General features: G+C 35.7%; 2 protein-coding genes, 1 non-coding gene and 3 pseudogenes across 3 annotated transcripts; 2 read left to right on the forward strand and 4 right to left on the reverse strand.

Moving 5' to 3' along the window:
• Window positions 1–4,590: 4,590 nt before the first annotated feature.
• Window positions 4,591–7,068, reverse strand: LOC112716108 (ubiquinol oxidase 2, mitochondrial-like; annotated as a pseudogene).
• A 10,253-nt stretch (window positions 7,069–17,321) lies between these two features.
• Window positions 17,322–24,020, forward strand: LOC112716109 (chloride conductance regulatory protein ICln). Its single transcript, XM_025767959.3, has 10 exons — window positions 17,322–17,505; window positions 19,485–19,566; window positions 20,534–20,707; window positions 20,810–20,933; window positions 21,021–21,135; window positions 21,225–21,284; window positions 21,374–21,433; window positions 21,536–21,621; window positions 23,194–23,300; window positions 23,806–24,020. Exons 3-10 carry the CDS (start codon window positions 20,547–20,549, stop codon window positions 23,906–23,908), a joined length of 816 nt encoding a protein of 271 aa, XP_025623744.1. The 5' UTR covers window positions 17,322–17,505; window positions 19,485–19,566; window positions 20,534–20,546; the 3' UTR covers window positions 23,909–24,020.
• Window positions 24,021–28,001: 3,981 nt separating this feature from the next.
• Window positions 28,002–31,733, reverse strand: LOC112717812 (protein LNK1-like). The gene is made up of 5 exons (XM_025769750.2): window positions 31,570–31,733; window positions 29,414–29,576; window positions 28,855–29,003; window positions 28,325–28,456; window positions 28,002–28,239 (listed from the first exon to the last, which is right to left on the reverse strand). Exons 1-5 carry the CDS (start codon window positions 31,731–31,733, stop codon window positions 28,197–28,199), a joined length of 651 nt encoding a protein of 216 aa, XP_025625535.1. The 3' UTR covers window positions 28,002–28,196.
• Window positions 31,734–31,769: 36 nt separating this feature from the next.
• On the reverse strand, window positions 31,770–34,204 carry LOC112717813 (uncharacterized; annotated as a pseudogene).
• A 7,895-nt stretch (window positions 34,205–42,099) lies between these two features.
• Window positions 42,100–48,753, forward strand: LOC112717816 (probable inactive ATP-dependent zinc metalloprotease FTSHI 2, chloroplastic; annotated as a pseudogene).
• A 9,095-nt stretch (window positions 48,754–57,848) lies between these two features.
• On the reverse strand, window positions 57,849–57,955 carry LOC112718749 (small nucleolar RNA R71). Its single transcript, XR_003161075.1, has one exon. It is a non-coding gene; the product is annotated as a small nucleolar RNA R71 (small nucleolar RNA).
• Window positions 57,956–72,089: the final 14,134 nt, after the last annotated feature.

Consider the following 72,089-nt stretch of genomic DNA (forward strand, 5'->3'; position numbering starts at 1 on the left):
AACTCCTGAAGGCGGGGCGTTAGTGACAGACGCAAAAGAATCACTGGATTCTATTCCGGCCTGATCGAGAACCGACAGATGGATAGCCGTGCCGTGACAGGGTGCATTGAACATTTCCACTGAGAGGATGGGAGGTAGCCACTGACAACGGTGAAACCCTTGCTTAAGCTTGCCATGGAAAGGAGTAAGAAGGATTGGATGAAGACAGTAGGAAAGCAGAGAGACGGAAGGGACAGCATCTTCATACGCTTATCTGAAATTCCTACCAATGAATTACATAAGTATCTCTATCTCTATCTTTATAGTTTTATTCGTATATCACCATACCCATTTGAGTTTGCCTGACTGAGATTTACAAGGTGACCATAGCTTGCTTCATACCAACAATCTCTGTGGGATCGACCCTTACTCGCGTAAGGTTTATTACTTGGACGACCCAGTACACTTGCTGGTTAGTTGTGCGAAGTTGTGTTTATGCCATGGTATTGAACACCAAGTTTTTGGTTTCATCACCGGGGATTATTTGAGTTGTGAAAAGTATTGATCACAATTTCGCATACCACTCTCAAACTCCTTCATCTTTGCAGATAACTCAACTACTCGGTCGTTTACAGCTAACAGATCATTTTCTTTCTCTTTCAATAAAGCAGCAATCCTCTCGTGACATTCTCTTTCCACTTTCAGTTCGGTCTCAACCTTGGATAACTTCTTCTTCAACTCTTTCATACCCGTTTCACCCAAAGCTAACTGTTTCTTTAGCTCAGCAATTTCGGAAGCCTCAGACAATTGCCTCTTATGCTTTTTCTCCTGACAACGGCCAATGCTAGCCAATCGAAACCCTAGTACCTAAAATTATAGATCCATCAAAAAAAAAGAAAGAGAGGGAAGAAAAAATAGACAGGCATCATATGTATTCCAGAAATGTGTTACCTGCAGATATTGATCAACACCTACGTCCCCAGCCTCATCTACTCGACTCATGTTTGCCTTAGCTTGCACAACTTCATCTGCCACAATGGTAAAAGGGAAATTTCTTATTCCATACTGAGGAACTATCCCCTTCATCCACAAACAGATGTAACTTCTCTTGTCTAACGGTAAAGCTCGATAAATCGTCAAGTTGAACTTTATCCCCCTTACCCTGTACCTCATCTTCAATAACCACATTCGATTTTCTTTTTTTAAATACAATACCCTTCTTTCTCGGTGGGGGCTGGTCCACCTCAGCTCCACCGTCCGCTTTATCAGCATTTAAAGAAGATCCCTCAAAGTTCTTAGCTTTGAACCGGGATCTTAGGCTTGAAGCCGTTACTCCAGGAAAACTACCAGCTGTAACATTTAAAGAAAGCTAATCAGTAACACATACAATCAAAAATGAATTCTGAAATGAGATATCTTTTCAAAAATTCCTCACCAAAGTACTCTAATACAGCCAATTTATCTTCCTCCCAGGGAAGCAGATCAGAAACAGATATCAACCCACCTTTATCAACCATTTCAATCAAAAACAAAATTATACATTCGTTCCGGCTGTTGATAAGATCAGGACCCAGTATGTGTTGCGGATGGCAACACCAATACAGTGGAAATTTTTCTCCCAAATGCTCATTAAGATAAAAGGGAAACTCTTCATCTACTGATTTCACTTTCAAAAATATTTCTTTGAAGTCTTTAAAAGATGATTTATAAAGTTTAAAAATAGCAAAGCCTGGAGTGCTATTTAGGTTAACCCATAAACCTTTCCATACTCCTTTGACTTGAAATAAAGAAAAAAACAGTTCTAACTCTGCTTCAATTTCAAGAAAATCCATCAGAGCTTGAAAACATCTGATAAAGGCCCAGCCGTTTGGGTGTATTTGAGATGGAGCGCAATTCATCTGTTTCATCACGTCACATTCAAAACTGGAAAAAGGAAGTTTAACTCGTAGTTCTTCGATCATGCAACTATAGATGTAAAAATTTTCAAAATCCTTTTTTCTATGAAAAAACACGGTCAAATCGATTGCATGGCAACAGTTCTATATGGAAATCAGACCTTACTACCCTACCCACGTTTACCCGATTCACACTCTCAATATCAGAAAATAATGAAGCCCGTATATGAACATCCCCGTCAACCCAGTCATAACTCTCATCATCTTTAACTGGGGGCAGGAATTTTTTCTTCTTGTCACTCATTCTTCACGAATATAGCAGAAAAGGTAACAGAAACAGAAAGGGATGAAGAACGCTTACTAACCTCTTTTACTCATTGCTTATTAAAAGCTTCTGCCTTCAACTTAAACACAGTAAGAATGCAAGCTTGAAACCCAGCTACCGATTTAATTAACTTTTCAGTTCCATCATTAAATCTTAACCGTGAAAACCCAAGTCTCTTTAACGGTTGAGAAGTGGCATTGGAAGTTGAACCAAACCATAATAAATAACACAATACCCAATAAAAACAAAAACTCAAATTTATTTCACACAACAAAGCCCTTTTATATGCCAATGGTAGATTCTGATAAGCCACGTTGACCTAGGAGCTGTATATATCGAGCTATAACTCGCCAATAATCATTTAAAAAGCTCAACCTGTCTCCTCCAAATCAGGCCAAGCTTGGGGACTGTGGTATGACCAGTAAAAGTCGGTTACGAGTTATAGTTCGATAACGCATGATCCCCGATTGTAACCGAGTATTCTGAATAATTAGCATTTACTTTCATCCAATAATATTGGATACGCAGTTAATCCTCGGATGTTACAAAAAAACGATCAATTCCATCCAAACCAGATATAAGGAGAAGGCTAACAACCAAAAAGGTATTCAATCTTTTCATGAAAAATAGCTTTGACATATATACTACTTTTTGCTAACTTAAGCATCGGAGTGCTTTTGCAGGTACTCACCCCTCCAATTCTGGTCAACTGACGTATATCACGTCTCGCTGGGAAGGAACGTCGACCTTCGTCAATAACCGAGTTATACCTCTACCTACTCAGATAAGAACACTTTTAATATAAAAAATTAAAACAAATATACACAAAAAAAATTTATGTAACATCTCTCATTCTCTCTCTAAATATTAGGTACTATTATTGTTGGTGGTGGTTGGCACGAGAATGGCGTGGCCATCCCTCTGCACCATCATTTTTTTTTTCTTTCTTAGCATGCAATCATGGATTCGGGAGTGTTATGACTTATGCTTTAATTTTAATAGAATAGTCTTCAATTTTGCTTGGTTAAGTTATGGGGAAAATAATTGTAAACTTATTGTTAGAGATTTTGAATGTATTTAGACATCTGCTAGGAAAGAAAGAAAAAGATTCATCTACAACCCTTACAATGACCTGGTGGCTGCTCCATTAGGAAGCACTGATACGACACGCGATACGGATACGATACGAATACCCCAACATATTTTTTTTATAAAAAATTGGATACGACATGTTTAAAATACGTTGTGAATTAAAATTTAAATAATATATTAAATTAATAAAATATTATATTATAAATATAAGAGTAAATATAGTTACATAAAAAAATTTTAAAATTATGCAATTATTAAAAAAATAAAAAACTTCAATCTACTCTTATCATCTTGCTAACAGAAAATGTATCAATTTTTTCTCTTCCAAGTCCATCATTCGTAAACACCACAGCTTCAAGTCCATCATCCTTTGTATTTTCTATTCTTCTTCTTCAATATAACGCAGAAAATCAAGGACGGCTAAGCTAATGAGTAAGTAAGTCACCAAAAACAAAGGGTAAGTAGATTTAGGTTTTAATTTATTAATTATTTTATTTTTAAATTTAAATTTTGATTTGTTTTTATTTTAAAATATTTTAAAATTAAAAAGGAAAAATCGGTTAATCGAGCCATAAAATCACAAAATCAATTGCAGATTTACAGTCTAAAAATATTTGTCTCATGAACATCTGAATCGGGTCGGACTCGTTCGGATTCGTGAACGCTTCACCAAAATTCTGCACCGCAAGAAGATACGCCGCCGATACACTCGTTTGACGTATCCACCGCGTGTCGGCGTCGTACTCGCGTCCGACACAGATACGCCGGGACTACGAGCGAATCCGTGCTTCATAGCTGCTGCATAAACCCCCACAGAAATGAATATAATAGAGCATCCATTTACTATAATTAGGAAACGATCTAAGGAATTAACAAAAATGGTTGACGGCACCCTAATGCAAGATATAAGATGTGAAATGGTGAGTCTTTATGCAATACTAATTTTGGAACATCATGTCGCGCCACGCGAACAAAATTTCACTTGAGTTCATATCCTCTGTTTGAAATTGTTAAAAGACAACTAGTGGGAAGGTTTAACAGGTAACCCGTAAGCATACATGTGAAAAAGACTAACGAAACAAACATTTAGCTGTAAACTGATGCTGCTAACTTTAGATTTTTAAAATATGTTTTGAATATGATGCCTCAGCTTCGAACTACGACTTACCAATCAAAACGTTCCGTCTATGATTATGATATCGTATACCAAAGGTGGAAGAAGTGTTCTGACTTTGTTGTAACTCTATCATATCGAACGAAGTATTGTTTTCCTTATAAACATATTTGTCTTCAGATGAGTTGGACTATAGGATCATCATATTCATTAGTATAATAGCGGTATAACACGGAATTCCTGTATCAAACAAAATATTGGTACTTGTAGCTATCTAGATGAACACCAAAGAGGACTTAGCCTCATGGTTGAATTTGTCGCAACAGCAATGTATAGAGCTAATGATAGCCAATAGGAGCTGGTGCATCCCTCAGTTCTTTTCCCTGAAAGTGGATATCCTACACGAGAAGAACATAATTGTATAAAATCCAACGTACAAATGCAATCAGAATATGCAGATGTGAATACAGTCATACCAAACATGGTCAATTAATTAATCCTCCCTAGAAAAGCAAACAATGAACCTACCGACCACAAATCAAGGATAAGAACATACCACGAGAAGAAAATGCATCTTTCACATGATACCAAGTCTACCAAAGTGGTTAGGTTTTTGATTCTCTAACCTCCATATAGTTTACTAATATTTCAGTAGAAAGTTAAGTTAAATCAGCATTTTGTAGGTGAAATGAATGATGGAATGGATACTCTCAGCTGCAAACTAATGAATGTGTCTGTACAATCCTTTATATTGAAATTGTAGTTAGGGCTGAGGAAATTGGAAGAATTGTCATTTTTAGTTGTCTTTAGATTATTGCTCCTCGGGTATACTACTATCTATATATCCATATATCTTAAATGCACACTTTTCAAACTCTATGTTCCAAGGGGAAAAAATGGTATCTAACTTCTGAGAGAAAATGAAATGAAAGAAGCATAAACGATTTCAGAGGATATGTTGCAACACAACCAAAAGATAAACATTGTTTTGAATGACACTCACAGAAGCAAAATGGTTCACATCTCGGTGATGAGCTTCATCAGCACGAATGACGGTTATAACATCTTTCAATTTGGCGTCCTTGGGAAGCCTCTAATAATCTATTGCAATGGCAGGAGCAGGAACATTTTCAATTGCACCACTCTCTAGGTCCCTCAAGAACTCAGTGTAAGAATGTATGGCCTCCTCCTCAAGATACCCAACAACTCTATGAGCTAACTTTGGGGAGAGTAAGTAAAGCGCAAAGAACGCGTTGAAGAAAACTCCCTGAACAACAAGAACAAGTATTCTTTCATACCATTTAGGCTTCACAAGTTCCACCATGGTCATTAAGTGCATTCTTTCATTCTCTGCTTCCTCAAGCAATGCTTTGATCCAGCCCCCACTGTGCTGAAACCTGCGGAGTGACCTCAGGTGCAACAACACTCCTCCCACCATTCCAGGAACAGCTGCAACTGTTTCAAGCATAATTGCACGGCAACCATATTGTCTCTAGAAATATCACGCCATGGATTATGATGAAGGACAACTTATACACATGGAAAATATCTTGATAGTTTGCTAATGAAGTTGTGGTATCTCTTTATATATCCACCTTTATACACAAATTATATACTGGCTTCTTTTTTATTTTGTTGGGGATGATGCCCACTATAGGGGATTTTATACTACACACCTTGAAAAAAGCATCAGTCGGAATTCTGATGAGCTTCACTGTCCTATAAGCAACTTTATCCAGAAAATTCTTTGGAACATGATGCTTGGTCAAATCAATTGACAAGTTTGAATGGTAAGTCTCCCACGGCTGCATAGACAAAAAGGAAAACATGCTAACATCTGTTCAAAGATAGCCATAGCCCAAAAAACTAGTGGTTCTATATACTGATATAACCTCTTTAAAAGAATTCCAATAATTATCAGCATGACAAAACAACTAACAAAAAACCTCTACTTCATAAGAGCAACAAAATCTTGTGGTAATGCTAAGATTTACCTTAACAGATCGTAAATTTCATAATGAACGAACCAATGCACGGAAATTCGCATGAACATTTATACTTCAGAGCTATAGAACTATAAAAGGCCGTAAATATATAGAGTACAAAATAATTAAATAATTTGCCGACTCAAACAATCAGAAACTGAATCCTCAGTTCCTCACCATGAAGCAGTTCCAAGGCCACTCCGTCCCATCCTCTCTCGTAACCTTCTGCCTCGAAATCCCCCAATAACTCGAGGCCACAAGGCTATTGCCTTCACTCTTCTTCTCCTCCTCCTTCTTTTCCGTCGAATTTGCCTCAACAGGCGACCGCAGGGACTCGGAAGCCATCATTCTCTTCCAGCAGGGGAATCCTCTTTTCAAGCCACCAGCACCCGGCAGTGGCGGCTCATTTCCGCCGCCATAAACGGCATCACCGTCGCAGTTGCAACCGCGGTGCCACTACGGTTACAGTTATTCCTGCCGTTGATCAGAGCTCGGAGAACCACAGAACTGAATGCAGCATGCTTCATCGTTTCGAGAGAAGAATCGCGGCTCTTATTGAAACTTCTTCAACAGAATTGCCACGAATTTTTAAATTGCAGTTTAACGAGGAGGAAGCTTAGCGGTTATGTATGGAGGGAAATAGAAGCGCCGGAGTAGAAAGTTTCGGTGCTGTGCATGTTTCGTGTGATGAGTGAGGGCTGAGCGGTTAGAAGTGTTTTTGACCGTGGATTTAGGCGGTTAAGATGTAATGGACGGGTATGATGGGTGGGAAAGGGGTGGAGGGAGTTTGATTGGCAATAGAAGCGCGCAGTTTTAGATAAGAAACTGTCACGAAAAATGAGCATCTAGTTTGATCGAGTAAGGCGGTTAGAGTGGATCAGATTCAGTGCAGCGTATACTATGTAGAGCCTGCATAGCCAAATAGGCAAATAGCCCTTGTCCTTTTATCAACCGACAACCGTTGATCGTTGATATCCCAAAGGGTGAAAGGGAGGTGCAATTTGGGAAGAAAAATATTATTTAGAAAAGAGTAATACTGCAAAGTTCAAATGAGTCTAAAAAAAACTTTTACTAAAATTATTCCTCAAAATTTTATTTCGTAAAAGAATTTGTTTCTTGTTAGATTGTCTATTATCAATGATCAATTATCAATTACATATATAATAGGGATGGAAAAGAATTAGTGGGTAATTTTTTTTAATATTTTTCATCAAATGCAATTAATAAAAAAATAAGACACTTTATTAACTCTAAGAGTTGAACGGTTATTTTTTTATTTTGATATAGTTGTTTCAAAGTGGTTTAATTTGTGGAGATTGATGATGGTCTAAACTTTTGAAGTGTTCTTTAGTACGCGTATAAACGATAATTGCTTTTTAATAGGAGTGATAAAGCGGGTCGGTCCGTTCTAATCTATTCTATTTTGCCTAGACTCATTTTATAAATGGGACGAGCCGATGCATCCTACCAACTAAGATGAGTTCAAAATGTTAATTCATTCCGTTTTATGGCAGATTGGCGAGCTAACCCGTTTGACTCTTTTTTTTATTTAAAAAATTCATTAAAATTAACTAAAAAACAATCAAAAAATCAAATACAAATAAAAAAATAGTCAAATTATAATATAATTTTTTCACTATCTTTTTTTAATTTTTAACTTCAATAAAATTGTTCAAAATAATATGTCAATAGAATCATCTTTTAAAAAATAAGTCACATAATTTGAACAAATATACAAAATTATAAAATAAAATAAATAAAATTAATAACTAAAAGAAGAATAAAAACAAAAACAAAAAAAATGTTTAAAAATTCTATAATTATTAATTTTATAATAGTAATCACTCTTTTATTTAATTAAAAAAAAATAAAAATCTTTGACCCGGCGGACTGGCCCGTCCCGTCCCGCCAATTTGGCGGTGCGAGTTTAGCGAATTTTTTTAATTTGGCGGACTCCAAATCCTAGCCTGACCCGCCTTTTTTAGCGGGTTTAGTTGGTCGGTCCGACGGGTTCAACCTGTTTTGCCACTCATACTCCTTAATAGAGAACTATTTGTAGAATGGCTGAGAGACCCTGCACCATATTTTTCAGCATTATTCATAGTTTTTTCATGGTGGATGGTTATCTTGGGGAGCGTCAGAGTTACTCCTGAAGTCGGATTTAAGATTAGATCTAAAGATCGTACCCAATTATTCATATGCGAGCAGGCTAATTATTCTGAATTTTTTAAAATTTTAAATTTTATTTTAGAGGATAAAGTATAATTTTTACTATTTATTTTATAAGTATGACAAAAAATATAAAAAAATTATTCAAGAATAAAAAATAATATTTTATTTTTTAAAATAAAAATTTAAAATTTAAAAAATTTAAATTTAATTATTTTAAACCAGGTTGAATTAGCGTACTGTTGGCTACTTCTAGCCAAAATTTTACTAAGAGTATTTTATTTGATATTAGGCTTCTTGGGTCATTGAGCTCATGTAAGTACAATATGATGTTTATTATCTTGACTAACATCAATTTTTTTACAGTTATGGATATTTAATTTTGTAAAAAATAGGTTTAGGATTAAATACGATTTTAGTTCTTAAGGTGTAAGTCAATTTTTTTTTATTTCTAACCTTTTTTTTATTTTTGCATACAAAATTGTTCTTAAAGTTTAACTTGATTTTAAAATTGTCATTTTTACTTTAATCCTAAAATTTTGAATCAAATTATCCCTAACAAAAAAAATTATAAAATAAAAAAATAGAAAGAGAACTACAGAGAAGGAAAAAAGAAGGAGGAGAAAGAGGAAGGTGGCGACGACGCCAACGAAAGAGGATGGACATCGTACACCGCGTCACCGTTTCTGCTCCTATGCTAGTGTTCGACGTCGACGCCAACAGATCGGCGAGGGAGGACATCTGCTGCGTCGCATTTCTGCTCCTCCTCCTCGCTCGCTCGCCAGTCGCCGCTGCTCTTTACTCATCTCTGCTTCGCGTCTTCGTCGCTGCTCCTATCTCGGATTTTAATTCTGCTTCTGAATTATTGATTTTGTTAATTATATTATTGATTCTTCTGTTTTTGTTTCTTTTGTTAGTTACATTATTGATTTGGAGTATTTTTGTAAAGAAGGATAAGAGTATTTTAATTCGAATGACGATTTTAAAATAAAGTGAAATCTTAGAGATGATTGATATGCAAAAAAAAAAAAACCTATACTTTAAGAATCAAAATCGTACTTAATCCCAATAAATTTGTAAGCACGTTAATGCTTTAACCCACTAATTTTCATAAAGAGATTAATTTGATAATGTTAAGAACTTTTAAAAGACGTTTACATGTTTATCAAGCAATAATAATAATAATAATAATAATAATAATAATAATAATAATAATAATAATAAGTCATTAATTTTCTTTGACTATTTAAAAATATTTTTAAATTTTTAATTTCTTTAAAAATTAGATATATATTTCTCTATTCATATAAACCTGTCAGATTTAATGAAATTGTGTGACATAACTTTTATAGTGCTAACATAGCTATTACAAATGCATGTGAAAAAAGTGATTTTAAAATAGTATAAATTAATTTTTTTTTTCAAATTCGTCTTCAAGTTATTCAACATCAAATTTAAAAGCTTATGTATGTAACTTGAATCTTACTTCTTTATTCTTTTTAACATATTGACATTATAATTTAAATTGCATTTTAGACAAATCAATTACAAATGACATGATATATAATCTAAATGACATGTTTCAATACATAACAAATAATACAACAACTATTTTTTTTTCTAATTTTTTTAGTTCATTTTTCAAACACTATAAATATAAAAAGCAATACAAACAACATGTACAACTATCTCAATACATTAAATTAATAGATTTTTCTTCTTCTCTAAAGTAATCATTTTTTTTTCATTCTCTTTAATAATTTCAATATCCTTTTTATCCAAATGCTTTCTACCCATGCTTCTATCAGTACTCCTAATTTTAATAACATGTCTATTGATTCAAATAAAAATTTTACAATGCAATTATTTTTTCAGTACAACAAGTCAAAATTTTTAAATAGTATTTATTTTTAAAGACTAGAACTAAAATTAGGGGATTGAGATTTAATATTGTATTTAGTAGTCATAAATTGAAATAAAAATTTTAATTAAAACACAAAATTTCAATCCATTTATTACCTTTAAAAAATAGGGACAGAAGGAATTAAAAATTTCGATACTAGAAATTGAAATTTTAACAATATTTTTTTTTCAAAAATATTCTCATGTAATTTTTAAAATTTTAAATCTATCTCTCAATCTTTATATGCATCTTAAATCAAACATAATACTTAGACATAACTCAATCCAATCCATTTTATACCAAGCACAATACAAAAATTTAATTTAGTTTCTATCTCCTAGACTCTATTTCTCGGTCTTAGTCTCCTTTTCAAACAAAACTTAAGATTATATACTATCTAAACGCATTCTAAATCAAACAAGAATAATTTATTTTACTTACCTTATAAAATGGCAATCCAAGAAGAGTATGTTAGAGTTGCTGATGGTCTTTGACATATACATTATTGCATAAACTCCACAAAAAATACTTTAAGCTAAGTGGCGTCGTCCGTCAGCTCTTCGGCATGCATAGCACATGAAACCAAACTTGAAAATGAGTTTTCATGTCTTGTCCTACCTATACTTCTTCTTAAACTTGAGGATACTCCATTTCTGGTCATTATTACGACAATTAACACTTTTCACGACTAGCCTACACGAAGCTCCCTAATTGCATGATTAGAGCTACTAATCAACCGACCTTATTTTTAAAAAAAGGGACTAATTTGTCCCATTTTAAAATTTTTTCCTCCACGTGTGTATCTATAACGATTAGGTCAGTACAACGAGAATCACATTACATATTTTTGTTAGACCTCACAGACTCATATGAATGGAGGGATACATATGTCCAATTTTTAAAGGGGTCAAGAATTTAAAAGTATTTTTAAATAGTAAAAAATAAAAATGTCTGCAGAACAAAAAGTTAGGGACCTATTTATTTTTTTCTTTAATAAAGGATAATTTTAAAAGATAAAATATTAAAAAAATGAATAAATATACACATAAAAGATCTCACACAAAACAAAATTATCTATTAATTATTTAATTAAAATATGAATTTTGACACCAATTTTAAAAAAACTTAGCCTAAGATTGGGCCGAACAGACCGAATCAGACGAATCGGACCCGTATTGGACCCAAGGCCCAACCTATTTAATCACTCTTCATGAGCTTTCACCTTATTAAAGATAGATAAGGGAGAGAGAGTGTGCAGAAGGGTGGAGAGCAAAGGGGGAAGAACAAAATCCTTGTTCTTGAAATTTCAATCCACCGCAACTTTTGATTCGAAGTTCCGATTGACGAGCCATCAGTGGCCACGCGTTCGTCTTGGAATCTTCTACAAAATCCACCCAATAATTTGGTAAAGAACTTATTTTCCAGTTTCATATTCTCTCCTTCCCAATTTCAAAAGTTCGGAGTGCAAAACTGAAAATTCTGCATCATTCAACATTTTTGTTGTTCTGTATAGCTTGCGTACGCGATCATTATACGTGATGCGACCAACCTTTTCAGGTTGGGCATCTCGCGTACGTGAGCAAGGAGTTTGCGTACGCGAGCATGGAAAAATGTATGCCCACGTGTACGCGTGATGTCTCAGTAATACACTCCCACGTGTACGCGTGACCCCTGAAATTAGCAAAGTAAGTTTTGTGTTTTAAAATATAATTTTGAACCTCTAGACCTCTATTTTTACCTTTTTAACCCAAAACATTAGTTGTATGTTAAGTGGTAAGAAGGTAGAGAGGAGTAGTAACTTGAAAACGAAGAAAGTTGAGAAATGGTGAATTGTGAATGAGAAGGGTAAAAGTGTGATATGTATATGAATGAATGATTTATAATGAAATTGTTTTGGACTTTGACCTTACAAGGTTCGTGGTGGTTTACCGCTTGCCCAGTGTCGAGAATGTTTGGTGGGGTTCGTAGTGATATACCGCCCACATATTTTTAAAAGTGAATGTTTGGTGGGGTTCGTGGTGGTTTACCGCCCACATGTGTGTATTGTTTTTCCAATTGAAGATCTTGCGAGGTTTGTGGTGGTGTGTCGCTTGCAATGGTGGGATTCGTGGTGGTGTACCATCCACCGGTTTTCAAGAGACGATATCCGATTTAGCTACCGGATGTGTCGGGTTCTGACAAAGTAACCGACACGTGAGCTTACGGCCAGTAGAAAAGGCATGCATCATGTGCATTTGTATGTTTTGTTTGAGTGTGCATTGTCTTAGCTTGTTTAATTTTTTATTCATGTTAATTGCTAATTGCCTACTTGTTATATATGCTTTCTATATGTGTTTGACTTGTTTGTTTTGTCTGTCTATATAATTTCATCGGAGTTTGAGGAACGGAGAAAAGGTGAAGAAATTGAAGGTTCTAGTTTGATTTTGGTTAAGTTAGGACCTTAGATAACCACCCTGATTCATGGTTTCTGTTTTAGTTCTTTAAAATTTATAATCCGAGTGTCGGCGTTCTAGGATTGCCTCTGGCTTTTCTGGGACCTTATTTAGTATATATATAGGCACTTTAACCATACTAAGAACCTCCGTTTCTCATCTCATATGATATTGTTGTTTTTCAGATGTAGGTTGAGATGCATCTCGCTAGGCGTCTGAAGTCCTATTGCAGCGAAGATGGGAGTTTGGGCTTTTATATTTTGTTATGTATATATAAAAGCTTAGACTTCTCCTTTTATGTATTATACCTTAGTGTCTCATAGAGGCTTTTTTTGGAGAACTAGGGTTTATTTTGAAAACTTTAGATTTGGGATTATAAGTATGTATGTAAATACTCCCGGCCAGCCTTAACTTCGTAGGCTGAGCTAAGAGCTTGATTACTATGTATTCTTGATCCTCTACTCTTGTTGTATATACATATATCTTACGTTTCTTCGTACGCAAGTTTTCCATTTACGTGAGCGTTGCGCCCCTTTGTTTTAAACCTTTTTTCAAAGGCTCATAGCTACAAACCTTTTTCAAATTATATTATATATATAAGTATTTTATTTTTAGAGGTCGTAATACCTCACCACCCATATCTTATGACTTATGCATAAGATTTTGTGTGATGGGGTGTTACATTAAATACATACATAAAATGTATGTTCCATTTGCCACATCCATTATTCCGTTAATGAAGTTTTATTTCCGTTAGAAAAATTAACATGTGTCATTAGGAGTGCTCATGAGCCGAGCCCAATTTAATTAGACTTGGACCTACCTTAAAAAGGTGGCAGGTATATTTTAATCCGACCTAAAAGTGGTCTGAAATAAATCGAGTTAAACCGAATATTGATCCAATATAAAATTAATATATACAAATCTGTAAATTTTATATATACTAAAGTAATAAAATTTTACTTTTAAAAAATAAATTTAACAAATAATATATCATATTTATATCAAAATAAATTATTTTAAAGCAAAAATAATACTGTATAATATAAAAAAGTGTAAAATATATTTTTTCTCTTTGAAATTTTTTAAAAATTTTAAAAATACTACTAAGTTTTATTTTGTTTTAGTTTTATTTTAGAAATTTTTTATTTGTATCAAATATACTCGTCGCGGCTAATTTTTAAAAAAATTTAGGATGAATTTAGCAATAATTTCACAAAAACAACATTTAACACAAATAAATTAAACATAAATGTCATACATTATTGTTGGATTGATCTTAAACTTTCTAAAAATTTAGCTGTCAGGAGTATATTTGATGCAAATCGAAAACTTCAAAGACAAAATTAAAATAAAATAAAACTTAAAAATACTTTTAGATTTTTGACGAATTTTAAGAACAAAAAATATACTTTATCCTATAAAAGATATTAATTGAAATATATAAGTATAATATGACATTCACGAATGGATCTATATATATATTTTTGTGAGAACAATTGCTCCCATTGAGTTTTTAAAAAACAAATAACAACTATATATGTGTAGATAATTTCTCTCGTTGTAATAATTTATTTGTTCCCACATTTCAAAACTATCATGTATAAGAAATATTTATGTTATTAGATATTAACACAATGATAAAAATTATTGTATCATATAAATTTAAAACAAATAATAATAATAACTAATAATAATCTAATTATTTAATTATCTAAAATCAATCTTAACTTTTTAAATTTAAATAAAATTATTAGTATTTAATATTTTTTTCTAATATATATAAGTTATTTACTTTTTATTGTTTTGTTTAATTTGGTTTTGTTTATACATATAATATTATTTTAGTCAAAATTTTTTTATCATGATATTATAAAATATCAATTTAGCAATTAAATATCAAAAAATTATTTAAATATTTTTAATAGAAAAATATTGTTTTATATATACTTATATATAAAAAAAATTGTGGTTATTTGATTTGAATTTTTTTTTACAAATTTTTGTGTCTCTCACATAATTTTAAAGAAAATTCAGACACAAAAAAATAAAAATTTTAAATTAGTTCATTTAAATTATACTTCTTATAAATTTTTTGGATATTAAACTATAATTTTTTTGTATCATATAAAAAATAATCAATAAAAATATGATTTGATGGATATTAGATATTTGATTAGACACTAATAATAATAATAATAATAATAATAATAATAATAATAATAATAATAATAATAATAATAAATATTACTCATACAATATTACTAAAATATTGAAACAAAAAAATTTTAAATTAATATATTTTTAGATGTGTTAATTATATTTATTTATTAAAAATTTGACTAATTAATATATTCTAAGATTTAAATATCTAAATATATTTATATTAATATTTTTTGTTATTTTGCTTTCATTTTTAAAATTTTTTAGATTTACTTTGATAACATTATTAATTTTACTCTAAAATATATATTTTTACTATAAAAATAATGTCAGACCGAATAACCCAAAATATAACTCAAAAATAATATTGAATAAAAATAATAAATTTAAATTCAGTAGAATATATCTCGAGTCTGGATTGAGGTTTGGGCCGGCTCTGTCACGTTTTCTTTCATCTATTTGGCGATTAGGTTAAATTTTTATTTAAAAATATTATTAAAAAATATAAAATAAAAGCATAAGAGTCAAGTTCGTGCTTTCTCTTAACTGTTGGCATTTTGGTAACCTAGGAGAGTCCCAGTAAAAAGGTGAAGATGAAAGTGGATAACTGAACATATTGTCATATTGTATTCCATTTTCATCCAATTTGTGTTTCTGAAGCTGAAGGTGAACATTCAAGGATTGGGTCAAGTGTTCGTTCAACACGCACAGCAGAAAAGTGATCCTACATGATAAAATTGTGAAAAAATAGAAAAAGATGATAAAAGAATTTTTATTGATTGTTGATTGATTGAATTGTAAACTATGAAAGTAAAATTAAGTATATATAGAGTATTGACCTATAAAAAATAAAAGTAAATAAAAATAAAATAGAGATAAAGATAAAGATAACTATAAGATAAGATAAAGACTAAAATTACAATTGAATTTGTGTATTCTGTTGGACTGAATTTGTAGATTTATTATTGTCATGGGGTAAGATGAAAGAGTAGTTTAATATTAGAGAAACCACAATACTAGAGAAACCACTCTCACCGAGACACGATCAAAGGTAACATATTTTCCGCTATTTTGAATTTGGGTATTGATTTCATGAAATAGGGTTTTAGGGCTTTGTTTTCATGTAAGTTGTTGTGAAGCATGGGTTTTTTTTGGTTCTGCAAAAGACGATGAAGGTTTTTTTTCTATTTTTTGTCGATCAACCCTTGGAGGAACTCAAAGTCTTCCTGAATGATGATGCCAAAGGGGTTTTAATGCCCCTAACTTAATATTTAGTTCTGTTTTGTAGTTTGCTTTGAACCCTAGATCCTTTCCTTCTACCAAAAAAAATGAAAATGTGAGTTAATTTCTTTTAGCAGAAACAGATCTCTATTGATAAAACATAAAAGGGTAGATGTGACCAATGAAACATACATTTTATGTATACATTTAACACAAATTGTCTGTTCTTTCAAATATTAAAAATCGATTTAGTAAATAAAATTGAGTAGTGCTAGGGAGTCAATGGCCTAAGTGTATAATGGGCTAAATCTTTGATCCACGAATAAAATGAACATCACCCATCTCATGTTATAAAATCACTCATCCCAAAACTTAAGCTGATTTTGGGGTTCACCAAGGATCGAACCCTGACCTTTCGAATTTAGAACTCTAATGTTATATCATAAAACTACTCATCCCAAAAGCCACTCATCCCAAAAGCGTAACCTGATAAGACAATGTAACACTAATAATTATATCTCTAATACTTCCTAAACCTCCATTGTACGCATTGTACGCTTAAACCATTGGCTCCCTATACTTTCCCAATAAAATTTTCTAGAAATTAGAGTGCTTGACTCATAGTTATAAGAACCGACGAATTGACTGATTTATATTGAATCGATCATTTAACCGGTCCGATTAGTCATTTTGACTGGACAAGAAATAGAACTGGATAAAATTGGTTTGAACCGTCCGATTTTGATAAAAATCAAGGAACCTGCGGTTTTTGTGTAACCGGCCGGTTTGGAAAACCTTTTTTTTTTCCGTTTCAAAAAGAATGTCTCTCACTCTCTCGAATACCCCCCCTGCCCCCTCCCCACTAACCCTAAATCCCCAAAAGCCAAAACGGCAGTCCTTCAAGTCTTCCTCAGCTGTTCATCACACCATACATAGTTGATCACCGCACCTCACCTCACCGCCGGCCTGTCGTCTTCTTCCTCCCCTCGTTCACCAACACTCTTCCTCGCAGTCTCTCTCAGTCTCGAAGACTCTCTCCCTCTGCTCCGTCTCGCTGGCTTCACAGTGTGTCTGAGTACGTCGAGTTCGGGGCTCCGCGTATCTTGTCGTCGTCATCGCGTCTCCTGCGTCACTGCTGCGGTGTTGCCTCTCCGTCGCTGCAGCGGACCTGCCTCTTCGTCGCTGCTGCGGTGCTGCCTCTCTGTCGCCAGAATCTGCCTCATCCAGGTTGGTCTCCAAACTGTGAAATCTGTTCTCTATTTTTTTTAGTTATTTAGTTGGATTTTAATTTGATTAAGGGAGTGAATAACTGATAGGTTAATGGGAGATTATTGATTTGTATATATTGTTGAGTTATAACTTGTTATATTGTTGAACTAGTTGATGGCAGATTGTTGATTTTTTTTTTCAGATTTGTAGTGGTTATGGTAGTTTTTGTTGATGTAACATTGCTGTGAATTTATATTGCTGGATATGAAAATATGGAAATATGGATTATGTAACATTGTTTTTGTAATAGCTGCTGTTTTATACCATTGCTATTCTATATTGTTTTAGAATGTCTTCAGCCAATACACCATCAGAAACACCATCCTCCGCGGCTCCTTGCTCCGTCGGGTGCCGCGGCGCGTCCTCTCCGTCCACTGCCTCCTCTCTCGGATTGCTGGATTGCTGGATTTTTTTTTAATTTTTGATTATGCCATTATGCCTGTTTGCTTTAGAAGAAGGATTGCTGGATTTTCTAGCAATTTTTGTCGGAGTTATTTGCTGTTGAACTATTATGCCATTGTGCATCTTTTTAGTGTAGCGACTCTGAGTCTTTTTGTCAAATTATTTGCTGTTGAACTACTATGGTGTTGCTTTTAAATGTGTGTTGAATTAAATGATTATTTTCAAGTTGAATGCAACCATTTTACTTGTGAGTTAAGTGCTTGTTATCCATTCATCAATTTCTCATGGTTGTTTGTCTTAGTTAGATACCAATCTTGCTCATAATTTAAATCATTCGGCAGATTTAGGCTTGAAAACATGTGGGCAAAACTGGTTTTATGTCCAAAACAGATTTTAGTGAATGCATATATGGTTGTTTTTGTCTTGCTCAACAGGAACCCTTTGAATTGAATTGTTGGAAATAGGTTATGCTCCCAATATTGAACAATTGATGTGAATTTGTATTTTGTAATAGCTGTTGTTTTATACCTTTGGTATTATATTTTTTAGTTACGTGAAACCGGTTTTACCGGTTCAATCAGTAATTTATTGGTTGAACCAATAAATCAGTGAACCAGTAACCTAGCCGGTTTGATCAGCGGTTCGGTTCTTACAACTATGACCTTCACTACAAATCTTTTACAAACCGAATTGGATATTTTAAAAAAATAAAAAATGTAAATATAATATTCCACGTGTATAAAGAACCTTACTTTTCGTATATGTTGGTGAACTTTTGGAAACACTATATAATTTTGTTAGATGAAGGGTAAAAATCAGCTAATTATTTATATTCAAATTATCAGGTTAGGCTGCGTACATTACAACCTCAAGGTCAAGGGTTCAAGCCATGGAAACAGCCACTGATATAATTATCAGGTTAGGCTGCGTACATTACAACCTTGGTTGCGACCCTTTCCCGGACCCTGCGTTAAACGCGGGACGCTTGTGCACCGGGTTGCCCTTTTTTTTTTTTACTCTCTCAAATTATTAAACTCCCTCTGCTTACTTTTGAAGTGTTTTAATTTATAGAAGTACTCGATTACTTAGTTGAAATAATTTAATTAATTTTGATCACTTTGTGATCCAAAAATCCTAAATAGTGAATAGTTATTCTGCCATCACTGATTCAATACTCAAGTCATCTTATTATGCTTTTATTTGTCTTAATTTCATATAAAATTAAAATATCATGTGTATATTAAAAACTAATCAGTAAACACCATATATTATACACAAATACAAATATTGTTTCTCATTTTTAATATGTATTTTATCTCAATAACTAATTTTCAGTCTCAGTATTATGTTTGTTAGCCTACCAAAATACAAAATTTAAGTTCTTTCAATATTTTTTAAAAAGAGAAATTTTTGGAGATAGAGATTGAAATTTAACTAATAATTTCTTCCAAAAATACCCTCAATCCAAATTAATTATTTCAAGCTTGTCCTTTGTGCTAACTTCTTCGTCTCATCTCTTCCCTTGTCAAACACAGGATTCTGTACCACCATCGAAGAACCTAGCGGAAGCCCCTGCTTTGTCGCTGCCACTTCGTCGTCGAACCCACCACGAATAAGGTTAGTCGCCGTTGAACCTTCGTCTTCGTAGCAGCTGTTTTCGCGTCGTTTTTCAATTTGTGGTCTCCTCTTCAATCCTATCTTCTCTGTTCGCTTATGTGTTGTTGTAATGGGTTCTATATGGGTGCCCTTTTGCAGCTTGTCTTCTCTTGGTTTTTTTGTTTGTTTGCAGTTGTATGAATTTGTAACTACAGAACTTGTCTTCTCTGGGTGTATGAATTTTTACTATCAGTGCAATTAACTACTTGCCTGATTAATTACTCGCATTTACGCAGAAGTTGTATTTGCAATAAGATTATCTTCTTTGTATTCAATTTTGTGATTAATTCTATATTTCAGTGTGTTACTCATTCTGGATTTGTTATAATTTTTATTTGTGATGAATTTGTTACTAAAAAGTTAGATGATGAGAAAATTAAGATGCAGTGATGATTCAAAAAAAAAAAAACTCTAAATCCTGAGGATTCCTGTTCTGTGAATATCCAGTTACCCACATCTCCTCCATCCTCCTCCAGCGACACCAGCCCGCCATTCCGGTCTTCGTCAGGCCCAGCCGTCACCATTCTTCTGGGCCCCTGAGCTTGAAGGCTTGATTCAACTCCAGTCCACTGAGCTCTGCCGTTGCCGTCGCCTTCACGTGGTGCTCGCCAGCCGTCACCTCCTCTAGCCGTGCATTCCAGTTCCGGCCGTCGCCTCTCTTCTGTTCTGCTGCTCCTCTCTGTTCTCCGCCTCTCTCCCCTTGCCTCCCAATCTGCTTCGCTGCCTCTCCTGTTCTCGCTTTAAGTATGCCCTTTTTTTTAATTATAAATTTACTTTTGTATAAATTTATATTTCTGTGTTTTGTGTGTGTGATTCCTGAAATTGTAGTCTGATTTTGTGAACAAAAGGTGAGCTTGAGCTGACCTAACCGTGTGCAACCGTAATAGCTAAGCTGAAGTTCATTCTAAGAGTCAATAGATATTTGCAGAATCGGTGATAAAATGGGTTTAGGGTTGAGAAACTTCACTGAGAGAAACAATAATGGACAACCTGACCTGGACACTGAGAATGGGGAGGAACTCATGCACATGCAGCGTGGTGTGGACCTTGTGCTTGCCAACCTCCCTCCCATCTCCTCCGGCACACTCTATATTACTACCAAGTAACTAAATCACTTGTTATTTTCCATAGCTCTTTCCTTCCTTTTCCAGTTACATACTCAATTTTACTAAACATCACAATCTGGTGACTTCGTTTGTTGCGGGCAAGTGATATGGCTCAGCGATGTAGACAACACCAAGGGATATGCTATTGATTTCTTGTCTATTTCCCTCCATGCCGTCTCAAGAGACCCAGATGCCTACCCCCATCCTTGTTTATACACCCAGGTATCACCTATTATTTCTTAATTAATGTGTTACATTTTAGTCGTTTTGTTATTTTCAAATCTCTGACTAGTGGGGCGCTTCCTGAAGATTGACACTAATGCTGAAGAGGATGGTTCCGAAAACTCCGACTCTGAATCCAGTGACATACAGGATTTATCCAGGATCACAGAGATGAGGCTTATCCCCTCTGATCCTTCTCAATGTATGTTACCAATTTACACTTTGGTACTTTTCTTGTTGATAGATTATTAGTTTGTTACTCCGGGGTTTGCTTATATGTATTTTTTGCAGTGGATACTTTGTTTCAAGTATTCTGTGAGTGTGCAGAGCTTAATCCAGAACCAAATGATGGTTAGCGCTAACCTCTCATACTGTTATTAATACTCTGTTTTTACTTTTTACTCCTTTCTGAGTTGTTTGTGCTGATATTGTTCTTTTAGAGGAAGGAGAAGAGCATGATTGGGTTTTCAGTGCTGATCAGATGGAAGGGGAAGAGGAAGGTATATGTGAGGCTTTTTACCTTGTTTGTTAAAATTTGGAAAGGTTTGATCCCGTAGATTGTTCTAGTTGTTACGTTGCTAAAGATTTTCATTTTCCCCCAGAGGAAGAAGGTTATATCTCTCCTAATCTACCGAACTCTCTTGGTCAGTCAAATGGACATCATGATCTAGCTCGTACAGTACTTGAGGTTGGTTGCTCTTCCTCATAGTTACCTATCCACTTTTGTTTGTGCAATCTCACATTCTGACATATAATCCTGCAACTTCTCTTGTGATTAAGTTTCTGCAAATTCAGTTATGGATACTTAAAAGTTGTCTATTACTATTTTATGTCTAACCTTCAAAGTTTCTGTAAATTCAGTTATGGATACTTTAGGTTATTTGTTAATTGTGCTTTCTCTTTCATTTTGGTGGTTGTTTTTATTTTTCCTTTTATATGGTGTTATGCTTGAGTCTTGATCTACTGAGTCTCTTGGATCAATTTTAAAACTTGCAGATTAATTGTTCATCTCTTAATATGGAATAATTATCATTTGCTTTCTGTTTTAACACATTCAAACTAGAACTTCATTCTTTTTTTGCCTAAAATCCTTTAGAGTGTTATTTGGATAGAGTATTTTAAAATTTTTGAAGAATTTAAAATATTGTGTAACTAAATTGATGTAATTCTGAAATGTCTTGTTTGTGCAACAACAAAAGATGATATATATATATATATATATATATATATATATATATATATATATCAAGTTTGAGAACAAATTTTTTGTCCATCAAGTTTTAAAGGAAGAGATAATGGAAGAATTTTGAGAATTCCCTCTCTTATGGGGTATTTTAATTTCTTTATTTAAACTAAACAAAATTACTCTATAAGATACTTTTGTAAGTTGTAAAATTCTTTCTATTAATATCCAAACAGAATTTCCAATGAAAGGATTTAAAAGCCTCTTAGAGAATACATTTCGTCCTCCAAATGCTTTATTCGAAGACACTCTTAGTTCTGCCACTTCAGCACTGTAGGTTATTGTTAAAGAGTTTCCTCATTAATTCCAGATTATCAAGAGGTACAGTAGCATATAATTAACAATTAGAGTAGTAAGGGGTGAGAGATAGAAGTTAGGGTAGAGAAAGGTTGAGATATCAATGTGACACTCTCAAGAAGTATTATTCAGAAAAGAAGGATGAAGAATGAGTTATGAAAAAAGATTCATTTGGCATTCGAGAGGCCAAACTCTCCACTAAATAGTCACTCCACTTATTCCCTGCCTAAAAGCTTTTCAGCTTTCTTATTTATAATATCAAAATTCTAACTACTTCCCTAAACATGTGGAATAGCAACAATTTGAAGTTGTTAATCAGTTACGTGTTTTCCCCTCCTTTTATAAGTAAATTTAAAAGGAGTTAGATTTCGATTTTGTCCCTCTTGGTTTGTTACAGTTATTGAATGGTCTGTGATATAGGGAGAGACTAGGTCAGGAGAGAAGACGTCAGATGTGTTTAAATTGTTTAAATGTTTGTTGCTATTGCAAACATCATGAACCTTGTTTTGTTTTGTTTCCTCACTTTTTTAGTATCTAGAACAAATTAGGTTACTATATACTATTTGGATCAAGTACCCTTTTGTGAATTCTAATTAAAGGAGAGCCTTAGGCATGACCTGAATATTAATGTAAAATTCATTGCATTTTATGATCTATTAAATATTAAGGAGTTTGGCAAAATCTTTTTGTTTTTTTCTCCTCTGCTTTTTATTTTGATAGGCCCGAGACACTGAGCTAGATATGGATGCGAAAAAGTTGTTGGCAGTCGCTATAAGAACAAGACAGCCACACATATCATTTGGTCTTTATTCTACTTGTTTAAGGGGGTAGACAACCTATCTTTGTTGCAAAAATTTTGATAAGTACAATTTTAGGATATTTGAATGATTAATGCTATTTTATGGAATTTCATTCTATTGACACTTTCAAGTTCATGGTAGCCTAATTTCTAAATTCAAATATTGAAATATAGTTTTGTTATTATTTTGAAAATTTGAAGCAAAAATGATTACACTAAGACAATTTATTAACTGGTTGAGGGCATATTTTTATTCTATTTTGTGTATTGATGTGGATAAACACAATGCTGGTTTGTAATGTGTTTCTCTGTACCGGAATCCTTATCTATTCTCATGACTTGTGAGGCTTTAATGCTTCATATTGATGATTTTGTATTTGCTTATTTCCGAAGTAACTGGTAGAGGAGCCGGGGAGGAAAGAGGAGTGGTTATGGCGAATTGTCGATCAGTTATATAAGAAACCCATGTTCAGTACCAGATTTTAAATGTTTCAAAATTATCCCTTATTTATATTAAGTTTGATTGATTGCAGCTTCATATCAACGATCAGCGTTTTGAGGATGCAGAAGAGATGGAGCACGATGAGGATGGCACCCATAATTGAGTGGCTGTGTTTAGCCGAACATAGCATATGAACTGTTGGTTATGTTATGTAAATTAGTATGAAAATTTGATTAGAGGATTATATACTTTTGATAATTGATGGACAATTATGCGCGACTAATGAATTTTGTTTTATGTTTAGAATGATGAAAGTGTTTTGAAAGTGTTAGCAGGGTAACAATATTAAGCCCCCTTAGTTTTATTCTAAAACACTAAGAATAGGTTAGCTGCGAGTAGATTTGTGCTAAGTCGTGGCTGATGATTGGTTTAATTTAAATAAGAGAAAGTCTATGAGGCCAGTACTTTTGTTAAAATTTGACCAGCATTTAACTATCAAGAGAAAAGTAAATAATTCCATATTATTAGATGAAGTTTTACACCATTAAAAATACTAAAAATGACTAATTGATAGTTACAAATAACAAAATTTACTGATCTCTCATTGTATTACAATATTGATTTTTGAATAACAACGTTATCCTATTGTATTTTATTTTTAATTAACAACAATGTTTAATCGTTAAAATTAAATAAATAATCAAATGTCATTTATAAAATAAAATGGAAAAAATGTGTCATTTTAAAGTTAGTATCAACTTCGTATATCTAAACGTAGGTTGACTTAAACTAGACTAATCAATTTGTTGATTAATCTCCGATTAATTCGGTATTGAAGGCTGCGGTGACTGTACTTAAACTAGATTAATCAATTTGTTGATTAATCTCTGATTATTTCGGTGTTGAAGGCTGCGGTGACTGGAGAGGTTTTTAGTGCCATGTGCCTATGATATTCCAGATCATGGATCATATCACTATTCATGAAAGTCGTATTACTAATTGGTAATTGAGAAGCAACTTGCAACACAATCACTTTTTAAATAAAATTATATCCTTAACCACTTTTTTAACCCAAAAAAAAGTTGAAAAAATAGTAATACTCTACATTGTCATATCTGCCACCTAATCTTGATCGGGAAATTATACATTAGTCATCAGTATTTATGATATCAGATACAAAAAAAAATCAATAGTTAAGAAACAAAGGGATCTGAGTAAGCCTCCAATAAATACATGGTACACGATACGATGACTTGAAAGAAAAATATTGTACACCAGGCTAAGGCCAAATAGCCAATGCTAGTTTCACTTTTCACTAGGTGTTATCGCTAAGGACTTCTTTTCTACTTCACCCGAAGATCCTTCCTGGCAAACCTGGTTCTCAGTCATTACTGGTGGATTGATCACTGATCCATGTATCTGTTATTCAAACCACAACATGAGAACTAAGGCTGCGCCAAACATTTAACATTCAATAAGCATTTTAATCATTCATAAAAGCATACCATGGAACCCGATTTAAAAGGAGTTGTATCATTACGGGGAAACATTGATGCATCTGGGGACCTATGTAAAAGCAAGTGTGATATAGACCGAATGACCGATCAATGGGATTTGTGTTAGTTTCCATATTCATGAACCCAGTACACCTGAATAGAGCAAAGTTATACCAGTTTTAAATATTTTCAGCAAAACATCAATATTCCATACATATTAAAAGCTAAGATCTAGAAATCTAGAATGGACTATAAATATTTTTTAACGATATTATATCTGAAAATTTATTCTCAATATTAGTTACAAATGATATTGTCCTATTACCTAATGTTATTTCAGTTCCCATATTCATCAATGTTTTATTTTTCACATATCAATATAGCATTCTCATGAATAAAATAAAAACTACTCTACAGTACAAGGTAAGTGCAAGGATGAACAGATAACTAACTACTCTAGGGGAACAACATGTCAATGTGTATACAATGAATGTTTAGTGCCACGGAAATACATATCTGATTATGATGAATAATGCAGGTGATACCTGTCTGCACCTTGTGTCATTAATGCTTTCCGGGTTTCAATATCATCACCAAGTTGACCATTCACATTTGCATCCGTATGTCTTTGTTCAGCACTCTTAGCTAATCGGTACAGACTGTCCCTTATACATAGTTTAGTTCTTATATCCAACTGCATTTCAAGTGATTTGATTATAAGTTTATAATCACTAAAGCGGAAGACTTTCAGCAAGGGTAGATAGATAAGATTTTCTTAGCATTCACAGTATGGGACATTCTCTTTTCCCTCTTTCCTTTTTATAGTTTTGTTCCCATCTTTTTCAATATATTCCGTATCTGACCACCCATAGTAACAACCAACTTAATTCAGACTATAATACTTGAAAATAGGATAAGCACCGTATTTCCAGCATCCACATGGCTAAGCATAATTAGGATGCTATGTTAACACCCACACGATAAAATCTTTCATCATAACAAACCATAAGTTAAATGCATGACATGTTAATTTTTAATTCATTGCCTAGGAGACACTATCGCAAAAAGACAGGAACAAACTTCGGCATCAGAAAATATTCAAATACCTAATCCTTGACCTGTTGGAGTTGCCGAAAGCTAGTTGCTTCAAGTGAGATTTCATCCAAAGTTGAGCTCATGGATGGGCTTTCTTAAGCATTTGATGAATCTATTTCTTGTGAAAATCCAATGCTAACTCTTCCAACTTCACTATGGAGGGGTAGACCACCTATCTTTGTTGCAAAAATTTTGATAAGTACAATTTTAAGATATTTGAATGATTAATACTATTTTATGGAATTTCATTCTATTGATACTTTCAAGTTCATAGTAACCTAATTTCTAAATTCAAATATTGGAATATAGTTTTTTGTTATTATTTTAAAAATTTGAAGCAAAAATGATTACATTAAGACAATTTATTAACTGGTTGAGGGCATATTTTTATTCTATTTTGTATATTGATGTGGATAAACACAATGCTGGTTTGTAATGTGTTTCTCTGTACCAGAATCGTGATCTTTTTTCATGACTTGTGAGACTTTAATGTTTCATATTGATGATTTTGTATTTGCTTATCTTTGAAGTAACTGGTAGAGGGGGCGGGGAGGAAAGAGGAGTGGTTATGGCGAATTGTTTATCAGTTATATAAGAAACCCATGTTCAGCACTAGATTTTAAATTTGTTTCAAAATTATCCGTTACTTATATTAAGTTTGATTGATTGCAGCTTCATATCAATGATCAGTGTTTTGAGAATGCAGAAGAGATGGAGCACGATGAGGATGGCACCCATAATTGAGTAGCTGTGTTTAGCCGAACATAGCATATGAACTGTTGGTTATGTTATGTAAATTAGTATGAAAATCTGATTAGGGGATTATATACTGTTGATAATTGATGGACAATTATGTGCGACTAATGAATTTTGTTTTATGTTTAGAATGATGAAAGTGCTTTGAAAGTGTTAGCAGGTAATAATATTAAGCCTCCTAGTTTTATTCTAAACCACTAAGAATAGGTGAGTTGTGAGTAGATTTGTGCTAAGTCGTGACTGATGATTGGTTTAATTTAAATAAGAGAAAGTTTAGAAGGCCAGCACTTTTATTAAAATTTGGCTTGCACTTAACCATCAAGAGAAAAGTAAATAATCCAACATCATTAGATGAAATTTCACACCATTAAAAATACTAATGATGGCTAATTGATGGCTACAAATCACAAAACTTGTTGTCCCCTATTATATTACAATGTTGATTTCTGAATAACAACATTATCCTATTGTATTTTATTTTTAATTAACAACAATGTTTAATCGTTAAAATTAAATAAACAATCAATTGCCATTTTTAAATTAAAACGGAAAAAATGTGTCATTTTAAAGTTAGTATCAACCCCGTATATCTAAACGTAGGTCGACTTAAACTAGACTAATCAATTTGTTGATTAATCTCCGATTAATTCGGTGTTGAAGGCCGCGGTGACTGGAGAGGTTTTCAGTGCCATATGCCTATGATAATCCATATCATCGATCATATCACCATTCATGAAAGTCGTACTACCAATTGGTAATCGAGAAGCAACTTGCAACATAATCAATTTTTAAATAAAATTATATCCTTAACCACTTATTTAACCCAAAAAAAGTTGTAAAAGTAGCATTACTCTACATTGTCATATCTGCTACCTAATATTGATCGGGAAATTATACATCGGTGATTAGTATTTATGATATCAGAAACAAAGAAAATCAGCAGTTAAGAAACAAGGGGATCTGAGTAAGCCTGCAATAAATACATGGTACTCGATACGATGACTTACTTGAAAGAAAAACATTGTACACCAGGCTAAGGCCAAATAGCCAATGCTAGTTTCACTTTTCACTAGGTGTTATCGCTAAGGGATTCTTTTCTACTCCACCCGAAGATCCTTTCTGGCAAACCTGGTTCTCAGTCATTACTGGTGGATTGATCACTGATCCATGTATCTTTTATTCAAACCACAACATGAGGACTAAGGCTGCGCAAAACATTTAACATTTGATAAGCATTTTAATCATTCATAAAAGCATACAATGGAATCCGATTTAAAAGGAGTTGTATCATTACATGGAAATATTGATGCATCTGAGGGCTTATGAAAAAGTAAATGTGCTATAGACCGATCAATGGGATTTGTGTTAGTTTCCACATCCAAGAACCCAATACACCTGAATAGAGCAAAGTGTTATACCAGTTTTAAATATTTTCAGCAAAATACCAATATTCCATATATATTAGAAGCTAAGATCTAGAAATCTAGAATGGACTATAAATATTTTTTAACGATATTATATCTGAAAATTTATTCTCAATATTAGTTACAAATGATATTGTCCTATTACCTAGTGTTATTTCAGTTCCCATATTCATCAATGTTTTATTTTTGACATATCAATATAGCATCTCCTGAATAAAATAAAAACTACTCTACAGTACAAAGTAAGTGCAAGGATGAGCAGATAACTAAACTACTCTAGGGGAACAACATGTCAATGTGTATGCAGTGAATGTTTAGTGCCACGAAAATACATATCTGATTATGAAGAATGAATAATGCAGGTGATACCTGTTTGCACCCTGTGTCATTAATGCTTTCCGGGTTTCAATATCATCACCAAGTTGACCATTCACATTTGCATCCGTATGTCTTTGTTCATCATTCTTAGCTAATCGGTACAGACTGTCCCTTATACATAGTTTAGTTCTTATATCCAACTGCATTCAAGTGAATTGATTATAAGTTTATAATCAATGAAGCGGAAGATTTTCAACAAGGGTAGATAGATAAGATTTTCTTAGCATTCACAACATGGGACATTCTCTTTTTCCTTTTCCCTTTTTATAGTTTTGTTCCCATCTTTTTCAATATATTTCGTATCTCACCACCCATAGTAACAACTAACTTAATTCAGACTATAATACTTGAAAATAGGATAAGCACCATATTTCCAGCATCCACATTGCTAAGCATAATTAGGATGCTATGTTAAAACCTACACGATAAAATCTTTCATTATGACAAACCATAAGTTAAATGCATGACATGTTAATTTTTAATTCATTGCCTAGGAGACACTATCGAAAAACACAAGAACAAACTTCGGCATCAGAAAATATTCAAATACCTGATCCATGTCCTGTTGGAGTTGCCGAAAGCAAGTTGCTTCAAGTGAGATTTCATCCAAAGCTGAGCTAATGGATGGGCTTTCTTGAGCATTTGAAGAATCTATTTCCTGTAAAAATCCAATGCTAACTCCTCCAACTGATGACCTACCCGCTGGTCTAAACCTGGACTTGGAAGCGATGTCATGTGACTAGCCATATTTTCACTTTTGATACCCTACCCCTACTTAACAGTCGTGCATCATAACAATTATATAATTTTTCCTCTTATCATTTGTTTCCAAGCTAGTAGCCTCCAAAGGTTTTCCATGAGGACTCTTCAAAGGAGACAGTTGTTTATTATGTTCAGACCTTGATCCAGACAAAGCTGGAAGCAGGGAAGTGTAACTTGGAGTATGATTATAATCTCAGTGAGTTACGGGAGTCCTCATCTGTACACATCCTAAAGAATCAGAATCCATGTTTGGTTTATTTTTATGGATGCTATTGGTGCGTGTAAATTGTGATCATCAATAATGGCGCCAATAGACTTGGAGCTCTCAAACGTGAATCACACTTTGTCACAACTTCGCACAACTAACCAGCAAGTGCACTGGGTCGTCCAAGTAATACCTTACGTGAGTAAGGGTCGATCTCACGGAGATTGTTGGTATAAAGCAAGCTATGGTCATCTTGTAAATCTCAGTCAGGCAGATTCAAATGGTAATAATGGTTTTCGAAAATAAGGATAAATAAAGCATAAAATAAAGATAGAGATACTTATGTAATTCATTGGTGGGAATTTCAGATAAGCGCATGAAGATGCTGTATTCCTTCTGATTCTCTGCTTTCCTACTGCTTTCATCCAATCCTTCTTACTCCTTTCCATGGCAAACTGTATGTAGGGCATCACCGTTGTCAATGGCTACTTCCCATCCTCTTAGTGAAAATGGTCCAAAGGCTCTGTCACAGCACGGCTAATCATCTGTCGGTTCTCGATCATGTCGGAATAGAATCCATTGATTCTTTTGCGTCTGTCACTACGCCCAACAATCGTGAGTTTGAAGCTCGTCACAGTCATTCGATCCCTGAATCCTACTCGGAATACCACAGACAAGGTTTAGACTTTCTAGATTCTCAAGAATGGCTGCCAATTATTCTAGCTTATAGCACAAAGATTCTGATTAAGGAATCCAAGAGATACACGCTCGATCTAAGGTAGAACGGAAGTGGTTGTCAGGCATGCGTTCATAGGTGAGAATGATGATGAGTGTCACAGATCATCACATTCATCATGTTGAAGTGAAACGAATATCTTAGAATAAGAATAAGCATGAATTGAATAGAAAATAGTAGTAATTGCATTAATACTTGAGGTACAGCAGAGCTCCACACCCTAATCTATGGGTGTAGAAACTCCATCGTTGAAAATACATAAGTGATGGTCCAGGAATGGCCGAATGGTCAGCCCCCAAAACGTGATCAATAGTCTCCTAAGATGAACAATAGATTAAAACTGAGACTAAAGATGTCTAATACAATAGTAAAATATCCTATTTATACTAGACTAGTTACTAGGGTTTATAGAAATAAGTCTAAGTGCAGAAATTCACTTCAGGGGTCCACTTTAGTGTGTACTTGGGCTGAGCTTGAGCTTTACACGTGCAGAGGCTTCTCTTGGAGTTAAACACCAAGTTGTAACGTCTGTTTGGCATTTAACTCTGGTTTGTGACGTGTTTATGGCATTTTACTCCAGAATGCAGCATGGAACTGGCGTTGAACGCCAGTTTGCGTCATCTAAGCTCGAACAAAATATGGACCATTATATATTGCTGGAAAGCCCTAGATGTATACTTTCCAACGCAGATGAGAGCGCACCATTTAGAGTTTCGTAGTTCCAGAAAAATCCATTTCGAGTGCAAGGAGGTCAGAATCCAATAGCATTAGCAGTCCTTTTTCAGCCTGAATCAGATTTTTGCTTAGGTCCCTCAATTCCAGCCAGAAAATACCTAAAATCACAGAAAAACACACAAACTCATAGTAAAGTCCAAAAATGTGAATTTTTCATAAAAACCAATAAAAACATCCCTAAAAGTAGCTAGATCATACTAAAAACTACCTAAAAACAATGCCAAAAAGCGTATAAATTATCCGCTCATCAGCTATCCTGAGAAGTAACTGCACTGGATGATGCTCCAAAGGTTGCTTCAGATGTGGATATTGCTCCATCTGAGAATAGGGATGAATGGAATCACCATTTTCTAGGTAGCCATTTTTTCTCTTTCCAACTGATGGTTTTGACAGCTTACCCTGCACCTTTAATACAATTAGGGTGTCTGGCATATACAATTACGAATTAAGAGATAGTATACATTAATCTTAAGAAATAGAGGATGCAGCCAGACCAGTTTCTAGTTGCTACAAAACATACATTTACATTACTAACCAGAGTGATACAATCAATTAGCCAAGAAAAAATATAGTTCCCTTTCTTATTATTAGGTACAACTCCAAGCAGGAAAAAAAATTCTTATGACATGAACAATATGGATTATGGCATGATGCTGATCAATATGGATTATCTTGGTTTAATGTTGCTGAATCGAAATTATATTATTTTACTAAGATTTTGAGGATTACGCTCTAATAATTAACCTTGTATATTAGTATCTGAGCTTTTAATAGAATTTAGAAGTGCTGAAATTTGGGTTGGCAGAGATAGAAACTAGAATTTATCTGTAAATTTATTTCATGTTTCCAACTCAGTTCAACAGCAAAGTAGACAAGTGTGGGGTCAACAGAACCTAAGTTTAGATTGTGAATATGTCACTATATGATATTCAAGAATGCATATGTAGGGAAGTAGTAGTTTTGCGTATTTAAAAGAAATATATTTTAAGTTAAAACTTTGTTCTAAGTAAGTTTGTGCATTATAATATGAGTAAGTTTGTGTATTTATAAATGATAACTTTAGACACCAGTTTTATAGATTTTCTTGAGTGCAAGTTTTTGAAATAGTTTTAGATATATATGGTGAGATGGTCGTTGACATAGTATCAAAGTCTAAATCAAAACTTCAACCCTTGTCATTTTTATTCTAAGTTGGAGTATATTATCAATATCAACAAGCTTAAAAAATGTTATATTTTAGTACGTTTATTTATATTTATTATTTTATTATAAAATAATTATTTTGGTTGAACCGATTTCAGTTAGACCAATAAACCAGTAAATTAATAATTAGAACGGTTTAATGATCTGTCCGATTTTTAAAAATTTATTTCGGACAGATTAATCCATAAACAAGGTTGTGAGAACCGGACCGGTCAATAAACCGGTGAGGTCACTGGTTCAATGGTTCACTGGTTCGACCGGGGTTCAACCGGAGTTTAACCGGTTTAATTAAATATTAAATAAAATTATTAAAAATCTTAAAATAATCTTAAGTATATAAATTCAATAATTTCCAACTTAATAAAATTTAATATTTCACATAATAAATTATCCATTATTTAAGATTAGAGTGAACACAAAGTTAAATTAAAAACAAGATAGAAACTTTACCATTTGCCCTACTGCACTTGTTACAATAGCAAGTGTGTTATTGTACATCAAACCCGGCGCTTCAAGGACTCCAGACTGTTCAATAACCTGAAATAATTTCAGGAGAAGTATGATGAAAGATACAACAAACTTCTGCAACAAATATTACATTTAACGAACTAAGATAAAGGGAAGCCATTTTCTCTGATTGTGTTGGAAGATAATACTTGCAGACACACACAGTGATTGAAGGAGAGGCAGAGTTATAGCTCCATTAAATCATACCAATCACACATTGAAAGAATAAAAAAGAGCAAATGCAATGTTATAGTAACTAGTAAGCAGAAATAAGTAACGGAATCTGCTAATCAATGGCAGCTAAATCTCCCAATACACAAAGAAAAAGTTTAGATGGCATAAAAAATCATAACACTCAATGCACTTTCTTATAGAGTTTAAGTTAAGCAACTAAACCAGCTAAGCACTCTCTTATGACTCCAATAGTATGGAAAATTCCCAGCACCATCCACATACTTGAATAATGCACTTTACATACATAGGATGAACATAACAGAATCCAATTTTCACAAACCTTTCACACTTCAGTAACCCTATACCATAAGAAGCAAAATGAAATAATGGCATACTACACTTCCTTCAGCATCCTGCTCATTAGCAAGGTCTTGAAGAAACCAGACAGCACTTCCATTATCAGTAACATCGTGCTTATATTCTAAAAGCTCAAAGATCAAGCTCTCATCACGAGTAGCGTCTGCAAAAACCTCCTATTAAAATGAAGGTGCATAAACAAGTTAGTAAAGAATTAGATAGAATACTAGAAAGGACAATCAAATGAGAAAGCATGACAAACCTAATGGTCAGGGACTTGTCGAATGTCACTGACATCCTACAAGAAACAGGCCATAACTTTTAAGTTCAACAAAAGTAAAGTCACACAAAGAACATGGACAGCATAAAAAGGTGTAGTATTAGTAACAGAAGTCACAAAATTTGCAGTTGCAATAGCAACAACAATACCACAACAACGAATTATGAATATTGTCTTTCAAAAATAACATCAATTACCTGAAATCTGTGAGGGAACAAGCTTGAGAGTTTGCCCCCAAATAGAGGGTGTTCATAAATAGCATCTTTGGTGAAACTGAAACAATCCTTTTATTCAAAGTTCTAGGAATTTCAAGGCCATACTTGAAGAAACGCTGTTTGAGTATGAAGCAGCAAACAGAAGCAGCAAACACAACAGGCAGCATAGAAAATCAAAAACAAAAATCAAGATCAGAACATATTCAGAAGCAGCGAACAGAACAGGCGAGCTCATAAATCAAACATAAATCAAGATCAGAACCTCAAAAAATCAAAAACAAAAATCAAGAAGGCAGCATAGAACAGGCGAGCTCATAAATCAAGATCAGAACCTCAGAAAATCAAAATCAAGAAGCATAGGTGAAAGAACAGCTGTTGCTGTCGATGGTTGTGGGTGGCGACAAGGAGGCGGGCTCGGTCGGTGGTGGTCGCGGCTGCTGTGGATGGTTGTGGGTGGCGACGAGGAGGCGGCCACAACGCGGTGGTGGTCGCGGCTGCTGTGCAGTGGTTTCGGTGGCGAATGAGGAGCGCTGCTGGGTGGCGACTGAGGAGCGCTCTGGAATTTGGTCTCTGGAGCTTGGTGGGCGGTGGCGCTGCTGGCCTTGGTGAATGGTGGGTGAGGGGGAAGAAAGGGGAGGCTGGGAGCTTGGGTGTTTGGTGGCTGAGTGATTAGTGATTAGGGTTAGGTTAACGACTCCGCCAGTTTCTATTTTTTTTTTAAATAGCCAAAACGACGTCGTTTGGCTTTTGAATTTCCAAACCACTGAACCGTCAAAAAACCGGACGGTTCTTCCGGTTCGCCGGTTAACTGCCAGTTCGACCAGTTTTTTAACCGGTTCTTTGTCATTCGGTTTTTTAGGTTACCCGGACCGGCTAGGTAATTGGTTCTCGGATTTTCCGGTTGAACCGGCCGGTGCGGTCCGATTTTCAGAACCATGTCCATAAAGAATAAAATAGTAACAAAGTCCTTCAGGATAGTAGATGTAGACACATTACCTCCAAATTAGCCCCTATGACTAGAATAGAAAGTCTTAATATGAACTAACTTGTCCACATGTGCAATCGTAAAAGACCTCATTGATTCTTTTTTCTTCTTTAGAGATTCATCTGTCCAAAATATAAATTTTAGGGATATATTTGTGAAGGTTGTGGTAGGATTAGAGAAGGGGGTTGAATCTATGCCTTCCTTTTTAAGTTGCTGTTATGACCTTTTAAATCAAACTTTCAATTCTGATTCTGTTTGTACTCAATAGCAAAAATTTATGAGACAATTTATTTTTGTCTCATGAATATCAGAAAATAGAACACAGTAGATAAGAGAAAAGCTAACACCAGCATATATCCTGGTTCGGTTGCCTTGTGCTATGCAACCTATGTCCAGTCTCCTCCACAACAATGGAGGAATTTCCACTATATTTAAAAGTATTACATACACCAATTTCACACTCAAGTTCTAACCTAACTTGACATTGGCTATGCTAACACCTAACTAGTCACTCTTAGTGCTAACCCAACTAAGAAAGGGATACCTAACAGGTACAAGATACAAGATACTTAACCAACCTAAAGAAATCAGAAAATAACTCTAGGCTTTTCTCTCAAGTGTATCACTCAGCCTTTTTCCACTCATGGCTTTTACTTGAGCTTTCTCACAATCCCTTTTCTCACAAGAAATTACAGAAAGATAAACATAGAAAAGTACATCACAATCTGTAAAACATGAAGGAGATTGACTTCATTAACAGCCTCTTAGCTATGTGCATGACCAGATTCGCAAACCTCAGATTGAGTTCTTCAGTGTTGGCCGAATGCTTCTTTGAAAGACAGCATTATCCAAGTAGAGGAACTTTTCTTCAGAACACAACTCACAAACTCTGGCTTTCTCTCCTTGCTTTCTGAATGAACAGCAAGCTTCTTTTATCTCTTTGCATGTTCGTTGGTTCTTCTTCCAAGGTCAACACCTTGAGCCTTGAGCTTCACTAACCCACAGTCTCACTTTTTCCCATTAATCCTCACAATGGAAACTTTGCTTCTGACCTTCCTTGGTTGACCGAAAGCCACTTTAACAGCAGAAAAGATTTCTTCAATGGTAAACCCAGATCTTGACCATTGAAACACAACTTGGTCCCCAAGATATATTCTCAACCGTTGATGCACAGTAGTGAGGAACAGAAATCCTCTTTTCCATATAACCCGAAATGGAGTGGCAAAGAGTTGAAGATGAAGAGAAGAAAGTGTGTTGCATGTAAAAGGAAATGAGTTACCTTTAACCTAAGCTTGATTTGGTTTGAAATGGGTGATTAGACTTCTGAGTTTCAAGCTTGGACTTTCTATTTCTTGCTTCTTTGATGATCACCTTAGGGAAGAAGCTTTCTCTTTCTCTTTCTCACTTTTCTGAGTTTGTGATTTGACATGGTCAGAGAAGAGAAGAACGTTGAGTTGGTGAAAGCAAGTGAGAGGGATTTGAAATCAATTCGGGCTTGGATTGGGTTCTACTCAAATTCAGCCCATTAGTTATCTTGCTTTGATTTCTTTGGGCTTTCCTTGTTTTATAGCCCGCCAACCTTGTTTCTTGATTTCAATGAGTTTGGGCTGCTTGCTTTTATACTAGGTTGTTGCAATGTTGAGTTTTGGCCTACAACACTAAATAATTAGTAATATGCAATTATAATTAATCAACATTAATTATTTATTTTGCCAAAAAATAATGTTTGTCATCACTAATTAAATTTATTAATTTCTTAACTCAACAATCTTTCCCTCGATGACAAACACATTTAAGCAATAACCAAAAGAAATTGAATTTTAGTAAAGTTAGAAAACTTCCCTTTGATTGATGTTTCTTGCTTTAGTGTTGCTCCCCCTTTCCTTTTCAAAAGTAGCTCCCCCTAGATTTATGCTTTTCTCTTTGTTCCTGTTTTACATTGTACTTAAGGAGAACATAATAAAGAGCTACATACATTTATCTTGTCTAAGGGATATAGAACAAACAACACCACAGAATCAGCACAACATATCATGTCAACAGCAAAAACAAATTATCAAGGTTAATCAAGGGTAGACTGATATCATATAAAATCAATTTCCAATTTGCATGTCAATTCATTCCCTGTAATAACACAGTTGCAACCCAAAATTTATATGCTCAATACTATCATCAGTAGCAATCAGAAATTCACAATTAAATCACAAAAATCAGTAGCATCAAAAGTCAATTCAGCAGCTATTACTCCCCCTTTTCTCATCAAGAGCGGATAATAAACAAGATCAATAAAACAACACCTTAAACCCTGCAGAAAATGGTTAGAGCACAGTCCTAAGGAACAAAAATGCAACATAAGTCAGAGTTATTACAGTCATCCAAGAGAACCATGTAGCAAAAAATAGATAGAATAGCTTCATGTAGCAATCCTAGGCATCAGAACCATTTCCCTCCAAATCATTTTCCTCTTCAACATCAGTGGCGGGATTTTCATCCTTTTAAAGATTATCAATGAAAGTCATGGACACAGTCACTCTATCCCTTGATTTTCTTAAGAAATTTTTATGCGTGCTTGCTAGCTTCCTTTGCTCCTTGCTCATTGCAATCAAGTGATTGAATTGGGAGTCAAGCTCTTGAACAACATCCTTGACCACATTCACCAGAGCGGATTTCTTCCTAGTAGAGATGGAAGTACCCTCGGTGGAAGGAGTAGGAGATTCCTCGGGGACAAAATCATCATCTTCATCATCTAAGACCACCCGTTCAGATCGAGTAGGTCCTTTGGGCTGTTTCTCTGAACCACCCCCTTTTAGGTATGAATGTCTATTTTGATATTCCGCATTGGTCATGTCAACACCAAAATACTCAAATATGCAAGTTAGAAACATGCCATAAGGAAGTGTTTTGTCTTTTTCACTCCTAACAGAGTCAAACATATATCTAACCATCAAGTATGCAAATGAAATATCAGTTTTGGTGAGAAAGGCATATAAAACAAGAGTATTAGTGTAGGAAACCCTTTGATATGAACCACTTTGAGGAAGTATGATGTGGTTGACCATTCGGTGCAACTGAGCACGTTCATATCCTAGGGCTTTGTGAGTGGGTGTAATGCCATCAATCAAGAAAATATGTTCACACATATGAGCCAAGGCATCATTGAAGGAAACACCAACTCCTTCATCCCACTTAACAGAAGCATAAGTACAAGGCCCAACATTAGTATACCTTAATGAGTCACTGATTGTTTCATTATTTAAAACTATGTCTCAACCTTTTACATATGAGTGAACAGTGCCTTCATGATATGTCAAGTAAGCATAAGACTCTTTGACAAAAGGTGGGTGCACTGGCTTTCTGATGTTAAAAAAATGATTCTAATTCAGAAATTTCAAATTTTCAACAAAAGAAAAATCTTTCTTTTTCAGATTTGGTAAATCAACCAAAAAGACTAGACAACACAAAAAGTGATTTAATCATATAAAAAATTTAAAACAGAGAGTAATTTTAAATATGAAATTTTTTTTAAAAGAACAAATTAAAATAAAATGAAACACATGTTTGATGTAACACTCATTTGGGCCCAGAGGTGGTTCATTTTAATGAATCATGTATGGACCACCTAGAATCTGAAATTTAAGATAGGCCCAGATGATTCAGCACGTGCAATAAGGCCAGAGAAAGTAATTTAGAGAGAAGGTTCTTCATTTGCCCAGAATTGTCTCATCCGACCCTGTAAGACCAAAACTTAAGAAACACATCAGCAAAGCTCAAACAATGAATCATAGCTTAAAATACCAAGACTAGTCCTAAGCATACAAAATCTGTCCTCAGCTAGTGGTTTTGTAAAAATATCTGCTAATTGCTCATCTGATTTAACAAATTGAATGCTAATATCCCCCTTTTGGACATGTTCTCTTATTGAGTGAAATTTTACTTCAATATGTTTAGTCCTAGAGTGCAAAACTGGATTTTTAGAAATATTAATGGCACTCATATTATCACACAATAAGGAAATATTTTCAGTATTTAACTTGTAATCAGTAAGCTGTGTTTTTAACCATAAAAGCTGAGAACAACAAGAAGAAGCAGCTATATACTTAGCCTCTGCAGTGGATAAGGCCACTGTTGGTTGCTTCTTACTTGACCAAACATTTAAGGATTTTCCAAGGAAGCAACATAAGCCTGAGGTGCTCCTTCTATCAACTCTATCACCAGCAAAATCTACATCACAATAACCAACTGCAGAAAAATTATCAATTTTAGGATACCAAAGACCAAAATTGGATGTGCCATGAACATATCTAATGATCCTTTTAACTGCTGAAGGATGTGACTCTTTAGGTTTGGATTGGAACCTTGAACACAATCCAACACTTTGCACAATGTCGGGTCTAGAGGATGTTAAGTACATAAGAGAGCCAATTATTCCTCTATACTTAGTCTCATCTATATCTTTCTCAGTTTCTCCCTTATCTAATTTAGAATTAGGGTGCATGGGAGTTCCCATGGGTTTGGCATTTTCCATACCAAATTTCTTAACTAATTCCTTGGCATACTTCTCTTGATGAATGAAAATACCATTTTCAGTTTGTTTAATTTGCAGTCCAAGGAAAAAATTAAGTTCACCCATCATACTCATGTCAAATTCACTTGTCATGAGTTTTCCAAATTCAGAACAAAGGGACTCATTTGCTGATCCAAAAATGATGTCATCAACATATATTTGGACTAGAATAAAAGAATCATTAGAATTCTTGATAAATAGAGTAGTGTCTGTGGTGCCTCTTTGAAAACCATTTTTCAAAAGAAAAGAGCTAAGTCTCTCATACCAAGCTCTAGGAGCTTGTCTTAAACCATAGAGAGCTTTAGATAATTTGAAAACATGATCAGAATGCTCTTTATTTTCAAAATCAGGTGGCTGCTCTACATACACTTCTCTATCTATCATACCATTCAAAAATGCACATTTCACATCCATTTGATATAATTTAAAACCACAAAATGCAGCATAGGCTAACAGAAGTCTTATGGCTTCCATTCAGGCAACAGGGGCAAATGATTCATCAAAGTCTATTCCTTCTTCTTAGTCATATCCTTGTGCCACAAGCCTTGCCTTGTTTCTTGCAATGCTGCCATCTTCTCCTAACTTGTTCCGAAATATCCACTTGGTGCCGGTCACTTTCTTTCCACTTGGCCTTGGAACCAAAGTCCACACTTGGTTCTTCTCAAACTCAAGAAGCTCATCTTCCATTGTTTTAATCTAAGAAGGGTCACTAAGGGCTTCCTTGACATTTTGAGGCTCCATTTGTGAGAGAAGGGCAATGTTTGATCTTTCATTTGCCTTTTTATTGGAAGACCGAGTTCTAACCCCTTGAGAGATGTTCCCAATGACAAGTTTCTCAGGATAATTCTTCAAGAATCTCCATTCACGATGTCTGGTGGACTTGGAGGCAGATTTAGGTACCAATGAATTTTGGGTGCCGCTGGCTTCATGGTCTATGCCTTCCTTTTTAAGTTGCTGTTATGACCTTTTAAATCAAACTTTCAATTCTGATTCTGTTTGTACTCAGTAGCAAAAATTTATGAGACAATTTATTTTTGTCTCATGAATATCAGAAAACAGAACACAGCAGAGAAGAGAAAAGCTAACACCAGCATATATTCTGGTTCGATTGCCTTGTGCTATGCAACCTATGTCCAGTCTCGTCCACAACAATGGAGGAATTTCCACTATATTTAAAAGTATTACATACACTAATTTCACACTCAAGTTCTAACCTAACTTGACATTGGCTATGCTAACACCTAATTAGTCACTCTTAGTGCTAACCCAACTAAGAAAGGGATACATAACAGGTACAAGATACAAGACACTTAACCAACTTAAAGAAATCAAAAAATAACTCTAGGCTTTTCTCTCAAGTGTATCACTCAGTCTTTTTCCACTCATGGCTTTTACTTGAACTTTCTCACAATGCCTTTTCTCACAAGAAATTACAGAAAGATAAACATAGAAAAGTACAACACAATCTGTAAAACATGAAGGAGATTGACTTCATCAACAGCCTCTTAGCTATGTGCATGACCAGATTCGCAAACCTCAGATTGAGTTCTTCAGTGTTGGCCGAATGCTTCTTTGAAAGACAGCATTATCCAAGTAGAGGAACTTTTCTTCAGAACACAACTCACAAACTCTGGTTTTCTCTCCTTGCTTTCTGAATGAACAGCAAGCTTCTTTTATCTCCTTGCATGTTCCTTGGTTCTTCTTCCAAGGTCAACACCTTGAGCCTTGAGCTTCATCAACCCGCAGTCTCACTTTTTCCCATTAATCCTCACAATGGAATCTTTGCTTCTGACCTTCCTTGGTTGACTGAAAGCCACTTTAACAGCAAAAAAGATTTCTTCAATGGTAAACCTAGATCTTGACCATTGAAACACAACTTGGTCCCCAAGACATATTCTCAACCGTTGATGCACAGTAGTGAGGAACAGAAATCCTCTTTTCCATATAACCCAAAATGGAGTGGCAGAGAGTTGAAGATGAAGAGAAGAAAGTATGTTACATGTAAAAGGAAATGGGTTACCTTTAACCTAAGCTTGATTTGGTTTGAAATGGGTGATTAGACTTCTGAGTTTCAAGCTTGGACTTTCTATTTCTTGCTTCTTTGATGATCAGGGAAGAAGCTTTCTCTTTTTCTTTCTCACTTTTTTGAGTTTGTGATTTGACATGGTCAGAGAAGAGAAGAACGTTGAGTTGGTGAAAGCAAGTGAGAGAGATTTGAAATCAATTCAGGCTTGGATCGGGTTCTACTCAAATTCAGCCCATTAGTTATCTTGCTTTGATTTCTTTGGGCTTTCCTTGTTTTATAGCATGCCAATCTTGTTTCTTGATTTCAATCAACTGCTTGCTTTTATATTAGGTTGTTGCAATGTTGAGTTTTGGCCTGCAACACTAAATAATTAGTAATATGCAATTATAATTAATTCAACATTAATTATTTATTTTACCCAAAAATAATATTTTTCATCACTAATTAAATTTGTTAATTTCTTAACTCAACAATTTGTCACCACCACCCCTTAAGAGGCCTAACTTGCCCCTTCCTATATGGGTAAGGGGTCCGATGCTACCTGCTATTGAAAAGTTTATGCTTAAGCTAACTGAGAAGAAACCGAAGATAGAATCCAAGAAGGAGAAAGAGTATAGGAAGACGAGGATGGAACTTAAGAGGCAGAGGGAAGAGGAGCTAAAAGCTATGAAAGAAAAGAGGAAGGAGTTGGAGAGGGCAAAGAAGGTGTAGTGGAAGGCCGAGGAGAGGCGGCGAAAGAAGGAGATCAGGAAGAGGAAGTATCAGGAGTTATTGATTCGGGCAAGGGATAATTATGTTTGGATGACTGATCTTTGGTATGATTTGGCAAATAATCTTAATGTTGTCAATGCACTTGGCTTGCTTTTCTTCTACATTTTCTATAGGATTGTGGTGCTTAATTATAGGAAGCAAAAGAAGGATTATGAGGATAGGCTTAAGATTGAGAGAGTTGAGGCTGAGGAGAGAAGGAAGATGAGGGAGTTGGAGAAGGAGATGGAGGGTGTTGAACGTGATGATGATGATGATGATGATGAGAGTGGCATGAGAAAGGAGAGGAGCAGAATGATTATTTAAAGATGGCAAAGCAGTTTACGAAGTTGGGGGCACGCATTCGGAGAGCCAAGAACAAGAGTCTTCCTTAGTATTTAGAGGGAGGTGTAGATGTGAAATTTAGTGATGTTGCAGGACTGGGTAAGATACCTCTTGAAATGGAAGAGATTGTCAAGTTCTTTAATCACGAGGAAATATACCGAAGGAGAGGAGTGAAAATACCAGGTAACTCCAGTCAACACTTGATAATAGAATGCATTAATTTGAACTGCCTTTGCCTTAGAGAAAGCCTATTTGATGGTTCGTATACAGTTTGTTCTTACAGGTTCTATGTTTTTCGTTTAACATAATGAAAGAAGGAAAGACATTAGATTTTCTAAACGTTGGATTGGTCACATTATCAGGTGGTATACTTCTTTGTGACCCTCCTGGGGTGGAAAAGACATTGCTGGCAAAAGCAGTGGCTGGTGAGGCAGGGGTTAATTTCTTCTTTATTTTCGCTTCACAATTTGTGGAGATATACGTTGGTATAGGGGAACTCCGCCTATGTTACACTTGCGGTACATAGCCGGTCCCAAACCCGCATAAAGGAGGAGGGTTGTGTTAGGTCTTCGGCAACCAACATAAAAATATAGCCGAACTCCCATGACATGAATCAAAGACATTATTGCGCTAAAGCTAGGTCGTGGCCCGGAAGTAACGCGTCGTATGGCTCGAGTACGGTGTCAAAGCAAGAGCCGCTGCATCGGTGCCCGGATGTAGTGTTAAATGAGCAAGGGTTCTCGCATTTTCGTGAATGGACGAGGGTAAATAAGCTAGTTTACAAAGTAAAAGGTAAAGGTTGAAGCGACAGAAGGTTGAGATTTGGGACATGGAACATAGGCACTCTAACATGAAAGTTTATGGAGGTGGTGGACACCATGACAAGGAGGAAGATTAACATTATGTGCCTACAAGAAACGAAATGAGTTGGTGCAAAGGCTAGGGAGTTGGATACTTTTGGTTTCAAACTTTAGTATACAGGAAAGGTGAAGAATAGAAATGGAGTTGGAATAATTGTGGATAAGCAGTGGAAGAAGGATGTAGTGGATGTCAAGAGGGTGGGAGATCGGATCATCTCTATCAAATTTGTGGTGGAGGGAGGTGCTTTCCATGTGATTAGCGCCTATGCACCGCAAGTGGGTTCGGACGAACAACACAAGATAAGGTTTTGGAGGATCTAGAGAGTTTGGTTCAAGGCATACCTTTGGGAGATAAGATTTTCTTAGGAGGAGATTTAAATGGCCATGTTGGGAGAGAAGTGACTGGATATGGGAGTATTCACGGAGGCCATGGTTTCGGGGTGATCAATGCCGAGGGTAAAACTATTTTGGACTTTTCCTCAACCTTTGATCTTCTCATCGCAAATACATGTTTTAAAAAGAGAGACGAACATCTTATAACCTATAAGAGTGGCATGACAAGCTCTCAAATCGACTTCTTCTTGTTGAGGAGAGTCGACCAGAAATTTTGCATTAACTGTAAAATTATCCCAGGAGAGAGTTTGACAACACAACATAGGGTGCTCGTCATGGATTTTCGCGTTGAGAAAAAGTTGAGGAAAAGACATCATACGAAGAACCCAAGGACGAGGTGGTGGCGGATGAAAGGTGAGGAACAAAGAAGTTTCCTAAGACAGGTAGGAGAAGAGGCAAAGTGGGATGGGAATGGAAGCGCGGAAGAGATGTGGAGGGAGATGGCAGAAGTTATTAGAAGAACAACAAAAGAAAGTTTTGGTGAATCTAAAGGAATAAGACCAAGAGACAAGGAGTCCTGCTGGTGGAATGCGAGTATACAAGAAAAGATAAAGATAAAAAGGGAATGCTTTAAAGAGTGGTCTTTATGCCACAATGTAGATAACTGGGAAAAATATAAGGCGGCTAAAAAAGAGACAAAAGTGGCTGTAAGTGAAGCAAGAACAAGAGCAAATGAGGGTCTCTACCAGTCTTTGGGCACGAAAGAAGGAGAAAAAGATATATATAGAATCGCAAAGAGCCAGGAAAGAAGAACGAGAGATTTGGATCATGTTAAGTGCATAAAGGATAAGGATGGTGATGTGTTGGCTCAAGAGGAGAAGATTAATGAAAGGTGGAAGAGCTACTTCTACGAGTTATTTAATGAGTGACAGAAGACTCTTCCGAGCCTTGGTCGATTATGCACAAGGGAAGAAGATCAAAACTTTGATTACTATCGAAGGATTCGAGACTTCGAGGTAAAAGAGGCTCTAAAGCAGATGAAAAATGGCAGGGCAATAGGACCTGATAATATCCCGATTGAGGTTTGGAAGGGTCTTGGAGAAAAAGGCATCAACTGCTTAACCAAGCTTTTTAATGAGATTTTAAGGTAAAAAAAAATGCCTGATGAGTGGAGAAAGAGCACATTGGTACCTATCTATAAGAATAAGGGGGATATACAAAGTTGCGGAAACTATAGAGGGATTAAACTTATGAGTCATACTATGAAGTTATGGGAAAGGGTGATAGAACGGAGGTTGAGAAAAGAAACACAAGTAACAGAGAACCAATTTGGTTTATGCCAGAAAAATCTACACTGAAGCGATATACCTATTAAGAAGGATGATGGAGAGGTATCGTAGTAATAAAAGGGATCTACATATGGTGTTTATTGATTTGGAAAAAGCGTATGATAGGGTACCAAGGGAGGTCTTATGGAAGGTTTTAAAAAAGAGGATAGTAAAGATCGCATATATTCGGGCAATTAAAGATATGTATGATGGGACCACAACTAGTGTGAAGACTCAAGGTAGTATGACAGAGGAATTCCCTATTGGTATAGGATTACACCAAGGATCATCCTTAAGTCCATACCTTTTCACATTAGTCTTGGAAGTACTCACAGAGCACATCCAAGAGCCTGTGCCATGGTGCATGTTTTTTGCCGATGATATCGTCCTTATGGGAGAGTCAAGGGAAGACCTAAATAAGAAGTTGGAGTTATGGAGAGAAGCTTTAGAAGTGTATGGTCTGCGCATAAGCCGTAGCAAGACGGAACATATGGAATGTAAGTTCAGTCTGAGAAGGGAAAACCCCAATATAGAGGTGAAGATTGGAGAAAACATCCAACGAAAAGTTAAAAGTTTTAAGTATCTTGGGTGCATCATACAAGATAATAGAGAGATTAAACAGGATGTAAATCATAGGATCCAAGCAGGTTGGTCAAAATGGCGGAGTGCATCTGGTTTTATATGCGACAAAAAAGTGCCTTTAAAACTTAAAGGTAAATTCTATCGCACCGCTATAAGACCGGCTATGCTGTATGGTACGGAGTGTTGGGCGGCTAAAGGAGAGCATGAACATAAGTTGAGTGTGGCAGAGATGAAGATGTTGAGATGGATGAGTGGTCATACGCGATTGGATAAAATAATGAATGAAGATATAAGGGAGAGAGTTGGAGTAGCACCCATTATGGAAAAGATTGTTGAATTGCGTCTCAGGTGGTTTGGACATGTGAGAAGAAGACCGATAGAACATCCAGTCAGGAGAGTGGATGAGATGGAAGATGGACGAAGGGCGAAAGGCAGAAGAAGACCTAAGAAGACCATCCATGAGGTGGTCAAACGAGATCTACATGTAAACGGTCTCTCTGTAGACATGATACATGACAGAGCACAATGACGTCGTTTGATTCATATAGCCGACCCCACTTAGTGGGATAAGACTTTGTTGTTGTTGTTGTATACGTTGGTATAGGGGCATCTCGTGTGCGAGCACTTTACCCGGAAGCCAGGGAAAATGTACGTGATTGTTTCGGCTTTGCCATTGCGCTCTTGCTTTCTTTAGAGTAAAATAAGATCTTGTTTTTATTTGCATCGAGTAAATAGTAGTCTATTGTTTCTAATCATGCTACACTTTTACAGAATCACCTGAAATTTACCTACTTTCTTCTGCTTTAGTTTCTGCATTCGATTGCCAATAATTTTCTTCAATCTTTCTCAGGCTCCATCTGTTGTCTTCATTGATGAGCTGGATGCTGTGGGAAAGGAGCGTGGCTTGATTAGGGGTTCAGGTGGACAGGAATGTGACGCTACTCTCAATCAGGTTAAACATGGCACCACTGAACTTTTCAATTGCTTTCGTGAAGTAAAAATGTGTATATATTGGTTGATGTTTACTATTTACTGAATGTTCTAGCTCTTGATGTGCTTAGATGGATTTGAAGGAAGAGGAGAGGTGATCACTATTGCATCTACCAATCGACCAGACATTCTGGATCCTGCACTTGTGAGACCTGGTCGGTTTGATCGAAAAATATTTATTCCCAAGCCTGGCTTCATTGGTCGCATAGAAATTCTAAAGGTTGCTCCTCCTCTACTATGTTACATTTGTGGTTTTCGGCTTCAGGCTTCACTTTTCTCAAGTATACAATACTGTTTAGGGTTATCCTTTCAAAACTTGGCTATTGTGATTTTTGACTAATCTTTCTTCCTTTCTCTTCCTTGTGATACTTTGATAGGTCCATGCTCAAAAAAAGGCCAATGGTAGAAGATGTGGACTATTTTGCTGTTGCTAGTATGACTGATGGCATGGTTGGTGCAGAGCTAGCTAACATAGTTGAGGTTGCTGCCATCAACATGATGCGGCATTCAAGGACTGAGGGAATATCTCCTATTGAAAAGGATTTAATAGTCACACCACCAATTGTGGCTTGCATACTTTTATTTACTGCTTTTCACTCTGGCAGATTACTACTGATGGCTTGTTACAAGCTGCACAAATGGAAGAAAGAGGAATTCTGGATAAAAAGGAGAGAAGCATGGAGACTTGGAAGCAAGTAGCTATTAATGAGGCTGCAATGGCTGTCGTAGCTATGAACTTTTCTGATATTAAAAATATCGGGTTTGTATGAAATTTACACTATATCCATTTTGTAATTGACATAATCTCAACTTATCTGATTGATTGTTGGTGGAAAAAATTGACATTTTAGCTTTATGTTGCTTTTGATGCAGGTCACAATTGCTCCCAGAGCTGGTAGGGAATTGGGTTATGTGCGGGTGAAGATGGATCCTATCAAAATTAACGAAGGAATGCTCACGTATGGATTCTTTGCTTAGATCAATTAAACTGCATTACATTGCACTATTAAATTGTGTTTAGAGCCTTTCATTTTTTCTCTAATTTGTAACTACTAATGTCATGCAGTTGACAATCTGTCCTGGATCATATTACCGTTCAACTAGCTCCCTGTGCAGCCGATGAAATTTGGTTTGGGAATGGTCAAGTAAGATAAAATTCTTACTTGCTTTCCTTAAGTTTCCTCAGTCCTTTTTATTTGCTTCATTGGTTCTTTTGGTTGCTGTTTTAACTTATTTTATAATATTTCAGTTGAGTACGATATGGGCCGAAACTGCAGACAATGCGAGGTCTGTAGCAAGGGATATTTGTTCTTGGTGGGCTTTCAGAGAAGAACCATGGAATTACCAAGACCGGATAAACGTATGGGTTCTCTCTCTCAAGTCTCAAGTTCAATTTTCTCATTGCAACCACATTATTGAAATAACACACTTTGTTACCTTTCGTTGTCAGGACATTGACTTGGAAGCAATGCGGATTGTGAACTTGTGTTATGAACGCGCAAAAGAGGTATGCTGTGATTGATGAACAATTCAACAAGTTCATTTCATTTCTTGTTGATTAATAAGAGCGACCTTGCTTTGTTTTTGTATAAATAGATCCTACATGAAAATAAAGTACCGATGGATGCAGTGGTGAATGAACTTGTTGAGAAGAAAAACATAACAAAACAAGACTTCCTTCACCTGGTGGACTTGCATGGCTCCATACAACCAATGCCTCCCAACATTCTTGACCTTAGAGCTGCCAAGCAGAGAATTCCAACAACTTCATAATGATGAAAATCAGACAACTTTGAAAAGCAACTCTTAAGAAATGGCACAACCAGTTTTGAGACTAGTTTACTTTATAGTCATATTTATTGTACCTTATTCCTGTAGCAAACTGTAATCTGTGTTGATTTCCATTTGCTTCTTTAGATACATACTTGGGTAGTTGGGCTGCTCTCATGTTTCCTTCACTCATTCATCAGCCACTAGTTAGCTTTTGCTTCAAACGTTGGATTACAATTAAGCATTTGTTGTTCAAGTGTTTCGCTCTCTTTTATTGCAGAGATAATAGAAATTGTTTGTAATGAAATAACCACACGAGTTACTAATGTTATATTTGTTCTTTTTTTTTTTTTTGAGTATAGAAACGGGGCTATATTTGTTCATGTTATATTTACACCTACTATGAATGTTGTTACCAGCCGGGGTTGAAATTAACGGGAAAAAAGGAAAAAAGAAAGAGGAAGGTAATAATTTTGTTTTGGCGAGAGGTAATAAATTTTTGAAGCTATGGAGAAAATTTTTTGGTTTTCCACGGTATCCCAAACTCGACAGGTTGAGAACTAATCCGTCGCGGATCTGAATACTCTGTTTAGTTTGAATTTAGATTTATTTAGGCTATGAGAATGTTGTGGGCCATCAAATGTTGGACTTATTTAAAGTTATTTTTAATTTAATTTACTAAATATATAGATATTATAATTTTAAAAAATTATCTTTTAAAAGTTAATTTTATAAACCACCTTTAAAAAATAAAAAATTACCAAATTAAGACTTACGTTATTTATGTTTGGATATCACTCGAATCTTATCCAAATCATTCTAAATTCCAAACTCTAAGCATCATTACCTATTACTTGGAATCTCTTTATTAAAGTTCATTAATTTTGCATATTTAATTATACTTAAACTAAGTTTATGTGTTTTCCAACTAGCTTACTAAAAAAATATACCAAAAGGACTTGATAGATAATTCGAGATGGAATTATTATATCTTAGCGAAAAATTCTTAGTTTAAATTGTCAGTGTGGTGTTAAAATTGGAAGAGCTTCAACTAAAATAAAAAAGATAGAAAAAAACATAATAATATATTACTTAAGTTCATTTATTACTTTTAAAATCATTGAATTTTAAAAATAAAATTATCTTATTATTATAAATTAAATTCTAGAGTATTTATGTTAGTATTTTTCAAATAACTCATTTACTATTACAATTTCTCTTATTAGTTTATGCTTTAGATTTCAACCAATAACAAGATTGAGGTGTGCATTACAACGCCCTATATATAAAAATATTTTTTTATGCACAAAATATTTTTGTTAATATAATAAAATAATTAAAAATCAATTAAGTATGTAATGAAAACGAAAATATTATTTGTTTATTCTTACAAAATAGAGATAAGCAACATAAATTATACAACTATCTTCAAAACAAATATACAAACAAAATATTAAGTATATACAAAAATTAGTCATTAAATCAAGTACAATATATTTATGTATGAATACATTAGTTAATTTATTTTTTTATATTTTATATTTTAACATATATATTATATAAATAATTTATTTAATAATTAATTTTTAGTATACACATAATATGGTTGAATAGTTTATACAGTCATCTATAATTCATAAATAATTATTATTTATCAACCCAAACCTTCTTATTTTTGAATCTTAATTATTTGAAGGGTTTAGTCATTTCGTGTTTAATAATAGGCTCCCAAATATTGAAAGAAATGACAATGTTAGAATCGGAAGACAAAATAATAGGCTCTCAAATAATAGTCATTTCGTGTTTAATAATAGGGGTTTTGTACATTTAATATCTCTAGTTATAAACTTATTTCATTTAATATTATTTAATTATTTCAACAATAATTAAAACAATATAAAATATGGTAAATTTGGGCTAATTGGCTGATTTCTATTATTTTCTAAATATATATTTTTTTATAGAAATTACTTCAAGAACATCAACTACTACAGCTATAAATTGCTGTCCCTTTCCTCCAACTAATCGCAAATAAGAGGTTTCACAGGGTTCCTAACTCCAAAGTCTCCTTTCCATACGAGCATAATTTTTTGGGTCACTTTTATGTCCATCACTATTGTATGTCTTGCATATGCAAATATATATTTCATTAATTGACCCAACATGCAGGTCAATTACTTTTGTAACTTAATGCATGCATGGTACTTTTGACCCGGTCTTAAACTATCTTTAGTAGAGAAGTATACAAGTCATTCCAATTTTTATTTATGGTTCATAAAAAGTTATTCTATCTCAATTTTTAAGTCATAGATAGTAAATAGAAACTCAAATCATCTCTCTTTTTTCTATTAGGAGAAATTAATTTGGTGAATACTATGATGTCTTTGATATTGTGCCTAACTTACTAAAAAAGGTAAATAGATAATATTTAATAAATTTTAAATATTTTATTTTTTGTTTTAAACATTTTATTTTTTACTTTTAAAAAAAATTTAAGCAATTTAGGCACCATAGAACTCACCAATTAACTTTAGTCCATGTTGTGATCCCACTTAATTAATTAATTAAAATATTTAAAATTAATGTAATTAATTTTTTTCAATAATATAATTTAAATTTATAAATTTAAAAATAATTCACTATTAAAAAATATTAATATTAAATAAATTCATATATAACAATAATACACAATATATAATTCGGGATTACACTAATTTGTAAAATTACTTAATACAAAGAAAAACATAATTAAGCTCTATAGTTGACGACAAGCATTGTGAAATTGTTAGTTCAATTAAGTCCTCTTTCAATTGTCTATGTTGCTGCCTATTTCAAAGTTGGGCATTTTTTTTAGAGATATTGATAGTATGGTGCAAAATCTTCTTCTCCCAGTTGAGGTTGTGATAAGCCATTTTCGACATCATCATACTCTAAGCCTTGAAATTAGAAAGATTTTGTAGATTTAGATTTTGAAATGTATTTGATAGTGTAAAGTTTTGATTTGAAACTTGAGAGTTTGAAGTTTGAGATTGTTGGATATTTAGAATTTGAGAAAAATTTTGTAAGTAATTGAAGAAAGAGTTGAGTTGGTTTGGATCCATTTTTTCGAACAAAAAATAATATTTGCAGAACTTTGATTTCGTAAACTTGGAAGAAGATGAAGAAGAGTAGTAGAAAGTGTGAGAATAGAAGTATATTTAAGTGGTATATATAGAGTAACAAAATATAAATTTATTAATAATAACGGTAACATAATAACGGCTAGTTTCCAACGGCTAATTTTACAACGACTAATTTTGCAACGGCTAATTTAATATAATAATATAAATCACATTCAATATTAATTATGACATAAATAATTACTATAAATTATTAATTAAATAAAAATTTAATTATTTAATCTAATTAATTATTTTAATTATTAATAAATTAATTACAATTTAATTATTATTTAAATAATTAATATAAATTATTAATTAAATAAAAATATAATTATTTAATATAATTAATTAAAATTTTATACAATTATTTATTTAAATAATAACTTGCTATTTGATAAGTTATTATTGGCCATCTCAAAATCCCCATTTAAAGGGTTTGGTTCTTCTTGAAAATCGTGTGGGACCTTCTCCTCTTTTATTCCGTCGGTTAGGACCTCTTTCTATTAGAAAAAGTAAAATTGGCACTCATGCATTAGAATTGCTCTTAGGGTGTATAAAATTCTTGGATGAGAATCCATCATCTCTAAACAATGAAACTGGTAAAATAAAAAAATAAAAGGTTTAATTATTTTTAAATTAAAGTAATAATACTTAATAAATATAATAGAAGTTATAATTTTAATATAATAATTATATTTTTATTGGCCCGTTTTGATTTCTCATCTTTGTTTCCTTTTGGGCTTCGTTTATGTCATTAACCCATCAGCCTTGTTTTATTTTCCATTCCATTTGGGTTATAATTCAAATTTTGGCCTGCAACATTTTATAAATAATTAGTAATATGCAATTATCAATAATCAACACTAATTATTTATCTTGCCAAAAATAATATTTGTCATCACTAATTAATTTAGTTAATTTCTTAACTCAATAGAGGGAGGTTCGCAAGGATCTGTGTTGAGCTTGACTTATCTAAGAAGTTGGTTTTGAGAATCTCTATGCTAGAAAATATTCTCAACATTGAATATGAGAGTCTTCACTTAATCTTCGTTTCATGTGGTAAATACGGTCATCGATCTTACCAGTGTACTGAAGTGCTAGAGTGTAATGTGAAGATAGTGATGTCAGAAGCCATTGACAATGGAAAAAAAATTGATGATAAAGAAGAATGCAACACCCTAAGCTAGATCTTATCCTTGAAGGCCTTTAAATAGGGTGTCACTCTTTTGGGAAGCAAATTAACTCAATCGTTATGCAAAAAAGAAGGGGAATACGCATGAAGTTTTGGAAAAAAAATCGATAAACGATCTAAAAGATGGAGTTGAACACACACAAGCAAGTTCAAGCAAATAAAATAACAACCAGTTTTCATGAGTACGGTTTTCTAAAAAGAAAATGCCTAAAAATAACTGTGATGAAAAACCCGACGCGCCCTAACTAATTTCGTCGAAAAAACCCTCGTACTTATACCATATCCTATCTTTGGTCGGGATCCTTCAGTCTTCCGGAAATCGGGGTACCAACAATTCTCTTCTAATATTCTTCTGTGGGGTGAAGGTTTGGTTCGGTTGTGTGGGGTGACCTAAGATATGACGGGGTGCTGAAGTGGGAGAATAGGCACGTATTCCACTTTTAGACTTTCGCAAAAGGTCAAATTCTCCTCTGGGCCCTCCTTCATTGGGCCCTCCTCCTGGCTGGGGCTGCTGGACTCTTCTTCTTCTGTCTTAGAATCTGACTCGAGGTAGACCACCTCGGGTGACCGCTTCTTGGGTACTGAAGTATCCGTATCTAAGAAGGTTATGACAGACAGTTGAGGGTCTCCTCCTACGAAGTCTCAACCTAAGTAGATAGTTTGGAGCACGGTAGTAGTGGTTGTAACTATCCACGCGTGCTTTGAGGGATCATACTCAGAAGTCACCCTCGAAGGGCGCTGCGTCGTCTCTATCCATTGTGCCATGCTCCTCTGGAGATAGTATGAAAAAGAAAGAGGGGTGAGAACTTAAAAGATCTCAGTAGGAGTGCTATGTAACACCTCCATATCTGTCCCCAGCCCACTTATGAGATTTTAAAAATTATAAGGTATGACATGTATTATGAACTTTTCTCGTAAAACGTAAAATATAATATGCACAAAAAAAAGCATGTAACGTTAACATAGACAAGCCAAATAGAAAAGATAATAATTTATGAAAATTCAACATAATCGTGACTTAAGAAAATAACCTTAAAATAGTAATTATAATCAAACTTTTCTTTATACTTTTTCTTTCTTAACTTGTAACTTTTATAGAAGGTATTGAGCTCAAACCGGTATAAAAGGTGGGAGTCCCCTTCCCTTATCGAAGGTTCTTATCCCAAACGTTTTGCTGATCACCTTCCCTTATCGAAGGATCATATCGATATCTTGTCTTTGGGGTCACCATCCTTTACTGAAGGATCATTCCCTCAGTTCAATTTACAATCAAGGTTATTTAGACATGCACAAGAAGAACGTTATGTCAAACAAGAGATATTATTATATAAAATTGATGGGATAGCCTTCTTCCCTTATCGGAGGTTCTTATGCCAAAAGTTTGCCGATCACCTTTCCTGATCGAATGATCATCTCGATTCGATTACCTTCCCTTACCGAAGGATCATCTCGATTATCTTGTCTTTGGGGTCACCTTCCCTTACCGAAGGATCATTCTCTCAGTTCAATTCACAGATGAGGTTGTTTAGGCATACACAAGAAAAAAATCATGCAAAAAGATGGACATATATGATGATAAAAGGAACATGTGAAATAATGATACCATAGTTATATAGCACAAGATAGACATGTACTCTCTAATTAAAGAGATATTGACAACATAATGACATAAATTAAAAGATCATATTAATGCACATAAAAATAGGACATATTAAATGATCGAGCAAAGTTTATAGGAGAGTATGTACTCTTGACCTAAAATTAGGATAAATTGGATAATTGAACAAAGTTTATAAAAGGATATGTACTCTTGACTCAAAGGAATATTAGTAACGTAATGACAATATGACATGATTTAAAGGATCATATTAATGCACATAAAAATAGGGCATATTGAACAAAGTTTATAAAAGAGTATGTACCCTTGACCCAAAAGAATATTAGTAACACAATGGCATGATTTAAAGGATTATATTAATGCATATAATGGAAATAGGGCATAATAAATAATTGAACAAGATTTATAAAAAGACATGTATTCTTGACTTAAATGGCTTGCAAGGTAGTAACAACAATTATGAGAATAACATTCATCACAAAACTACACAAATATACATGTATTCTTTATTCAAAGTTCTTAAACAATGATAAATATATATATATGGAAGAAACTTTGATGACAAACATGATGTACGTGTAAAGAAAAGGAATAAAAGAAACAATGCCATAAAACACACAACCATGATAACATGATAAGAACACCATAGATTGTAGCAAAATAATAAAAATAAAGTATAATATATGCCAAACATAAAAACGAAAAATATAATTTCTTACTTTTTTTTCTAACGCTTTTGGATTGGCTATGAGATTGACTCTTGTGTTTGTTCACATAATATTTTTGTAAAGAGAGAAGGGAGAGGATTAGTATTTGAGAGGGATAATCTTCTACCTATCGATGTACTCCTATTTATATAGGTGTGACGGAAGTATTTCTAAATTCGAAAGAAGGGCTGTTGTTAGATTCCTATTCGTAATTTAAAATTTTAAGCTTATTTTCTAACTGGTTTTTAAATTTCAAAAATTGAATTTTCTTAAAAAGGGTGAGCGACTGTTGTTACAAAGAATCTGGTGAGGCAGTTGATGCGTGAGCATCTTTTCTATCTTTTCCTAGTGAATTTGCACTTAAATTGTTGAGTTTAATAAAGAATTAATTATATTTTAGCCACTATGGATGCTATTTTGAGTTTTGGACAATTTTATTTATTTTAGGTAGCATTCGGCTGAATTTGATGGAGTTTCTGCAGCTCAAGAATCAAAGGAGATGGCTGCGAGAGGCGACGCGCACGCGTGCCTGACGCGTGCGCGTGATCCGGAAGCATCCATGGCGACGCGTACGCGTGAATGACGTGTACGCGTGAATTGAAGATTTGCTCAGCGACGCGTACGCGTGACCGACGCGTCTGTGTGACTTGCGAAGAAGACCACCGACGCGTACGCGTGACTGACCCGTACGCGTGACGTGCGCGATCTGCAGAATTTACAAAAATTGCTGACGTGGATTTTGGGCTGCGTTTTGAATCAGTTTTCAGCTTAGAAAACACAGATTAGAAGCTGCAGAATGGACAAATCAAGTGGTCCCCACCCATCAGCGGAAGACTTGTTAATTAATTCGAATTTAAATTCAAATATGATTTTGAGGAAAAGATATTATTCTTAGATAAATAGATTTTAAAATTATTAGGATTAGATATAAATAGGAACTATGTACATTTAGACACGGTACACATTGTTACCAGAACCCTTATTTTTTTCTCTCTGAACCATGAGCAACTAATCCTCCATTATTAAGGTTAGGAGCTCTGTCTCTTTGTATGGATTTATTCGTTTGATCTTTCTAATTTAATTCATATTTAGATTTATATTTCAATAATTGTTTTCGTTCTTTATTTTATGAACATTGGGTGGAACGGAAGTATGACCCATGTTCCAATTGAGTTCTTGTAAAACTTGGAAAAGCTCTTTACTTGAACAATAGCTTGAAAACATATTATACTGAATTTCTAATTGTTTGTATTTAACGGGATACGTGACATATAATCCCCTTATTTTTGGATAATTAGGATTCTTTTGGCATATAAACTAGAAATTGATCATCACCCTCTAATTGGAATTAATTGACCAAGGAATTAGCAATTAATGAATTTTAGAGGAGACTAGGAAGGTCTAAGGAATTAGGGTCTAGTCACATATAGTTTTCCATGAAATTAAATCTTGCATGATTAAAATAGTTAGTAAGAAAAATAAATTCGGAAAAATAGATAACTCTGAAACCTTAACTATTTTCTCAAATATTTTATTCCCAACTAATTGCTGCTTACTTTTTGAAATTCTTAAAGTGCTGTTTAATGCTCTTAGAATATCTCAAAACCATTTTCTGTTTGCCTAACTAATCCTATCAAACGATATTGTTGCTTAATCCATCAATCCTCGTGGGATCGACCCTTACTCACGTAAGGCATTACTTGGTACGACCCGGTGCACTTGCCGGTTAGTAGTGTGGGTTTTTAAATAACGCACCAAGTTTTTGGCGCCGTTACCGGGGATTGATAGTGATTAATAACTATTAGTTGTTTGATTGCTTAGATTAGGCATTTTATTTTTAAATTTTATTAAAATCTATTTTTTTAAAAAAAATTTTAAATAAATAAATAGCACTAATATCTTTCTTAATTTCTGAAATTAAGTTTAGTGTTACCTGGTTATTTGTTCTATTTATTTATTTATTTATTTAGTATTATTTTTATTTCTTTACACAGGTTACCTCACTGGGAATTCTCTGCACTCTGACGTAGAGATTCCCATTCTTTCTTGTTTTCTGGTTGTTTATGCGTAGGAACAGAGACAAAGAACATCTCTTAGACTTTGATCCTGAACCTGAAAGGACTTTCAGGTGGCGTTTATAACAAGCAAGGCTTTACAAGGCTACATAATCCACTATGGATCCGAATAATACTGATAATGCTAATGGGGCAAACCCGAATGGGAATGAGCAACAAAGGAGAGTGCTTGGCTCTTACTCTTTTCCTACTGCAGATCTCTATGGAAAAAGCATCGTGGTGCCTCCTATTGCTGCGAACAACTTTGAGTTGAAGCCTCAACTGGTCACTCTGGTGCAACAAAACTGCCAGTATCATGGTCTTCCCCATGAAGACCCAAATCAGTTTTTTTCTAGTTTTCTGTAAATTTGTGATACTGTGAAGACAAATGGAGTAAACCCAGATGTGTACAAACTCATGCTCTTCCCATTTGCTCTGAGGGATGGAGCAAAGCTATGGCTAGATTCCCAACCCAAGAAAAGTCTGGATACTTGGAACAAGGTGGTTACTGAGTTTCTCACAAAATTTTTCCCACCAAAGAAGCTGACTAAGTTTAGGATGGAGGTTCAGACCTTCAAGCAGAAGGATGGTGAGACTTTGTATGAAGCTTGGGAGAGATACAAGCTACTGACTAGGCAATGCCCTCCGGATATGTTCTCCAAATGGATTCAACTAGACATCTTTTATGAAGGCTTGGGTAAAATGTCCAAGATGTGCCTAGATAATTCTGCAGGAGGTTCATTGCACAAGAAGAAGACACCGGAGGAGACTATTGAGCTTATTGAATTGATTGCTAGCAACCAATATTTATACTCATCTAACAGGAATCCTGTGAACTTTGAGACTCCTCAAAAGAAGGGTGTCATAGAAGTGGAAGCTCTTAATGCTATTCTTGCTCAGAACAAGCTTATATCTCAGCAAATAAGTCTGCTTACTCAACACATGGGTGGCATGCAAGTCTCAGCTATCAACACCCAAAATCCACATCAAGAGATCTCTTATGACATGGCAGGACATTTAGTGCAGAATGACAACTATGATTATGCTCAATCCTCTTCTGAACAGGTTAATTACATGGGGAGCAGTTCTAGAAATCCCAATAATGACTCCTATTCTCAGACATACAATCAAGGATGGAGAAATCACCCAAATTTTGGGTGGAGAGACCAACCCCAGAGACCTCAGAATTTCAACAATAACTCTCAGGGCGGTTTCCAATAGAACAGTTATAATAACCGTCAATCTCAGCCTCAGCAGTCTAACTCTAAATCTAAGGAAGATTCTAATTGGGAGATGATGAGGAGTTTTATGCAGGAAACCAGAGCCTCCATTAGAAACTTGGAAGTGCAAATGGGTCAGCTGAGTAAGCAAATACCTGAGAGGTCTGCAAGTATATTTCCAAGTGATACAGTGGTGAACCCAAGAGAAGACTGCAAGGTTATTCAATTGAGAAGTGGTAAAATAGTCGGCTCTGAGACAAGGGCCAATGAAGAGCCAGTTGAAAAGAAAGCTCCAGAAGAGAAAAAGGAAGAAGTGGAGCACGCCCCTCTAAAGCGTGCAGACAATCTATTCCCTGACTCTCTAGACACGTATCCTACATTGCCAAAGGCTCCTGAATACAAGCCAAAAATGCCATATCCTCAGAGACTTTAGAAGGCTTCCAAAGAAAAGCAGTTCTCTAAATTTTTAGATGTCTTCAAGAAGCTACAGATCAATATTCCCTTTGCAGAGGCTCTGGAGCAAATGTCTCTATATGCTAAATTTATGAAAGAATTGTTGACCCACAAGAGGAACTGGAAAGAACAAGAAACAGTGGTGTTAACCAAGGAATGTAGTACCATTATTCAACACAATATTTCTGAGAAGATGCCAGACCCAGGGAGCTTTGTCATTCCTTGCACCATTGGAGATGTCACCATTCAGAGAGCTTTATGTGACCTTGGAGCTAGCATCAATCTAATGCCACTTTCAATGATGAAAAAGCTTCAAATTGAGGAGGTAAAACCCACTCGTATTTCTCTTCAACTTGCTGATCTTTCTATTAAATTACCTGTGGGTGTTGTTGAGAATTTACGTGTTAAAGTAGGACCATTCATCTTTCCTGTTGATTTTGTTATATTAGACATGGAAGAGAAGGTAAAGTCCTCTATTATACTTGGTAGACCCTTTTTAGCTACAGGTAGAGCTCTGATTGATGTACAAAACGGTGAATTGACCCTGGGGGTCAATGAAGAACAGGTGGTCCTTCATGTTTTTGAAGTTCTCAAGCACCCTAATGACTCTGAAGGGTGTATGAAAGTAGATGTTATTGAACCACTTGTTCAAGAGGTATTGAAGGCTGAGATGCTTGATGACATTCTGGATCCTATCTCTGAGTATGAATTAGTTGAAATTGATAATTCACCACCCCAGAAGGCTATGGTTCACACGCCTAAAGCAGAGGAGGAAGCCCCCAAGCTTGAGCTCAAATCCTTACCCCCTTCTCTGAAATATGTGTTCTTGGGTGAGAATGACTCATATCCAGTAATTATAAGCTCTTCCCTGAAGCCTGAAGAGGAAGAGGTGCTTATTTCAGTGCTCAAGAGTCATAAAACAGCTCTTGGGTGGACCATTAGTGACTTAAAGGGGATTAGTCCAACCAAGTGTATGCACAAGATCCTCCTTGAAGATGATGCTAAACCAATTGTGCAACCACAAAGGAAACTTCAAAAAGAGGTAATGAAATTATGGAAAGCAGGAATTATTTATCCTATTTCTCACAGTCCTTGGGTAAGTCCCGTGCAGGTAGTTCTCAAGAAAGGAGGGATGACAGTGATCAAGAATGAAAAGAATGAGCTTATTCCTACAAGAACCGTCACTGGATGGAGAATGTGTATAGACTACAGGAGGCTCAACACTGCTACAAGGAAGGATCATTTCCCCCTGCCTTTCATTGATCAGATGCTTGAGAGGTTAGCTAGTCATGCATTTTATTATTTTCTAGATGGATATTCTGGATATAATCAAATTGCAGTGGACCCTCAAGATCAGGAGAAGACAGCATTCACATGTCCCTTTGAAGTATTTGCCTACAGAAAAATGCCTTTTCGACTTTGCTATGCTCCAGCAACTTTTCAGAGGTATGCTTTCAATTTTTTTTTGATATGGTTGAAAAGTTTATTGAGGTATTTATGGATGACTTCTCTGTTTTTGGTAATTCTTTTGAATCTTGCGTTAGGCATTTATCTCTTGCCTTGAAACGGTGTCAAGAATCAAACCTTGTGTTAAATTGGAAAAAATGCCATTTTATGGTCACAGAAGGTATTGTTCTTGGACACCAGATTTCAAGTAAGGGAATTGAGGTTGATAGAGCAAAAGTGGAGGTAATTGAAAAACTACCACCACCAACTAATGTTAAGGCAATCAGGAGTTTCTTGGGTCATGCAGGATTTTATAAAAGATTTATAAAGGATTTTTCTAAAATTGCAAAACCTCTAAGCAACCTTTTGGTTGCTGATGTTCCTTTTGTCTTTGACTCTGATTGTTTGCATGCTTTTGAAACCCTGAAAGCAAACCTTACCTCTGCTCCTATTATAGCTCCCCCTGACTGGGATCTACCATTTAAATTAATGTGTGATGCTAGTAATTTTGCTATAGGAGCTGTTTTAGGAGAGAGGCATGGTAAGCTTGTACATGTCATTTACTATGTCAGTCGTGTGCTAAATGATGCCCAAAAGAATTACACAACTACAGAAAAGGAATTATTAGCTGTTGTGTATGCTGTTGATAAGTTTAGGTCCTATTTACTTGGTTCTAAGGTTATTATTTATACTGATCATGCTGCTTTGAAGTACATTATAACCAAACAGGATTCTAAACCAAGATTAATCAGATGGGTGTTGCTCCTTCAGGAGTTTGATATTGAGATAAAAGGCAGGAAAAGGGTCAGAGAATCAAGTAGCTGACCATCTCTCCAGAATTGAGCCTGAAACAGGAGTACAACTGCCCACAGCTGTGACTGAGACATTTCCGGATGAACAATTATTCCTCATTCAGCAGGCTCCATGGTTTGCAGACATTACGAATTATAAGGCCATGAATTTTATCCCAAGAGAATACAGTAGGCAACAAGTAAAAAAGCTATTGACTGATGCAAAGTACTACATTTGAGAGGAACCATATCTTTTTAACAAATGCTCTGGAATCATCCGGAGATGTGTCCCAGATAAAGAAAAACAGCAGATTCTTTGGCACTGTCATGGTTCTGAGTATGGAGGCCACTTTGGTGGTGAAAGGACAGCTACAAAGGTCCTTCAGAGCGGGTTTTACTGGCCGACTCTCTTCAGGGACTCAAGAGCATTTGTAAAACATTGTGACAGATGTGAGAAAGCCATGAATCTCCCTGCCAACCATGAAATGCCACAGCAGGGAATTCTTGAGGTTGAGTTGTTTGATACGTGGGGTATTGATTTCATGGGACCTTTTCCACCCTCACATTCAAACAACTATATTCTAGTGGCAGTTGACTATGTATCCAAGTGGGTGGAAGCTGTGGCTTTGCCCACCAATGATGCCAAAGTGGTAATGAATTTTCTTTAGAGATATATTTTTAGTCGGTTTGGTGTCCCAAGGACACTCATTAGTGATGGAGGAAGCCACTTCTGCAACAGACAGTTGGACTCTCTTCTGCTGAGATATGGAGTTCGTCATAAAGTGGCAACCCCCTATCACCCTCAGACAAGTGGACAGGTTGAGGTTTCCAACAGGGAACTTAAGAGGATTCTAGAGAAGACTGTCAGTGTTTCCAGAAAGGACTGGTCTAGGAAGCTTGATGATGCTCTCTGGGCATACCGGACAGCGTACAAGACTCCCATTGGCATGTCCCCTTATCAGTTGGTCTATGGCAAAGCCTGTCACTTGTCAGTTGAGCTGAAGCATAAAGCTTACTGGGCAATCAGATACCTGAACCTTGATTCAGAAGCTGCAGGAATCAAGCGAATGCTTCAGCTGAATGAGCTTGATGAATTCAGATATTCATCCTATGAGAATGCTAAGCTCTTTCAGAACTAAGCTACTGCATGACAAGAAGATTGCCATCAGAGTCTTTGAGCCATGACAAAGAGTGCTTCTATATAATTCAAGGCTCAAATTCTTTCCCGGGAAGCTGAAATCCCAATGGTCAGGACCGTTTGTGGTTACCAGAGCTTCACCATATGGTCATGTGAAAATACAAGAAGAGAATTCTGACAGAAAATTTACAGTGAATGGCCAGAGGTTGAAGCACTATCTTGGAGGCGAGATTGATCGCCAGAGGTCCACTCATCTGCTGAACTAGCAGAGCTGACCGTCAAGCTAGTGACGTTAAAGAAGCGCTTGTCGGGAGGCAACCCGATAAATTCGTATCCTTAGCTATTTTTCGTAGTACTAGTTTCTTAGTTATTTTATTGAGTTCTTACTAATTTTCTGATCATGCAGCTATTTTATCGCAGGAACCGAACACCCCAAGCTAATAAAAAAAAAGAGAGGAGAAAGAGTACACGACGCACAAGCATCACTGACGCAAACGCGTCAATCATGTGTGCGTAAAAAACAATAATTGATAGAAAATTGCACAGGAATGGCGCTGGACTCATGCTTGACGCCCAAGCATGATCACGCGTACGCGTACCCCACGCGTGTGCGTCGTTTGTAATTTTCGCCATCCACGCGTGCGCGTCACTGACGCGGACGCGTGACCTGCAAAATCGACGTAAAAGAGTGTTTGGGCAAAGAGTTATGCTGGCTTGGGGAAGGAAGTGTGCTAAAAGCACAAAGTCGGGCACGCGAACGCGTGACTTATGCGTTCGCGTCAGTTGCACTTATAGCCATCCACGCGAGTGCGTGCATGGCGTGAACACATCTTATGAAAATTTGGCTTCCAAGCCATGCGAACAGAGAGTCGTGTGGGCGCTCGGCTGGCTTCTCGCGAATTGCACAAAATCAAGGGCACGCGGATGCGTGCCTGACGCTTACGCGTCATTCAGAAAAATTCGCGACCCACGCGTATGCATGCTGCACGCGTACGCGTCGACGTCGCCACACCGTTTCCACTTTTCTTTCTCTCTCTCCCAATCCTAATTCTCTCTTATTCTTTTATCTTTATATTCTTCTTTCCTCTCACTATTTATTCTTGTTTTCAGTTCTTCTTTGCTTTAGGACAAGCAAACCTTTAAGTTTGGTGTTGACGCTGCACTTATGGGTTTTCTGACACAAAAGGGAGGCGAATCATCTTCACTGGGGAACACAACCTGAAGAATAAAGTGACCGCTAGGATAACTAAGGTGGTTGAGTTCCTTTCATTTTTATTCCTCCCATCTTTTTTCTATGTTATGTTCCGGCTTTCTGCTATTTTGCTTTGTTTGTTGTATGATCTTTTATTAGTTAGAATCCTAGGACTAGTTTTTTTGGGCCATTTAATTGCTTTAATGCTGAAAAGTTATTTCATGTACCACTCACTGAACTTGAATATAAAAAGAAAAGAAAAAGAAGTGATGTATTGTATGAGAAATTGAGTTAATTTTAAGAATAGTCTGATTTACTTAAAGGTGGTGGTATTTTCTGTGATTTTTGGATGTATGATATGAACAGTGCATATTTGAACTTGAATCAAGGGATGTTAATGTATAAGGAACATGAATTTAGAAAATTATTATGACTTCTTTGAAATTTAGAAAAATTTAATCCTTGAAGCAAATATATATATAATAATAAAAGCAAGGTCCAAGGCTCTGAGCATCAATGACTAGGGAGGTTAGACATGATTAAAAGTTCAAAGAGTTGTTTCCCTAGTCATATGCTTGTGGTGTGATTGTGTCAAGTAATCCTTGAAACAGAACACTTAGAGTCGAGACCAAGTGCATCTAACAGAGTATGCCAAAGGCTTTGAGCACTACTGTCTGAGAGTAACTGAAAGAAAAATCAGAACTCAAAGAGAGTTCCCCAGTTAAGTGCTTGTGGTGTTTCTGTATCAAGTAATCCTTGAGACAAAACATTTAAAGGCACGGCTAGACTCAAGGTGCAAAGCACCAAAGAAAAATAAATTAAACTAAATTTTGCTGTGTTCAAGGATTAAACTAAAATATAAAAGATCAGAGAATTCATAATATTATTCGGATTCTAATTCTGAATGGCAATGATATCCTCCTGATGCAAAGGAGAGTGAGATGCCAAACCTATCCAGGATTACAGTTATAAACCCCACTATAAAAAGATACATGAGCTTAATCGAACTCTCATTCTCATACAAATTCAAATCCTATGTTAGTTTTGGTTGCTTGAGGACAAGTAACAGTTTAAGTTTGGTGTTGTGATGCGTGAGCATCTTTTCTATCTTTTCTTAGTGAATTTGCACTTAAATTGTTGAGTTTAATAAAGAATTAATTATATTTTAGCCACTATGGATGCTATTTTGAGTTTTGGGCAATTTTATTTATTTTAGGTAGCATTCAGCTGAATTTGATGGAGTTTCTGCAGCTCAAAAATCAAAGAAGATGGCTGCGAGGGGCGACGCGCACTCGTGCCTGACGTGTGCGTGTGATCCGGAAGCATCCATGGCGACGCGTACGCGTGACTGACGCGTACGCGTGAATTGAAGATTTGCTCAGCGACGCGTACGCGTGACCGACGCGTCCGCGTGACTTGCAAAGAAGACCACCGATGCATACGCGTGACTGACGCGTACGCATGACGTGCACGATCTGCAGAATTTACAGAAATTGCTGACGTAGATTTTGGGCTGCGTTTTGAATCAGTTTCCAACCCAGAAAACACATATTAGAAGCTGCAGAATGGACAAATCAAGTGGTCCCCACCCATCAGTGGAAGACTTGTTAATTAATTCGAATTTAAATTCAAATCTGATTTTGAGGAAAAGATATTATTCTTAGATAAATAGATTTTAAATTTATTAGTATTAGATATAAATAGGAACTCTGTACATTTAGACACGGTACACATTGTTACCAGAACCCTTATTTTTTCCTTTCTGAACCATGAGCAACTAATCCTCCATTGTTAAAGTTAGGAGCTATGTCTATTTGTATGGATTTATTCGTTTGATCTTTCTAATTTAATTCATGTTTAGATTTATATTTCAATAATTGTTTTCGTTCTTTATTTTATGAACATTGGGTGGAACGTGTAAAACCTGGTTAATTAACGGTTAATTAACTCATAAATGAGAATTTATTCTAGAAAGCCCAAAATGTGATTTTTATGGCTAAATGTGATAGAGGAGATTGAGACGAGAATTTCGGTACCAATTTTATACAAATTGGACCAAGATTGGACCGAACGGGCCAAACCGGGCCAATCGGACCCAAAGTGGGCCCTTGGCCCAACATAACTAAACCAAAACCCTAGTTTTCAGCATTCTCTCTCCTCACTAAACACACTCACATGCTGAAAATGGAGGCCATGGAGGGAAGAACACTCTCTCAAGTTCTTTCTCTCACTTGATCTTCAAACCACCATAACTTTTGATCTAGAGCTCTGATTGCCGATCCGTTTGTGGCCACGCATTCACCGCGGAGAGCTCTACAAAAACCATACAATTAATTTTGAGGTAAGCCACGTTTTGCTCTTCGAAATTCCAGCCTTGTTTTCGAGTTTTATGAGCAAAAATGTTGAGATTTTGGGCTCTTTGATGTTATAGGACCCAACTCTCTTGAAGGAGAAGGTTAATCTTGTCTCCTTGGACCTTGGGTGTGGTAAAATTCTCAACCCTAGTGTAATTTTGTTGTTCTATGATGTTTGGGTATTGAGATGTTGTGTATGGGTATGATGATTGTGGCTTAGGTTGTGTATATGTGAATTTTGGAGCTTGATTGGTGATTTTGAAAAGCTTGAAAAAGGGATTTGGTGGTAAAAAATCTGTTCTTGGAGTTATTGAGGCCTTGAGAGCTTGTGGATAAGTGGTTTGGAAGTGCTCCGGTTGAGCTTGGGAAATCGGCTAAGGTATGGTTTCGGTTTCCCGTATCTAATATGTAATGTGGTAGGAAATACTTAGGCTAGAGGCCCTAAGATAGGCATTGAATTGTTGATGTTGTTAAATTGTTGATATATATGATGTGGTTATATATGTGATGATGATTAATGATGCCTTGATGGTATGATGTATGAGAAATATGCATGTTGTGATATATGCTTGATGATTGGTTATAGGTGAATTGTGGGTTGAACCATGTTGATGGTAAGTATGATATTGATTGTGTACAATGATGATTTAGTGGAATTGATGTTGTTGATAATTGGCATGAGGAAGAGTATATGATATGTCAATATATTTGAGTTTGAGCCACTTGGGTAAAGTGGGTTAAAATGATGAGATAGTGATTTTGATAAATTGTGGTAAAGTGTCAATATGTGAGTTGAGGAGGCTTGATGTTGAAATTGATATATTTTGATTGATTTCAAAGAAAAGGGATGAAAATGGCATGTTTTGATTGATTTTGAAAAGAGTTGAATATGGCTTGTTTTGAAAATGGCATGTTGTGGTTTTGTATGAAAAATATGGTTTTTGGGCATACTTTGACGGGACATAACTTGAACTACGGATCTCTATTTTGTACCAAATCTGTTTAGAAATGAAATTGGATCCGGGATGTCCCTGCCGTTCGAAAAACGGGTGAAAAATGATTTAAAATGAGGAAGTTATGTCCGTCGGAAGATTGGGGTTGAAACTGTGAATTCTGCAGCTTTTAACTTAGGAAAAATTTTTAGCAGAATGACCGCCCGTGCGTAGGCGCACTTGGCGCGTACGCGCCGTTCTTCTCAAAAGCGCCATCCACGCGTGCGCGTGATGTGCGCGGGTGTGCCGATGTGCTGCACCCAATGCCCAGCCATTTTTCTGAGAGTTATGCCAGAACTGTGCCAGTTTTGTGCCTGGGGCACGAGAGTACACACGCGTACGCGTGGTTGACGCGTGCGCGTCGTTTGACTAGTTTTCAATCCACGCGTTAGCGTGCATGACGCTTACACGTCGATGAGTTTTCGAGGCCATCCACGCGTGCGCGTGGAGTGCGCGTACGCGTGGACCTGTTTTCATCCCAAAGTTGATTTTTGAGTTTTAAAAGCCAAATTTCATACTTCTAAGCCTCCGATCTCACCACTTATGTCTTAAATCATTATGATATGTCTAGCTATGAGAAGAAGGGCTAGTGAATGTGGCAACTTGCGAGTGAAGCAAGGGAAAAATGGATGATCAATGAGGATCAAGCATGAATATGTGAGATGCGGAGGATGGTGGTGGAAGTGCTTGTTATGCCATGGGCCGAAAGGCTGTAATTGTTAATGAAACGGCTGGTTATGGATTTAACCGTGAGCTGAATGGCTGGATTATTGCCGTGTTACGGCGGAGCCATGATTATGGCTATGTATAAATGCATATATATGCTGTTGAATGAATTGTGAATGTTGCACTTCCATTATCGGAGATGAGAGTTTCCCTGGGAGAAAGCAGTGGCTAGCCACCATGTGCTCCAGGTCGAGACTTGAAGCTCTTTTGACCATATGTCGTCAGGGTGGCCAGGCACTGTGAAATTCCCGGACGAGCTCACCCCCAAAAATATTTACCAGTGATGGTGATGGATAAATACTCACCAGTGATGGTGATGGATAAATATTCACCAGTGATGGTGATGGATAAATATTCACCAGTGAGGGTATGGATATGGATCATGATTACAATCAAGTTATAATGAGCATGACTCAAGTTGGGGAGACACGACAGAGGGACAGTCCAATGGTTAACTGCCAGGACTTGTCGGGTTGGCTCTATAATCGACAGATGATATCATCAGCCACTAGGGACAGGCATTCATCATATGCATACTATATGAATTATTTGAGATTGCCTATTTGACTGCATATTACTTGCTAATTGTCTAAATGCCTTACTTGTTCCTAATTGTATATGTCTTGCTTGATATAACTGTGTTTGCTACATTATACTCCTGCTGGTGGTTGGGAGGTCTGAAGGAATTGGAAAGGGAAGTATTAGTTAGACTGAAGAATCTTTAGTCAGATGCCCTTTATGGTTTAGCCTGTTTATAAGCTTTGATATTGTCTGGAAGAAGTTCTAGGATTGCCTTTGGCTTTCCTCCATTATTATGTATTATATATGTGGAAGCTGTTACTATGCTGGGGACCTCTGGTTCTCACCCATGCGGATTTTGTGGTTTTCAGATGCAGGACGTGAGGTTTCCCGTTGAGGCATGCTGGAGACTTCTATAATTGCGAAGATCCTTTTTTCTCGGGGCTCTGTTTTGGTTTATATGTTTTGCTTAGATACTTTTATCTCCATTAAATAATACAAACTGTGATGACTCCTCTTATGGGAGATTTTGGAGAATAGGTTTTATGTATTTGTGTCCCTTTGGGTTTCCTTTGGGGTTTTCCTTATTTTTATCATATGTATATATTGCTATGCTCGGACCGGTTATCTTTGCAGCCGAATTTTGAGTCTTGATATTCCTGTTTTTGACACTCCTTTGTGTATATGTAATCACGCGTTGGTTATCCTTGTTCGTTACGTTATCGATCGGAGTGTTGCGCTTTCGAGTTGCGATTTTTGTTTACCCCTTTTTTCTACAAAGGCTCCTAGTTATAATCAATCATCCATACTACTATACGTACTAAATTTTTATTTTAGAGGTCGTAATACCTTGTCATCTCTGAATTCTGACTTAAGCATAAGACTCTGTATGGTAGGGTGTTACATTATGGTATCAGAGCTACATTCATTCAAAACTCCATAATTAACTCATTTATCATAAACATCCTTTTCCGTCTCATACTCGGAGCAAGTGGACAACGCCACTGCCTACTACTCGGGGTTACACATCACATTTCAACATTTTCTATTATTATCCATTTAACACATTCATTCATTAATCATATATGCATTATCTGAAATTCATCCAATCACTTGTGTTATCATACAATGCACACATCAACTTACCTTCCTTACCTCTTTCTGGCCTCCGGCCCAAAATTTACGGCCTCCGGCCCAATTTCACAATTTAAATGCATAAATCACAAATCAATACTCATTACCCAAAACATCAAATTTTTAATACACCAAGCATACAAGGCCACACAATTCTCAACCCAATCATTAATTCACATTACATATCAACTATGCATATTAGCACCAACCATTTACACAATCCAAACTTAATCCTAGGGGCATCTAGCCTAGGAATTCTCATCACACCACACGGTACTTATTCTCAGGTATTTGCATTTGAATTTTGTGGGCAAAATTCCAAATTAGGTGGGTAGAATGTAAAACCCGGTTAATTAACGGCTGATTAACCCAAAAATGAGAATTTATTTTAGAAAGCCTAAAATGTGATTTTTATGGCTAAATGTGATAGAGGAGATTGAGACGAGAATTTCGGTACCAATTTTATAGAAATCAGACCAAGATTGGACCGAACAGGCCAAACCGGGCCAACCGAACCCAAAGTGGGCCCTTGGCCCAACATAACTAAACCAAAACCCTAGTTTTCAGCATTCTCTCTCCTTACTAAACACACTCACATGCTGAAAATGGAGGCCATGGAGGGAAGAACACTCTCTCAAGTTCTTTCTCTCACTTGATCTTCAAACCACCATAACTTTTGATCTAGAGCTCCGATTGCCGCTCCGTTTGCGGCCACGCATTTACCATGAAGAGCTCTACAAAACCCATACAATTAATCTTGAGGTAAGCCACGTTTTGCTCTTCGAAATTCCAGCCTTGTTTTCGAGTTTTATGAGCAAAAATGTTGAGATTTTGGGCTCTTTGATGTTATAGGACCCAACTCTCTTGAAGGAGAAGGTTAATCTTGTCTTCTTGGACCTTGGGTGTGGTAATATTCTCAACCCTAGTGTAATTTTGTTGTTCTATGATGTTTGGGTATTGAGATGTTGTGTATGGGTATGATGATTGTAGCTTAGGTTGTGTATATGTGAATATTAGAGCTTGAGTGGTGATTTTGAAAAGCTTGAAAAAGGGATTTGGTGGTGAAAAATATGTTCTTGGAGGTATTGAGGCCTTGAGAGCTTGTGGATAAGTGGTTTGGAAGTGCTCCGGTTGAGCTTGGGAAATTGGCTAAGGTATGGTTTCGGTTTCCCGTATCTAATATGTAATGTGGTAGGAAATACTTAGGCTAGAGGCCCTAAGATAGGCATTGAATTATTGACGTTGTTGAATTATTGATATATATGATGTGGTCATATATGTGATGATGATTAATGATGCCTTGATGGTATGATGTATGAGAAATATGCATGTTGTGATATATGCTTGATGATTGGTTATGGTTGAATTGTGGGTTGAACCATGTTGATGGTGAGTATGATATTGATTGTGTACAATGATGATTTAGTAGAATTGATGTTGTTGAGAATTGGCATGAGGAAGAGTATGTGATATGTCAATATATTTGAGTTTGAGCCACTTGGGTAAAGTGGGTTAAAATGATGAGATAGTAATTTTGATAAATTGTGGTAAAGTGTCAATGTGTGAGTTGAGGAGGCTTGATGTTGAAATTGATATATTTTGATTGATTTTAAAGAAAATGGATGAAAATGGCATGTTTTGATTGATTTTGAAAAGAGTTGAATATGGCTTGTTTTGAAAATGGCATGTTGTGGTTTTGTATGAAAAATATGGTTTTTGGGCATACTTTGACGGGAAATAACTTGGACTACGGATCTCCGTTTTGTACCAAATCTGTTTAGAAATGAAATTAGATCCGGGATGTCCATGCCGTTCAAAGAACGGGTGAAAAACGATTTAAAAATGAGGAAGTTATGTCCGTCGGAAGATTGGGGTTTAAATCTGTGAATTCTGCAGCTTTTAACTTAGAAAATTTTTAGCAGAATGACCCCTTGCGCGTGGGCGCACATGGCGCGTACGCGCCGTTCTTCCAGAAAATGCCATCCATGCGTGCGCGTGATGTGCGCGGGCGCGCCGATTGTGCTGCACCCAATGCCCAGCCATTTTCCAGAGAGTTGTGCGAAAACTGTGCCAGCTTTGTGCCTGGGGCACGAGAGAACCCACGCGTACGCGTGGTTGACGCGTGCGCGTCGATTTGCTAGTTTTCAATCCACGCGTTGGCGTGCATGACGCTTACGCGTCGATGAGTTTTTGAGGCCATCCACGCGTGCGCGTGAAGTGCGCGTACGCGTGGCCCTGTTTTCATCCCAAAGTTAATTTTTGAGTTTTAAAAGCCAAATTTCATACTTCTAAGCCTCCGATCTCACCACTTATATCTTAAATCTTTATGATATGTCTAGCTATGAGAATAAAGGCTAGCAAAGGTGGTAACTTGCGAGTGAAGCAAGGGAAAAATGAATGATCCAGGTGAGATGCGAAGGATGATTATGTGAGATGCGAAGGATGGTGGTGGAAGTGCTTGTTATGCCATGGGCCGAAAGGCTGTAATTGTTAATGAAGCGGCTGGTTATGGATTTAACCGTGAGCCAGGTGGCTGGTTATGGATTTAGCCGTGAGCCGGAATGGCTGTGTATGACATGAATATTGGCTGGTTCTGGACTGAACCGTGAGCCGGATGGCTGATATGGATGTTGATCCATGGATGAGAATTCATACATGTTTATGTTGAATTATTGATAATTGTGATTTGCACTTCCACTATCTGAGATACGAGTTTCCCTGGGCAGTAGCAGTGGCTAGCCACTACGTGCTCCAGGTTGAGACTTGATACTCTGTTGACCCTATGTCGTAAGTGTGGCCGGGCACTGTGAAAGACCTGGATGAGC

The sequence above is a fragment of the Arachis hypogaea genome, chromosome 10 (genome assembly GCF_003086295.3).
Source record: "Arachis hypogaea cultivar Tifrunner chromosome 10, arahy.Tifrunner.gnm2.J5K5, whole genome shotgun sequence".
NCBI lineage: Eukaryota > Viridiplantae > Streptophyta > Magnoliopsida > Fabales > Fabaceae > Arachis > Arachis hypogaea.

Excerpts from the sequence above, each read along its gene's own strand:
- LOC112716109 (XM_025767959.3), top strand. The coding sequence starts at position 20,547 with ATGGGTTTAGGGTTGAGAAACTTCACTGAGAGAAACAATAATGGACAA. Across the intron at positions 21,434-21,535 it reads GATGGAAGGGGAAGAGGAAG|AGGAAGAAGGTTATATCTCT; the intron begins GTATATGTGAGG and ends ATTTTCCCCCAG. Across the intron at positions 23,301-23,805 it reads TATTCTACTTGTTTAAGGGG|CTTCATATCAACGATCAGCG; the intron begins GTAGACAACCTA and ends GATTGATTGCAG.
- LOC112717812 (XM_025769750.2), bottom strand. The coding sequence starts at position 31,733 with ATGCCAGACACCCTAATTGTATTAAAGGTGCAGGGTAAGCTGTCAAAA. Across the intron at positions 28,457-28,854 it reads ATGACACAGGGTGCAAACAG|GTGTATTGGGTTCTTGGATG; the intron begins GTATCACCTGCA and ends TGCTCTATTCAG. Across the intron at positions 28,240-28,324 it reads ACTCCTTTTAAATCGGATTC|AAAAGATACATGGATCAGTG; the intron begins CATTGTATGCTT and ends TGTGGTTTGAAT.